The sequence below is a fragment of the Perissodus microlepis genome, chromosome 5 (assembly GCF_051167445.1).
Source record: "Perissodus microlepis isolate ML-2025 ecotype Zambia chromosome 5, ASM5116744v1, whole genome shotgun sequence".
NCBI lineage: Eukaryota > Metazoa > Chordata > Actinopteri > Cichliformes > Cichlidae > Perissodus > Perissodus microlepis.
The window spans coordinates 27,692,801-27,753,748 of record NC_140465.1 but is presented as its reverse complement, the minus strand read 5'-3'; the positions used below and the strand labels follow the sequence as shown (position 1 = coordinate 27,753,748).

General features: G+C 40.7%; 3 protein-coding genes across 4 annotated transcripts in view; all 3 read left to right on the top strand.

The window, feature by feature from the left end:
* Positions 1–6,289: 6,289 nt before the first annotated feature.
* Positions 6,290–20,568, top strand: LOC146387496 (protein SSUH2 homolog). Of its 2 annotated transcripts, none has more exons than XM_084929143.1 (14): positions 6,290–6,994; positions 7,282–7,378; positions 8,950–9,030; positions 12,492–12,572; positions 12,648–12,723; positions 12,807–12,936; positions 13,958–14,018; positions 14,461–14,582; positions 14,911–14,973; positions 15,061–15,137; positions 17,025–17,117; positions 18,707–18,812; positions 19,196–19,303; positions 19,991–20,568. In XM_084929143.1, the coding sequence occupies exons 2-14, from the start codon at positions 7,366–7,368 to the stop codon at positions 20,129–20,131; spliced, it is 1,152 nt and encodes a 383-aa protein (XP_084785269.1). In that variant the 5' UTR covers positions 6,290–6,994; positions 7,282–7,365; the 3' UTR covers positions 20,132–20,568. The 2 variants fall into 2 exon arrangements, with proteins under 2 accessions (XP_084785269.1, XP_084785268.1); XM_084929142.1 differs by having other exon boundaries at positions 6,290–7,105.
* A 19,203-nt stretch (positions 20,569–39,771) lies between these two features.
* On the top strand, positions 39,772–46,070 carry LOC146387495 (protein SSUH2 homolog). The gene is made up of 5 exons (XM_084929727.1): positions 39,772–39,818; positions 40,249–40,341; positions 44,714–44,819; positions 45,112–45,219; positions 45,930–46,070. Exons 1-5 carry the CDS (start codon positions 39,772–39,774, stop codon positions 46,068–46,070), a joined length of 495 nt encoding a protein of 164 aa, XP_084785853.1.
* A 3,542-nt stretch (positions 46,071–49,612) lies between these two features.
* The window catches only part of LOC146387494 (protein SSUH2 homolog), a 22,227-nt gene continuing 10,891 nt past the window's right edge, over positions 49,613–60,948 (top strand). The window contains exons 1-11 of the mRNA XM_084929141.1: positions 49,613–49,771; positions 54,827–54,907; positions 54,983–55,058; positions 55,142–55,271; positions 55,951–56,011; positions 56,848–56,969; positions 57,955–58,017; positions 58,107–58,186; positions 59,894–59,986; positions 60,147–60,252; positions 60,753–60,860. Of these exons, the coding sequence (XP_084785267.1) occupies positions 49,759–49,771; positions 54,827–54,907; positions 54,983–55,058; positions 55,142–55,271; positions 55,951–56,011; positions 56,848–56,969; positions 57,955–58,017; positions 58,107–58,186; positions 59,894–59,986; positions 60,147–60,252; positions 60,753–60,860 (933 nt within the window). The 5' untranslated portion in view covers positions 49,613–49,758. The remainder of the gene's footprint in view (positions 49,772–54,826; positions 54,908–54,982; positions 55,059–55,141; positions 55,272–55,950; positions 56,012–56,847; positions 56,970–57,954; positions 58,018–58,106; positions 58,187–59,893; positions 59,987–60,146; positions 60,253–60,752; positions 60,861–60,948) is intronic.

Here is a 60,948-nt window from a genome sequence, read left to right as displayed (position 1 = left end):
AACAGAGTATGTCTTATTAAGTGATGTATTGTGAATTTTCCAACATCGTCCTAACAAAAATTAGGAACCCCCCCCCCTCCCCCCCCCCTTTTTTTTCTACTTTGTGTAGAACATATGTGAGCTGCTTCTCAAAACATTATGTATAAATGAGAGAAAGATTGGTACTTTAAAGAAACCATTGATGCTCTTCTGGACTGGAATACATTTTTTCAATTAAAATTAATGTTTTTTGTGATGGTGGAATTTTTACCTTTATGATTACAGAAGTCAAAACATCAGATGATGATAGCTTACCATCTAAACTCCCCATCTCTTGGCAAGTCTGAATTAGAGGTCTCAGCTGTATCGGCCTTTCTAGTGGATTTGCTTAAAGAGGAGATAGCTTAAGTCATTAGGTACATATTCCCTGACATTCTAGAGGTCAACCTTGCACAGTGTGTGACATTAAAGGGCACAAATTATAGAAAGGGAATGGTACTCGCCCAAAGGGCAGCAGGTGGATTGCCAGAATACTGAAAAACCATATCTGCATTGTACCACAGCATATTCTACATTGTCAGAGAGCTTGGTGGCTGGTACAGAGAGCACGACAGAGCTTTTGAGCTCAGCCCAGTATCCACACGAATATTCACTCTCATTTCACTCTGTGAACTCCTTGATACTTATCCATTGGTTGACTATGAGATTGGATCAGTCCACATTGTGACTTTAAAAAGGCATATAGAAATAAAAGGTGTTCATATAAGTGTAATAGGTTCAGTCGCATGTATTTCATTAGATAAATTCTTCTTTTTTATGTCTGATCTTTATAACTTTGAGTATTGGGTATGGATAGCTTTATGAAAACTAAACTGAAATGATTCTTTCTGAATGTCTGATATGTAATTCTTTTTTGCCTACAGAGTCCTATGGTCCTAAAGACTGTTTTGGCTGACGGAACCTGTCGAAGGCTCACTCTCTAATGGAGCGCCTGAATCAACTGAGGATCTCATCGTTGAAGTCAAGAGACAGTGTTGTCTTCAGGGCAGTTTCAGACTTCAGTTTATGGATTCCTTGTTTGGGAATGGGTTTCTTAACCTCACCTCAGTTTCAGAAGTAGCAGACAAAGGGACTCTTAAAGCTATTGACATGTCAAAGCCCACGACATGGACATAAAAAAGAGTAACAGAGTTGGTGAAACTCAAGATGGAAAAGACTTTTTCATACAGAAGACATGAAGTTGTTCGTGATGCACCAATGGTGGAGGCTTTCATGGCAAGATGGCCTGCTCTATTTGATTTCCATGAGGTAAGGTTTGCCTCATACACGGTGTTCTTGTGGTATTAGCCTAAAATGGTTAAGGCACAGTTGTTATTTGACAGCCCATTTCTTCAGCATGAGTGATTGCAGCCTTCTTCCAGGTATTAAACCTTTGAAGCTCATTTCTCTGTGCTCATGTTTTGAGATCAACGCTGAGTTTAAGAGAATTGCCACCATCCCCCCTCAAACAAAGTTCCTGGCTCAGCTGGCTCTCCACTTGGATAACCTGGTGAAGTTAGTCAACAGAAGAGGAGGGCTTGGACTAATACTGAAAAGAATTGTGGCATAAATGGATAATGTAAGTGATAAAGCCTCAACATTCACTTAACATGATCCTCTTTGGATGAAACTTTATAATTGTGGAAGATTTCAAATGTTTTCCCATGATAAATTCTCTCATTTTGTATTTTTACATCTGCTTACCTTCAGTTTGTCAACTTATTATTAATTGCCAGTAAACCTATTATTAATTTGTGTGCCTTTACTTTAAAAACATTAATGTAAAGTACACTATTAAAACTTAAATGAAGGACAAGGGCTGAATGAAGATGCTAATTACATACATTTCATTTCATATTGTGAATATGTTGATGCTGAGTGTGTCAAGGGAGTGTGTATCTACATGGGTGAAGACCCTGGCATGCTTATCTGGGAGTATGTGGTATGTACGTTTTTTTTTTTCAGACTTTCCACAGTGTGTCATATTACTTACTTGACATGAAATGACTAACATGGCTTCTTTTTTACAGGGCATGGAAGAACATGCCATCAGTGAGACTGTTGAAGACACCACTATTTGAATTTATCTTCTTAAAGAGCAAGCTTCAACAGATAAACAAGAGTTGTCCTTGCAGGCATCAGGGTGGCGAAGAATTTGGATAATGTAGCATTTGCTGTGATAATGCTATTTGGACTCATGTATGCATTAAACCTTGCCTACCCTGCTGATCTCCGCTACAACTTTGTCGTTTTCCAGAAGGTTTTCATGGAACTGGATGGAGCTAAACTCTCTAAAGTTCTTGCTCTCAAAAACCGTCTGTTTCATTGAGAAGTCAAAGACTGCACTTCTGCAATTCTTTGCAGTTTTTCATTTTGTGTTCAGTAACGTTATACTGCTTATGTTTTTATTGCTTTCCCCTCATGTGACTGCAATGCAGGATGATTTTTCCTTTTGGTATCATGTTGTAAGAAATTTTTACTGACGATTTTTAGCAATATGTTCTAAGTCAACCTTAATGTCCTGCTTACATGTTTAAAATGAAGATTAAAATTCATGTAGGTGTTTTGTATTAGTTATGTAACAGTGTCATTTAAGGCTCAACTTAGTTGAAATCTTGTACAGGTAAATACTTGTACAGAAGCTGAAACTGTTGTCAAATAATACACAAGTTATATTTGTGTAAATCTGTTTATTCATAAAAGCGTGTTTTTTTTTTCAGGTAGTCTTAATTTAGTTTACATTTTCAATTGTGTAATTAATACAAATGTTATATGTAAGAGATGACAGGATCATCTATAAGCACTTTCTTTTATTTGCTGCTAAGGCCAGTTTTTTGTGAAATATTTGCAAATACATTCTCAAACTAACTTTTTCTTTTAGTTATTCCTGCAGGCTATCTTTAAAAATGTGTTAACAAGTTTATATGGATGTGATTTTGGACTTGTTCATGGCAGAATTGCTGCTTTCACTGCTGTTACAGTTTAATAAAGGTGAATTGTTCAGTAGCACTCACAGTCTTTGCCTTTTTTGTCAATAATGATCAGTTAATATTTCAATTGAAAAAATTAAGTAGGATTTAAAGCCATAATTTGTGTTGCACAAACATAATTGCAATGTGTTTACATTACATAATATCATTGCGTACCACTGGCAAATAAAAATAAGTTGGTGTTAAACATTAAAATATATTGACATTATGCAATACATTGATATTATGATAACAGATTAATATTAGTACATCAAACATGATTTTTTAAAGTAATCTGATGTAAATAAAATACTTTGATTTGACAAGCATTAATTACTTGAGGGAAAGTGGAAAATTAAGTCAGTCATACTTATTCATATTATGTGGGACCGATGTACACAATAAAATCAAGTAAATTGAAAGAACTTTTTTTTTCAGTGTAGGTTGTGTGTATAGTTCTTTGTAAAATTTTAGAAAAGCTAACTGAATGTCTTCAAATTTATACACAATGTTATTTGTTTGAGGATCCTTTATTTTATGTATTATATTTTCTGATTGTTGTTTTTTTAATTTATAGGCCAGTAATTTTGCAGATTTGCCTCCTACCTCATAGTATCTTTGTTGTAAAAAAGCCATATTTTTTGTATTTCACTTGAAAAAATTTCATCAAATTCATTTTTCTTCTTTTGTATTTCTAATTTCAAATTTATATCTGCGCTTATTTTATGGGCATCTTCAAGATATTGTAGTTGCGCCTGGAGTTTTCTTAAATGCTCATTTCTCTTCTTTTTTAAGTTAGTACTGTAACCTATAAGTTTTCCTCGTATAACCGCTTTTAGGGCATCCCATAAAATACTCGGAGAGACTTCTTCATTGTCATTTTCCGCTACATAATCTATTATATCTTGGCTAATTTGCTCTTTCAACGAACATAGAGTACTTGTATTTAATCTCCAAGATGTAACTCTTCTTTCGTGTCCAAGCACTACTTCCAGATACAGTGGGGCATGATCCGATAAATCCATCACTCCTATCCTGCAATTGATCACACTGTTAAAGTCTTTTTGACACATAAAGAAATAATCCAAGCTAGAATAAAATGAATGTGGGTGAGAAAAAAAGGTATAGTCCTTCTTGATGGGGTTTAATTCTCTCCATACATCTATAAGCCCTAAATCCTTTAAAATTAATTTAATATTTTTGGTTATTTTATTCAATCCCGGGGCGTGTGGGTTTGATGAGTCCAAAGACGGATTGAGTCGAACATTCCAATCTCCTCCCAACATTAGAGTACCTTGTGCCTCTACAACAATCATTTCAAAAACCTGTTTAAAAAATTTTAACTCTGATCCTGGGGGAGCATATACATTTATAAGAGTAGTCAGTGTACTCTCCAGATACCCCTTAACTAACACAAACCTCCCCTCCTTATCACCGATTTCTTGAATGCATTCAAAATTTAACCTACTCGAAATTAAAATTACCACACCCCTTTTTGAGCTCTGAGGACAGGAAGAATACTGGTTAAATTTCCATTTCTTTAGTTTTTCATGCTCAAACTTCGGTAGGTGAGATTCCTGTAGAAAGGCCACTTCTATTCCTTCTCTTTTTATTTTTGACATAATTTTACTTCTTTTAATATGACTCCCCAAACCATTTACATTAAATGACACTACTTTAGTTACCTTACAAGGCATTATTGTACGACCTTATATGATTTTAATCTCTGCACATAGCCAAAAATCGAAAAGTACACCCCGATGAGGGGAAAAAAAAAAGGAAAGAAAAAAGAAAGAAAGAGAAAATCATTATAAAAAAAAAATATCAAAAACATAAACGCTATATTAGCTGTAATTGGTGAGGGAGAAACTCTTCTGTCCACTTGTGGAAGAGTGCCCTCTTCGGCACACAGGCCGGAAGCCCAGTGGTCTGTAGGGTCCAGCTTGCTATGCATATAAATGACCCGGCTTTAATGTACTTTTATATGCCCTCTTTATAGAATTATCTAATTATATAACAAAAACATCTTTATCAAAATAAAGTTCATATTCTCAGTTCATCTTAAGTCTCTATACTCTTGAGTTTACCTCTAAGATGATGCTCCGTCACATACATGCTGGTTATCCACTGTCATCTTGGTGCCTAAATACCTGGAGGCGCTCCTTGAAACCCTGCTTTAGGATCGTGTTTCCGCATTTCTTCTTCGTACTTGTTTGCCAAGTCTGCTGTTTTATTTGATCCAAAAGTGTGTCCCTGTCTTTCACAACGTCTACCGATAATCCCCTCTTCACCATGTCGATAGTCGCTTCATGCGCCGTGTTGTACGTCGCAATTCCCTCTCTGTAGTACACCCTTAGCTTGGCCGGGAAAGGCGTCTGGAAGCGAATGTTATTCTCTTTAAGCACCTTCTTCGCTGCCGCATATTCTTTTCTTCTTCTTTGTATCTCCGGGGCATAACCATTGTCCACATATATCCTAGAATCCTTAAAGTCAAAACCCCTAGCCTGCCAGGCCTTCTTGATAATGTCTTCTTTGATACGATAGCTTGCGAGTTTAACAACAATTGAGCGTGGAGGGGCTCCTTCCGGGGGTTTCTTAGCACCGGCTCGGTGTGCTCTTTCGATTCCCAACGCGGTGGGAGGAGAGAGACACATTTTCTTTTCAAACAGAACCTCTACAAAGTTGACAACGGATGGGAATTTGTCCTCTTCCCCTTCCTTCACGCCATATATTCTAAGATTCTTGCGACGTGACCGTCCCTCTAAATCCAGTGGCTTAGTTTCGCATCGCAACTGAAGATTTGCTATTTCAATTAGCAGCTCCTCCGAAGCCTGAATTCGAGTCTCCACTACGTCTATGCGTCCCTCTGCTTCATCGAGTCTTATACCAATGCCGTCGACATTCTCCCTTATGGCATTAAACTGTTCGTTTGTGTCTTTTCTGAAAGCACGCAATTCTTTTAGTATCATGTCCATCGTAGCTGGGTGATCCTTCGCAGTAGCGTTAGCATCGGATTGCTGGTCTTCTTCCATATTACTGCTAGCTTGCGACGAAGCATCTTCTTCCACTTCACTACGTTCTCTTACATCCTTTTTCTTAAATTTTCTTAAATTTTCTGGGCATTTTTGTTCCAAACATAAAACCCCACAGAAATAAATTCAAGCTTTTTATGTTTCGAGTTAGATAAATTGGGGTAGAAGGTAATAAGGTCGGGAGCAACTATCCTACACAGCCATCACACCCGCCAGACCGGACCGGTTTTGCGCAATTTGGTCCTGATGTTCCCAAGCCAGGAAAGAAAAAGACGGAGATTTTGAGTTCATCAGATTCTCAGAGAAGACATTTTATGTTTTGATCCAGGAGCTGAAACTGTACGATGGCCGCTTTTGAACGTATTTCAAGATGTCAGTGCAGTTTAACGTATTTCAAGATGTCAGTGCAGTTTAAGCTCTTGTTAGCAGAGTGGACCACACACCTGAGAAGGCCTATTTAGCTGTGTGCCTGAGGCAAAATAGTTGTTGTTGTTTTTAAACTATTTTTACTATTAAAATTATTTTACTATTTCCGTTTCATTGTATATTCAGTACATGCACGCGATTTGAGCTATGCTGGTTGCCAAATGCAGTGTTCTGATTGGTCAGATCTGTTAATTCAGATTCGAAACATCGGGAAAAGAGCTTGGTCGGTGTGAACAGCTGCATGAAGAATAGATGAGTCCGAAAAATACTTACAAATATTACGAAATATATATTTCGTGCGAAATATAAAATGCGCATGAAATATTCGCACAGATTTTATGTGTGAAAGTGCCTTAAACATGTAAGGCAGAAAAGTCCAACATGGATCGAGGGGGGAGGGGGCAGAGAGGATACGAGAGCGGATTATGAGAAATGACTTTTCAGGAATGTCGGCGCCTCCTACTAACCTGAGAACAATTTTACTTGAATAGAAAAGCTGCGCAAACACGTCTGGAGAAGAAAAAACAGCTTCTGACACGTTACTTGTTGGTATGTTTGCAATCCGATAGAGGCAGGGCTTCATTTCCTTTCTGTCACAGAGGAGACACAGAAGAAAACAGAGCCGCTATTGTTCTCTCTGACCCAATATCAAATTTTCAGGTAGACTAAGAATAGTTTTAATTCTGTCTTTATATTTATTCTTTACCCTCAGACCTTTACCCACCACCAATCTGCTGGTGAGGGAATAGAAATGACAACAGTCCTTTAAACATTAGTTTATTGATATTTGACGTAGGGGCTGATACAAAGAGGTCCTAATTACATGTATTTCGAAGGTTGCGCGGCGGAGTGAAATTAACGGATCCTGTGTGGTTACCATAAAACCGAGCTGGTCTACTGAGTGGTTGATCTGCAGCAGAATGAACAGCGCAGGTAAGAAGTGAAATAGCAGGACAGCGGTCACCCTGCACAGACACCGAGTCCATGCAGGACACACGAAGGATGCAGGGATGAGCTTCTGGTAGTCGGCGCGACTACCAGCAGCAAATATGTTCCAGCAAATATATACATATTAATGCAAGGTGCATTTTTAAGGTTTCTTTGAAGTTTTTTTTTTTTTTAATTCTGAGACTAGATAAATACACAAAATTAAATATTCACTGAAATTAAATAACCTGCTGCCTAAACTTATGTTAAATGGCGATCTCTGGGATTTATTTGTGCTTGAACAGCTTTACTTATAAACAGAGGTTGTTGTATTTTGTTGAGGAAACAATTCCAATGTGAATATTTTTTAGTTTTAGGATTTTCCTTTGACCTAAGTTCTGAAAGAAATGATGACTCTGTTTTTCATAGATGGATATACCTGTTTCTTCTAAAATAAACATTTTAATGTTAATTGACAGCATTACCACCTCATTCAATTTTAATATAGCTATCTGATATGGATTAGTTTATGCATTTTATTGGGTTGTAATTCTCTTACACTGTAACATTTATCTTTTGGATGGCGGCACAAAGATTGAAAGTATGTGAGAGACAGGGAGAAAGCTGTATGAAGATGGGAGAGAAAAAGAAACAAACATCTACAAATCTCTGCCAAAATCAACATCAAAGTTATAATGCTAAAGTAGATTCTATTATGCCTGCATACATATCTGCATTCAAGCACCTGAGCAAGGACTAAGCGACTCCACCTACTTGTTGTAGATAAAAGCAATCCATGACCTAGTGCTCTGAAGTGTTCTTGTTACAACATGTAGAAGGGGAAATAGGAGCCCTTTCAGTTGTATTCAGCTCTATTGAAATTAGGCTGAAAGACTTTTAAACAAACAAACAAACCAGAATGACTCAGAAGAATAATATCTTAAAGAAAACTAAGAACTGTAGAAGGAAAGTTAGACTGATTGCTGACAAGGGACAAGGTGGAGGAAAGTGAAGCTCAGAGTAGGACTTGGGACTCCAGGAATGTCCCACCGTGAGGAACCCCCAGGGCAGACCCAGGACTTGCTAGAGAAATTATATCTCTTGCCTAACTTGTGAGTGTCTCTGTGTCCTCCTGGATGAGCTGGTTTGAGGGAAGCCTGGGTTTCTCTGCTCAGGCTGCTGCTTCAGTGACCAAAACCCCCCAAAACGGCAGAAAATAGATGCATGAAAGGATGCATAAGCTAAGACAGATTCTTGAAGATAAGGGAAAAAGGAATAATTCCCTCTGGAAGGGGAGACCTCTCTTAAACAGAGTGCACAGAGACCAGCCCTGGGTACATGAGCATACATTTCCCTTCCCACAACTGCTGAGGCCCAGCTTACACAATACTTATTATCCATAATAAACTTCAATGTTGATGTCATCCTCTGAGTGTTCGCCTTATCCTAAGCAAAAACATCCCCCCGCCCCACCAAAAAAAAGGATAATTAATTAATGCATTAAAAAAAACTTAGATGAATTTGAGTTCTCTCTGTGTTAGCTTGAATGGTTTGTTTCTTATTTCTTTTTATTCCAGCTGCATATACCCCTCTCATGCCCACCCCAGCCAACACTTTCAGCAATGCCCCATTCTATGAAGGCAATGTGTCGGCAGGAGGTAAGAAAAGCCCAATTCCTCACATTAATGTTGTTGCATTGACCTAACCTGCTTTTTTTATAGCTTGTTTTATAACTTGAAGATCTTTATCATTGCTGGATGACAGTTCCTGCCCCCCTCCGCCTATATGAAGCCTGTAGTTTTATGCAGATGTTTGCCTTTTTAACGAGTAGTTTAGACTATGTATGTAATAGTGGTATGTGAAAGAGAAAAGAGAGTTGAGAAGTAATCAGTGCTTAAGCTAATCTTAAAACTAGAGAGTGTGTCTGTCGCTCAAAACTCTGCCTCCCATTCTACTTATAGAAACTTTAAAAACTGTGAATCTCTGGGGGGTTTTGTGTTTTTGTCATTTTGTATGATGATTTATGTAGAAGTCCACTTTGTTAGTCTTATTATTATTCTTCAGTGCCTAGTTGTCCTGTTTTGAGTTTCTTATATATCCTGTTTAGTTCCTTGATTATTTAGTATTTTCCCCTTGTGGCCTCTGTGTCTCTCGTTGTGTGTCTGTGTTTATATAGGTTGTGTGAGTTCTTGTGTCTTATTTCCTCCTCATGTTTTATTCTGTTTTCCCCTGGCTGCCATGTTTCCCCATTCAGTCACGTTTCTGTGTCTGTCTGCGTCTCTGTGAATGTTCCCATTACTTCCGGTTTTACTTTCTCTTGTCTGTGTGTGCCATGTTTTGTTTTACTTCTCTTACTCTGAAGGTACCTTATCTCATGTTTTATGTTTAGCTTTGCATTCTCTGTCTCGTTGTGTGTAATTAGCCCCAGCTGTGTGTGTGTGCGTTTCCTGTTCTCTCGTCATTACCTGTTAATTTAAGCCCTTTGTTTTCTTCTGTCCAGCGTTGCAATCTCCCTCATCCATGGCTGTGTATTTCCCTGTGTGTCTCTTTGTGCGATTAGGTTCCAGTATTCCAGTTTAGGTTATTTTCTTTGTGTCACCTACACGCCAGCAAATAAGGCTGTGTTTTTTGAGTTTACTTGAGACGTGAGTGTGCGTTTGGGTCCTTTCCTGCCTGCACACAGCTGACTTATGACAGAATCAGAAATAAACCTGCAGAGTTGCAGTGGAGAACATGTTACAGTTCTGTTCTGATATGTAAATTTATTAACTGTATTTTGCCTTAATTGTGATGTAATGGTGACTTATTTATTTATTACATTTATTTGACTTAAACATGACAGTTAATACAACAACAAAAAAAAAGGGGGGGGGGGGTCAAATTTTAATATCAAAAGTAAAATGAGATGCATTACAATATTCTGTCACCATTTTTGGGTGTGAGGTTAACATGCTTGTTTTAATCTTACTGGAATAGCTAACGCTAGCGTGGGCAGAACCCTCTTTCATTTGCACCACAAATTTCTCTGTGCAGGATCAGGGTTGTTCAGCTGCACACATAATGTAACTTTGTATGAACTGAAGTTTATCTAAAAAAATCGTCATGTTCCACCTTGTCACTGTTTAACCAGTTTGATGAATGAGTCTTCTGAAGGAAGATAATGTGAAATATGATACCTTTCCTTTTAATTCATGCAAGGGCGTAGATTTGGCATGGACGGAAGGGACATGTCCCCACCAATATCCAGCGATTATTGAATTGTCCCCACCAATAATTTGATCTCTTTGAGTAAAGAAAAACAAAACCGATAGAAATAATTTAAAAAAAAGCGATCTGTCAACGTCTCATTCACCCAGCGGTGCAGAAAGAGTTAAATTACGTTCTCTACTTAAGTCCTATATCATGTGACAAATATAGCCAATGTGATTGGCTGTGCCTTTCAGGGAGCTCTGTTTAGTTTTAGCAGCGGCAATCCTGCGCTGTGAGGACCTGCAAGGAGGAGAGGAGGATGGCAGCAAAAAGAACCTGGATATAAGAAAGTATTTTTCAAAGAAACCTGTAAGTGACTTAAAGTCAAGTTCACTCATAAAACCTGTCCATCATAATAACGTTACAGGCTATGCAAGGTAATACATGCCAACCCTCCCGTTTTTTCTCGGACAATCCCGAATTTCACTGCCCCTCTTATTACTCTTTCTGGGTTGCAAAATAAACTTTTAACAAATTTTCAGGCGAGAATGTAGCTGTGCAAACTTCAAATATTTGAACCGGGGAGCACAGCAAACTCCCGGCACATCGTTTTAGGCTTTGGCCCACATCAGTCTAAAATTTTTTATAACCATGAATAACGTGTTGCCATGTCCACCAGGAGAGACTGGACAGTATAGATGTAAAACAAATATGCCAGCAGTTTATCTCAGTTAATGAGAGGAGATGGCATGTGTTTGGCTCCTTCACATAGTGGACATTGAGTTGTTGTGTGGGACACCAGTAGTCCATGTCTGTTGCTGTAACAGTAGTTCGTGTTTAGAGTAAAACATCCTAGCTCACTGACTTGATCGGGGCAATAGTGCCTAAAATGTTGCATAATTTTGCTAAGAGATCTGTTACTTTGTGGTAATCTTAGATGAGTAGTTTTATGGACAAAAACCACCAGGTCATTCAGTGTTCCCTTAGTGCTAATGTATAAGAGATGTTGGTGTACTATAAGTGAAGTAATGTTGAATGACGTCACCACGTTGCGGAGCGTCATTTACCTGGCAGGAAACACGGCGCCTAAGCGGCTCAAACACTAAAAAGTTTGATTATACTTTACGAGAATGGAAGACAACAGGGCAACTTGCAATACTTGCAAAGTAGATATTTCATTTAAGGGAGGAAACACTACGAATATGCAAAAGCATTTGAACAAAGTCTGTAAGTTGTAAAAAGCTTTCAAAAAACACATATAGATTTTGTTTATTAAGCAGTTTCTCTTGTATACAAACATGAAGGAAAAAAAAATCCCCTTTGAGGTTAAAATTATGCTAGCGTACTCAAAATTACTCAAAAGCATTGGAACTAAATTTTAGGAACATTGGCAAGTTTTGAGTCTTTTAGAAGGGGAAAGTGTCAGGTAAATGTAATCTTAATTTTAGTTTTCTGAGCCATTATTCTGCTGTCATGTCAGTAGAAACTGATATTCCCATAGATGGATATAATCATTTTTCTAAAATTAATAATTCCAAATAAAAATAAATAGAAAGGGAAAAATCTGTGTGAAGATGGCAAAAAAATTAAGATGCGGCCAAAGTCAACACTGAATTTATAATGTCGAGGTATTTTCTGTTTTGCCTGCATTCACTGATGCGTGAAATTGTGTTACACCGTTATCAAATGTCACCTTTTTCTTTCTTTCTTTTTTTTTTTTTTTTTTCAAATTGGACATTTTGCTTGTTTTAGGCCAAGCTTAATTAAAGCTGGCTTTTCTGTTTTCGACTTTTAGTTCTGCATGCTTGCTGAACGAGGTTCGTGGTATAGGGCCCAAAACCTCCTAAGCTGTTCGGTTAGAATGAATGAAAAATTTTAAGTTCATCCAAAATATTGGTTTCAATGGTTTGTTTCTTCTTCTTTATTCCAGCTATGTACCCACCTGTCATGGCACCCCAAGCCAACATGTTTGGCAATGTCCCAGGCTATGAAGGCACTGTGCCAGGAGGAGGTAAGAAAAGCCCGGTTCACATAATTCCTCACATTAATACTGTTGCTGGTACTTGAAAATTTGTCATTGATACAGGAGGTTTCCTGCCTCCTCCCATGCCCATGGAGCCAGTAGCCCCACCCCAACCCGCCCCTGAAAATCCCGAATGGAGGTACGACATATTATCTGTGTCTTTCAGCTGCTCAACAATCAGTAGAATATTCTGGTTTAACACAGAGTTTATGTGTTTTGTAGCATCCCCTCTCTGTCTGAAAATGCAGCTCGTGAGGCTTTAAAGGAATTTGTGTCGTCTCATTGCTGCTACGGTGACGCACCAGTCACTCAGGGAGTCATCACCTCCATGGAGCCATTCAACACATTTAGGGTGATTAAATGTTCCCTTTTTATAATGCTGTCAGCATCAGTGATGCTGAGGATTGAGTTACCTGCTTTTACTATCTCTGCAACAGACTGGTTTAACTGTTTGTACTCATAGTTTTCTAAACATTTGACCAAAGGACATAATTGAATGATTATGAACTGTTAAGAATAAACCAGTGTAAGGATTTTTTTTGCTCAAAAACTTGAGGGCTTTTAGTAAGTGTCCAGAGCTGCTGTAGTAGTAGTTTGCCAGGACTTTTCATCACACCCTCAAGACTCTTGCAAGTAGCTCAAAGAATATGGAATACCGGTTCCAAATACTGGTTTTACCACAAAATTTGTTATGCAGTAATATGATGCCCAGTTATATGAAACCAAATTGGAAATACATTGTATGTTACAAGTTTAAACAAATTGTGGATTTAATATCACAACTATCTCAGGTTCTACACTTTTAACAGTGAGAGTGAAAATAGTTCTTGTTATTCAATATTTTCACCCCCATTTGTCTCCATCTTATACTTATTTTGACAATAAGATGTTTTTTCTCATTCTACATGTGCATTAATACAACTCTTTCCTGATCCAGAAACAGACTGAAGGCTCATACAGTACCAGGCTGACAGGCAATAGCTGCATGAGCAGTGTTATTACAAAGTCCTTCTAAGTGATGACATCTTGAGCATGCAGAGACAAAATTAAGGCAAAGATGTGTTGTCAAAGAGGACAGTCTCAGTTCAAAAAACTGTTTCACATCAGTTTAAAACAAACCTTAACTTGCACATGGCTGACATGTGACCTGAAAAACCTTAAAGTGACATTAAATTGTGAATAAAATCATAACGCCTGTAACGTGTATCTGACACAACAAATATGCTTTTATTTTAACATGTCCAGCTTTTTGCACATGATGCATAGAAACTTATGTTTCACTTTCACTCTGATGTGAAATATAGAGAAATTAGCACAGTAATGTTATCAGCAAATCCAGTTTCTCTCAGTAAAGTCTGTTTTTTGTTCCTTAGTACCGTCTGGAGACATTCACTGAGTCCAGGTCAACTGACTGGGCCCACAAACCACATGAAGGTAAACGCACATTTTCATTTTGTTAAATCCAAACCTGATGTGGAGCCATTAAAATGGTCATTTTCATTTGTTTCCTTGAGCCACCATGTTCTGTTATTATAGAGCAAGGCTGGATGCTTTTTAATCTGATGGTAGAGTTTTGTTGTTTCCTGTTACCAAACCACATTTTTCACTTTGTTCTTGACCACACTCAAAGTTTATGGCCTTGTGAGGGATTAAAAACAATAGTGTGATACTCAGAGCCTATTATGAATCAAACTCCAGAACAACTGATTAATCAATAGTGTTTTACCTGAAAGAGTTCAAGCTGGAAACACTTGCTTTGGTTTTCATAACAAATGCCTCTTTTATTGATCCTTGCATAAACCTACTGACAATGCAGTAACTTACTATACTAGTAGTTTATTGACTGTCATTTTCTGTGATCTCGTGTATTTAAAAGGTGAGACTGCTGACTTTTACTCCCAGCCCGCTCCACGACCATGGGAGGTCCAGGCCACACCCCCCAAACTTTTCAGTGACCACACAGAGAAGATCCGGGTGCCCTACACGTCCTCCGTCAAGGTGGCTGAATAACAAAAGCTATCTATCAAAGTGCTGGGTTACCTGCAGTTTAGTTCTGAGCTTTAAGCTTGAAGATATATATACTTAAAGAATGGGATACTTGAAATCTGTGAAGATTTGAGTTCCTGAATGAGCTGGTTGCTAACATAGCACGAGGTGTCAGTGCTATAGTCACATGTAGTTTTCACTTTAGCTGGAGCTCTAATTAGAAGTTAAACCATGAACACAAACTGTGTGTGAGGAATCTAAGGAGAACTCCCCATCAGTGTGATTCTGAAAAGTTTTTACCTTTTACTCATTTTTATCTTTTTTGTGTGTTTGTGTTTAGCAATGCCACACGTGCCATGCAGCAGGTACTGAGCAATGCAAGGAGTGCAGTGGAAGTGGAAAAGTAAGGAAACTCTCAATAGTAAATAATAAGACATGAAAAGTCTGATCAAGGTACAATTAAAACATTTGCTTATTTGTGTTGTTGTAGAAAGCTTGCCCGATGTGTAATGGTGGGACAAAGTCCGATCCAGCCTGCACTCACTGTAATGGCACAGGCAAAGACAGGTACTGAATGGTCACACAAACTGAAAATAAAACAGAAAAAACACCAGTTTCAAAGCTTACATTTTGTATTATCTTCATCTACCTTTTTTTTTTTTAAACATGCAAACTAATAATGATACGCCGAATTAAACAATTACAATTGAAATGATTCAGTGTTAATAAATTGGGATCAGACCTCCTATTTTTTTTTTAATGTTGGCAAGCAAGTACAAGAATTGTCACCTGAAATTCATAAATTTTAGATTCTGATTATTTTGAATTTGTGTTTTCAAATAATTTATTCACTATTAACATTTTAAAGTCAGAAACACAGCTTAATATATTGCATTTTGATTAGATCATATTTGCATGAAAATGTTGGGGTTGTGAGCGTGTAGAAAATAATGTCAGTAGGGATTGTTGGCCCCTAGGTGAATTTCTATTAATAAAACTGTTTGGACACCCCTGTACTATACTATGGAGCCTCTACCTCATGTTTTCCCCTTCAGATACAGGTGATCCAATCAAACGCAACAATACACAGTTTAAACCCCACTTCCGCTTAGAACTATTTGGTGAGCTGTGCGAAGTAGATATCTACTTATCAGACTCAGAAAACAGCCAGCTGGGATGATGATGGACTTTTTCTCTATACAGGGAATGAGGTGACTCTTTTACATGTACTGAGCAGAGCATGAGACTTTCAGAGTTTGAGGGTTTATAAACTTGTGAAAAAAAGGCTTCATAACGTGTTTGTCAGCATTATGGACTGCAAGTTCTAACATGAATAATGAATTGAATTACAGTCAGTTAACGGCTAAGCTTTTCACTCAGGCATTCGTCTGGTCCTCTCTGTTGATCAATCACAATAGCTATTTATTTAGTAACTTTAGTTTTTATTCTGAAGCTGTGGTGCTGAATGGCTTAATGAAAATTGGAATGGATTCAGACAACCCCCTTCTCAGACACACACGCACACACAGAGTCATGTCATCAGTACTGTCGTGGGACAGTGTCAGTTTGTTTCAGGTGGTTTGAGACACCTCTGGGAGGCTTGAAATGCCCTGCAGCATGTTTTTCCTGGTCTACTTGTGTGTCTGTCATTTTCTCAGAACCTACCAAAGTCATAACCTTTAGCCTATTTTTTTTCCTTAGCAGTTTTTCTCTTTCTTTTCAAGAGTCCACCGAATAAATCACTTTTTCTTCTTTTTCTGCATGTCCATTCATTTTCTGCTTAAATCTCTGCTCATGTCCTCAATGATGCTTTCTGTGTAGACTTAATAAGTAGAAGTGTTACAAAAGCAAGAAAAGCCTCATTAAACAATTGTTTTATATATGAATGTTTTATAAAATAAAGGGTTTAACAATTTAAAGAGTGAAATAAAATGCTGTTGTTGCTATTTGTTGCTTCAGGGACAGTCTTCTATCTGACGCTACAGACTCAACTGATGATCTGTCTGCTCCCATCTGCCATCTACTTATCCCACAATAACTGGGATAACTTTTTGTAAAGAAATTATCATCTGGCCCAATAAATATGAGCAAAGGAAGAAATCAGTCAAAAAATGTTCAGCAGGATGTGAAATCATAAGTTACTTTTATTTATTTAACAAACTTTTAAAAATACATTTGATAATTAAAGTCTTTTATGAGTGTAGCCTGGTTGAAAATGGGCAGCAATATTGACAAAATAAGCATACACATATCGACAAAATAAACAAATATCAGATTTTTTTAAAGTTAAAACAAAATCTAGAGAATCGACAATGGTCAAGACTGAGTCAAACATATTTAAATGATTTTATTCACTTCAATGTGGACTTTAGTAACAAAGACAAAATTGGAAAAAAATTTGTATGTCTATAAGTAACCAAAAATAATGAGTCATGTGTCTGTGTGTGTGTTTAGGTGTACAAAGTGTAATGGTAGTGGGAAAAAGCAATGTGAAACCTGTAAAGGAAAACGTCAACTGCTGACCTACATTGAGCTAAAAGTGGAGTGGTGAGTACAAGTACAACAGCAGTTTCAGTGTTCCTATAGTTCCTATGATTCCTGTATGAAGATTGGGTTCTTCAAGTGTGTTTTAGGTGTCATTTGAAAAATTCAAATGGTCCTGGAGGAGGTTGCAGAAGTATATAAAGACACTTACATTTGAACTCAAGTTAACTCCTTTAAATGGTTTAAATTTGTTTCTAAAGCCCTTGAAGCCAATTTTATGCTACATGTCTTGGATACTTGCAGAGTTAATTAAGGATACTTAAGGTTCTGTTTGAGGTCTGTTTGTTTTGACAGATATTCATGAATTATGTAGAGGAAAATGGTACATGGAGATGTTTTAAAAGGCTTTGAAAAGTCAATGCAAATTAGTTGGTTCTTTTTTTTCCACCTTAAATATTTTTTGAGGTACTTCCACTGAAATTTTAGAAAACATTAAATATCTTCCACAGACTACTGATGGGGTCCAGTCCTTAAGGATAATACACGAGCCCTGCCCACGGTTTTAGTTGTACTTGAGGAATAACCAGTTTATGAAAACAAAGATTTTATCTTTCAGTGACAGAGTTGCTTAAAGGCTGAAGAGGCCCATATATTTCTGCAGATATCTGACATACAGTATAAACAAATTTTAAAAATCAAATAAGGAAACAAGAGAAGAAATTACATGGTCATTGTTTCGTTTTACTATCAGTAAAAGTATGTAGCATGTAAAAATATATGAGGATTAGCATTAAATTTGAAAGCCATATTTGAATGATAATAAAAAAAATTCTTGATCAGTGGGCACCCCAATATTATTAACAACAGAGATTTATCTGATGTAATTTATGCTGAAATTGAGAAAATTCAGGTTTCATGAACATTCAAAGCACTGTTGCAAATCCATTATTTTCAGTCACTAATAATAATAATGTATACTTTATTGATCCCTGTGGGGAAATTACTTGTTTTTCTCTGCATTTGACCCATTCACTCAGTGAAGCAGTGGGCAGCCACTAAGCAGGCGCCCAGGGAGCAGTGTGTAGGGACGGTACCTTGCTCAGGGGTACCTCAGGGTAGCCGTTCAGCGGATTCGAACCCCCGACGTGGTGGCTTGCACTGCGTCACAGCAGGAAGATCCTGAGTTCATCTCCATAATCTGGTCAGGGCCTTTCTGTGTGGAGTGTTCTCTGTGGGTACTCAGGCCTCCTTTCACAGTCCAAAGACATGCAGTTACTGGTGGTGATTCTAAATTACCCTTAGGTGTGAACGGTTGTCTGTCTCTCTGTGTTAGAACTGCAACAGACTAGCCGCCTGTCCAAGGTTTACCCCACCTCTTCCCCTTGCACTCATGCAACCCTGCTAAGGATAAGCGGAAGAGAATAAATGTTTTTTTGAGTGATGCTTTGGTGCCCTCTAGTCAATAAAGATGAAAATTACATGCTGCGAGTTTAAACTGAAAACAGTAGAAACTTGATTGGTTAAAACTTGAAATGATTGATTCATGTAATATTGTATTCATCAGGATGTAGAGTGTGTGTTATATCTGTATTATATTTTATATTTGATGGATACAGCATGAATATAGTTCATATCTGTGTGTTTGTGTTTAGGAAAAACCATGTGGAAGATCATCTGGTGGAGCAGAGCTGTGGTCTGAAGAGTGATAACCTGCGCTCGGTAAAAGGGAAGGAGCTGTTCAAGAGCAGCCAGAACCTGGTAAACACAAACACAACACACACACACACACACACACACACACACACACACACACACACACACACACACACACACACACACACACACACACACACACACAATGTAGCTTCACTTTGAATCCTAATAAGATTTTTTTTTTAAATACCAAAATTTCATACAAAAAACTACATCTCAGTCATTTCACACAGTCGTTTGGAATGTTGTATTCTATGTTTGAAATGTTGAAATAATCTTCATAAATTAAACATAAAGCCACTGCAGGAACTCACCTCAGACAGGTGTAGTTGAGATAAATGTAAAGGAAAGGTTGGGGAGAAGGAAAACACATTGCTGGGGTTAGCTGTGTGAATATTGTGAATTAAACTCTGTCTTGCTTCTCTCAGGTCTACCCACTGCTTGGCTTTCCAAACCCAGCAGTCTCTCAGGCCTCTGAGCGTCTGATCAAAGAACATCAAACTAACTATGGCAAAACCTCCAGGATTCTGCAGCAGGTAGGCCGACACACAGCTCAAAAGAAAAATTATCCAGATCTTGTCCAGAGTGTGGAAGGAAAGAAAACAGCTATCCTTGTTCCATCAGCAGTTAGTTCTAGTTTAAATATAATTGATTCGAGCTGAAATTCCATTATTTGTAGTTGAAGCAGCAAGGAAAATGTGCAAAGTTTACTTTAGACTTCTGTTTTGAGTCTATAGGCTATAGTGTAGTCTCCCCCAGTGGCCAGCCTGTGTCGGTGTGCCTGTGTTACTCTGCAATTTATTGCTTTTCTCTGCAAAATATTTAACTTAACTGATTCCTCAGTTAGTCAATAGAAAAATCAATAGACTGTTCAATTACTAAAGTTATCAACTGCTACAGAAGCTCAAGAGATAAGGTGACCTATGAAGATAACTAAAGCCATCTTGAATGATTTGATGGTGGTTGAAGAGTTAGCTGTTATATAAACACTCAAAAAGGGGAATTAATTGTTGGAATTTTTGTTAAAGAAAAGGACATAAAGGTTTGAAGCTGGTCGATTGAAGATTAACACAAATCTGAAACGTGGCTAAGAAAAGTGCTCATTTCCTTTACTCCTGCTTTCAGTCAATGCTAAGCTAAAGTATTCTGACTCAAGCTGACGTGCTCTGATGCTGTTGAAAGTTTTCCTTTAATATGAATCCCTCCATCTCTCTCTCTTTCAGAGGCAGACGGTCGAGCTGATCCCCATCACTCAGGTGAACTACAAGTGGAAAGACAAGAGCTACGTCTACTACGTGTACGGCAACGAGCGCAAAGTCAGTGCTGACAACTACCCAGAGACCTGCTGCTGCGTCATCCTGTAGACTCACAAATACACACAGCTCAAAGCAATTAAACATGTACTCATTGTTCTCTTTTTTTTAACATCAGTCTTCCTTTTTCCATATATAATGATGATTCATTTATTAGGGTAAGAAAAGCAAACCATACCTGTGTTAAAAAGTAATAGAATGTAATGTTCTGTTCAGCATTTTATTAAAATTAAAAAATAAAATAAAATAAAAACACTATACTGACAGTTAAAGTTGGTGCTGGTAATGTCACATTGTGAGCAATTTACTGTAATTGATGGAAACATGAATTCTGCTCTCTACCATAAAATTCAGAAGCAGAATGTCCAGCCATCACTGGGTTGTGAAGCTCAAGCATACTTGGCTTATGCAGCAGGACAATGTCTGAAATACAATAGAGTCTACCTCTGAATGGTTTAAAAAAAAAAAAAAAAAAAAAAATAGATAAAGAACAAAAAGTGAAGGTTTCAAAGTGACCTAAGAAAAGTTTGGACTTATATCAGATTGCGATTTTTGCCGTTCATGCTCAAAAACGCTTGAGCGTGGCTGAATTTAAACAATCCTACAAATAAGAGCGGGCTATTATTCCTCTACAGCGATATGAAAGAGTCATGGCCAGTTATCACAAATGTCTGACTGCAGTTTTTTCTGCCAAGGGTCGTACAAGCTCTTATTAAGTTTAGGTTTAGCGGCAACTGCTTTTTACCCCTTAAGCGTAGAAGGCTGATGGGGTATCGTTGTCACCCCACCGGCCAGGCACGTGGTCGGGTGGTGTGGACACCCAAGTTTGTGAATGCAATAACTCAAGAACAAGGCACTGTAATATCTTAAAAATTGCAATTCTTCATTAATCCCCGAGGACGTTATATAAACACCTGCACCACCAGGAATTGAACCCAGGACACAAGAGTTGTATTGTATTATGCCACTACACAAGCAAAATAAGCTCGGCCTGACACCATACCGTGCATCTACTAGGAAACTGAGGGTTAGCACTGGTGGCTGCCAGTATTTTTCATGTAGTATCAGGTAGGTTTGGTTAACGTTTTTCCCTTGATGAATGAAATCATCAATTAAAAAGTGTATTTTGTATTTTCTCTGGTTATCTTTGTGTAGAATTAAAAGGTTTTTGATTTGAAACATTAAAGTATGACACATATGTTAAGAAGTAAGATATCAGGAAGGGGGTGAATACTTTTTCACAATAATGTAAGTGGTCAAGCTAAAGGAATAATTGTGATATTTCACATCTTATAATGCTTCATTTAGAGCTACTGTATCCATACAACCCAGTCTCATAGGAAAACATAACAGACTGTGGGGATTATATCATTTTATATCATGTTTATTCTCTTATATCCTTTTTATTAAGCTTTGAGTAGTGGCATTTGATTACAACATTTATTCAATATATATTACACATATAGTTTCAAGCATGTTATTACATATATTGTAAGAATGTGCTTATGAAAGAGTTGGCCTTCTGTCTGGTAAGAGGTTACAAGCTTTATCTGGTGAGGTGAGAGGTGAGACAGAGTGCAGTGAGGTCGAGACAGTTCGCCTGCATACACAGACAGTATATAGATTCATTTCTAGGTTAGAGTTAAGACATATTTTGCTTGTAACTGCATTTTGTGCCTGCATAAGCAACAGTTTTTGTAGAATGTGTTTCTGATGTTCCAGAGATAAGCGAGAATAAGAAGATCAAGATCACCTGGCGTGGAGACGGAGAAAATGTCTTTTTGAGTGTGTGTCAAAGGTTGTCAGCAGAAGAGCTGTGGTTACTGTAACTTATGCATGTTATGTATCTGCTTTGACGCATGAGGGGGCGTTATACCCTGACATATAAAAACATTTTAAGTATGCTGTTTTGGGGGATTTATGCTGAGGATTGTGATGGTGTATTTCCTTCACACATGTGTTTAATAAAATCATTGTTTTGACGCACTTGGACCAGCAGTCGTTTGTCTCACACCTCAATCACGAATCGGGACAAGACACACTGGTCCACTGCATCTATTTCACACTTTGCTTCTCCAAAAAGTGAAACGGACAGGCATGCAGAAGTTGCATCACCAGCGGGGGTAGATAATAATAATATTAAAGCCACCAAGTCAGTAGTGAACAAAAAACATATGATGTACATTCCAATGTCCTTAATCACCAGAAATGATTAAGCAGGGCAGATAATAATATATATTTATATATGTAAATAGGTTCATAATGTCTGTTTAAACACTTTCCTGTGATTATTTTCATGTAGGCTTGAAATAAAATATCTCCCTCCGCTGTTACTGCAACTTACTGCAAGTTCTGCATGCGTGTCCTTATCATACTTTGGAGATATCAGATGAAGATGATTCAAATTTTTGCGGGGACTTAAGGACATTTAAAAAATTTTATATAATAGAGAATTATGAATATAATATGTACCTTCACACGATGTTTATAGCAAGTCGCTGTAAAAAAAAACTGCAGTACTTTGTGAAGGATGGCTACATTTGGGCTGGGTTTATTTGTTTTCACATTTACAATAACAGGAAATGTTTACTGTTGGTGATTTTTGTAATATAATGATGTTGCCAATCAAACTACTATCCTATAGTTACCAATTGCTGTACACTTACTTACTCTTCCTTACTGCCCACTTAATTTCACTTCCTGTGGAAGGTTTTTGCTATGCTCTGAAGGCAAAAACCAGCCTCATGTGCCTCTAACTGAAGGTGTTTCTGTGTTACCAAAAAGTTTACTCCAAACATGTGCCAGTATGTGCCACTATAGCGTCTTCAGCATGACAAGAAAACATCCTTTTATCCATCTAAAACTTTCAAAAACAATGACATGCTGCTTTCTGTATGTGTGACTTCAACTTTAAACAATGTGTGATTAAATGTTTCCTCTAGAGAAAAATCTGACTAATCACAGTTGAAAGGTGAAATAAAAACATGAGATGATGGCATTAGCCTGTGGGTTAACCTCTTAATATGTTGCCTTATGTGTTCCATTTAATATACTATCTACAGTCCTGTTCTCTTTTGCTGCTTATGTGATTCTGACATGAAAAAATGTGGAACATATATAAAGTGCTTGGTTTAGGATCATAGAACATTAAAATGTTTTGCCAGCAGAAAAACAGAATCAAATAATAAAGCTTTCTCTTTGAAACTATTACTGAGGCTCATCAGGGAAAGACAAAAACACTATGTTGCCAAAAGTATACACTCGTCTGCTTCGCACGCCTATGAACTTGAGTGAAATCCCATTATTAGTCTCAGTCTCCACTCTAAATCATTACAAATCATCTATAGGATTGAGTTCACTGGACACGTGGACTATTGTTGTCTTTCATGTTCCCTCACCACTGATCTGACTAACTTGCCCTTTCTTTGAAAGGAACCCCGGCTATTAAAACAAGTTTTAGCTAAAATATGTACTGTGCTTTCAACAATATATATGTGGTATTAAAATACGCCAAATGTTTTCCTTTTAAGCACATTTGATATAAAACCGATTTACCAGTAGGCCGCCATTGTTATTTACTTTTGAACGCACTCTGGGTAGTGACGTCATACGGTTGCATCGCAACGAGTTCACAGTTAGCAGCGCACTGGAAATGGCTTCTGTTCAACCTTTCCAGTTTGAACCAGAGCAAACCGAGAGAGAGGATGAAAATAGTGATGATAAAACCATTAATATAATTCTAATTTTTATTAGACAGTAAATTTACGATATCGCAAGTTAATTAATACCGTTGCTACACTATCAAAAGAAAAAGAAAACAGGTTAGCATCAGCTAGCACCAATGACTGTAGAAAACATCGGTTATTGCAATGACATATTTTTATTTTGGGGGGCGGGGTCCACAAATGTCATATGACAACCTAATTGGCTCGAAGGACGATGACGTCACATATATTTGGAATCTTACAACAAATCGTATCCTTTGATCCTTTGATCCGTAAAAATCTATAAATAGGGGTGACAAGCAACGACTTTTACTTCGGTCATCGCAGCATTTATGTTGGCAGAATTGAAACGTTCACCAAAGAAGTATTTTTAACCACCTGGATCCTTTTCGGAGTAACTGTTTACAGATTCCATCATGTCTCAGAGGAAACAACCCTACAGATTTCTGAGGTAAGTTTTCTTCTTTTTTTGTTTCTCTTTTTCTTTTTTTTTTTCTCTTTTTCACTAACGGAAAAACGACTCACTCAGGCTCACCTCTGCAGTGCTGCCGTCTCCTGTAACGCTGCATCGTTCTAAGCTACTTTTTCTTTCTTTTTCTGTTGTTCTTGTAGTTTTTGTCCTCAGGTGCGGTTCGAAGTGTCTGTGTTGTGCAGCTGGTCTGGTCTGTCTCTAGACAGTCCAGGCTGCACCCATCAGTAAATGGTGGAGGCTCACAAGGACAACACACAAGTTTCTGAACTCTGCGTGAGGGTTTCTCCGACGAAGTGAGGGCCGCGAGGCACAGCTCCCCGTCCCCCGGTGACCCTGCTAGGTCCACCTTCTTAGGGAAACCCTCTGCAGAGCAGCCGAGAGAGCCAGGAACTTTGAGTTGTGTTTGTCCACTCAGGCATCATTCATACTTGCTGTGTAGGCAAGTTCCTGTCAGAAGGAAGAGGCACAGCAGGTGCGCCGGGGGGCGGAAGACGGTGCCTCAGTGCCTCTCTCCTTCTGACATTGTTAAAAAAAACACAGCAAATGTATAATTATTTATATTTTTATATGCAGGTAATGTCTTCAAGTTCTTAATAACCACTTTTTCCTCTCTCTCTGTTTGTGTCTTGTCTCTTTCAAACAGGTGCCGGTCCTCACCTCTGCAGTGCTGCCGTCTCCTGTAACGCTGCATCGTTCTAAGCTACTTTGTCTTTCTTTTTCTTTTCTTCTTGTAGTTTTTCTCCTCAGGTGCGGTTTGAAGTGTCTGTGTTGTGCAGCTGGTCTGGTCTGTCTCTAGACAGTCCAGGCTGCACCCATCAGTAAATGGTGGAGGCTCACAAGGACAACACACAAGTTTCTGAAATCTGCATGAGGGTTTCTCTGACGAAGTGAGGGCCGTGAGGCACAGCTTCCCGTCCCTCGGTGACCCTGCTAGGTCCACCTTCTTAGGGAAACCCTCTGCAGAGCAGCCGAGAGAGCCAGGAACTTTGAGTTGTGTTTGTCCACTCAGGCATCATTCATACTTGCTGTGTTGGCAAGTTCCTGTCAGAAGGAAGAGGCACTGCAGGTGCGCCGGGGGCGGAAGACGGTGCCTCAGTGCCTCTCTCCTTCTGACATTGTTAAAAAAAACACAGCAAATTCATAATTATTTATATTTTTATATGCAGGTAATGTCTTCAAGTTCTTAATAACCACTTTTTCCTCTCTCTCTGTTTGTGTGTCTTGTCTCTTTCAAACAGGTGCCGGTCCTCACCTCTGCAGTGCTGCCATCTCCTGTAACGCTGCATCGTTCTAAGCTACTTTGTCTTTCTTTTTCTTTTCTTCTTGTAGTTTTTCTCCTCAGGTGCGGTTTGAAGTGTCTGTGTTGTGCAGCTGGTCTGGTCTGTCTCTAGACAGTCCAGACTGCACCCATCAGTAAATGGTGGAGGCTCACAAGGACAACACACAAGTTTCTGAAATCTGCATGAGGGTTTCTCTGACGAAGTGAGGGCCGTGAGGCACAGCTCCCCGTCCCCCGGTGACCCTGCTAGGTCCACCTTCTTAGAGAAACCCTCTGCAGAGCAGCCGAGAGAGCCAGGAACTTTGAGTTGTGTTTGTCCACTCAGGCATCATTCATACTTGCTGTGTTGGCAAGTTCCTGTCAGAAGGAAGAGGCACTGCAGGTGCGCCGGGGGGCGGAAGACGGTGCCTCAGTGCCTCTCTCCTTCTGACATTGTTAAAAAAAACACAGCAAATTCATAATTATTTATATTTTTATATGCAGGTAATGTCTTCAAGTTCTTAATAACCACTTTTTCCTCTCTCTCTGTTTGTGTGTCTTGTCTCTTTCAAACAGGTGCCGGTCCTCACCTCTGCAGTGCTGCCGTCTCCTGTAACGCTGCATCGTTCTAAGCTACTTTGTCTTTCTTTTTCTTTTCTTCTTGTAGTTTTTCTCCTCAGGTGCGGTTTGAAGTGTCTGTGTTGTGCAGCTGGTCTGGTCTGTCTCTAGACAGTCCAGGCTGCACCCATCAGTAAATGGTGGAGGCTCACAAGGACAACACACAAGTTTCTGAAATCTGCATGAGGGTTTCTCTGACGAAGTGAGGGCCGTGAGGCACAGCTCCCCGTCCCCCGGTGACCCTGCTAGGTCCACCTTCTTAGAGAAACCCTCTGCAGAGCAGCCGAGAGAGCCAGGAACTTTGAGTTGTGTTTGTCCACTCAGGCATCATTCATACTTGCTGTGTTGGCAAGTTCCTGTCAGAAGGAAGAGGCACTGCAGGTGCGCCGGGGGGCGGAAGACGGTGCCTCAGTGCCTCTCTCCTTCTGACATTGTTAAAAAAAACACAGCAAATTCATAATTATTTATATTTTTATATGCAGGTAATGTCCTCAAGTTCTTAATAACCACTTTGTCCTCTCTCTCTGTTTGTGTGTCTTGTGTCTTTCAAACAGGTGCCGGTCCTCACCTCTGCAGTGCTGCCGTCTCCTGTAACGCTGCATCGTTCTAAGCTACTTTTTCTTTCCTCTTTCTGTTGTTCTTGTAGTTTTTGTCCTCAGGTGCGGTTCGAAGTGTCTGTGTTGTGCAGCTGGTCTGGTCTGTCTCTAGACAGTCCAGGCTGCACCCATCAGTAAATGGTGGAGGCTCACAAGGACAACACACAAGTTTCTGAACTCTGCGTGAGGGTTTCTCTGACGAAGTGAGGGCCGTGAGGCACAGCTCCCCGTCCCCCGGTGACCCTGCTAGGTCCACCTTCTTAGGGAAACCCTCTGCAGAGCAGCCGAGAGAGCCAGGAACTTTGAGTTGTGTTTGTCCACTCAGGCATCATTCATACTTGCTGTGTAGGCAAGTTCCTGTCAGAAGGAAGAGGCACTGCAGGTGCGCCGGGGGGCGGAAGACGGTGCCTCAGTGCCTCTCGCCTTCTGACATTGTTAAAAAAAACACAGCAAATGTATAATTATTTATATTTTTATATGCAGGTAATGTCCTCAAGTTCTTAATAACCACTTTTTCCTCTCTCTCTGTTTGTGTGTCTTGTCTCTTTCAAACAGGTGCCGGTCCTCACCTCTGCAGTGCTGCCGTCTCCTGTAACGCTGCATCGTTCTAAGCTACTTTTTCTTTCTTTTTCTGTTCTTCTTGTAGTTTTTGTCCTCAGGTGCGGTTTGAAGTGTCTGTGTTGTGCAGCTGGTCTGGTCTGTCTCTAGACAGTCCAGGCTGCACCCATCAGTAAATGGTGGAGGCTCACAAGGACAACACACAAGTTTCTGAACTCTGCGTGAGGGTTTCTCCGACGAAGTGAGGGCCGCGAGGCACAGCTCCCCGTCCCCCGGTGACCCTGCTAGGTCCACCTTCTTAGGGAAACCCTCTGCAGAGCAGCCGAGAGAGCCAGGAACTTTGAGTTGTGTTTGTCCACTCAGGCATCATTCATACTTGCTGTGTAGGCAAGTTCCTGTCAGAAGGAAGAGGCACAGCAGGTGCGCCGGGGGGCGGAAGACGGTGCCTCAGTGCCTCTCTCCTTCTGACATTGTTAAAAAAAACACAGCAAATTTATAATTATTTATATTTTTATATGCAGGTAATGTCTTCAAGTTCTTAATAACCACTTTTTCCTCTCTCTCTGTTTGTGTCTTGTCTCTTTCAAACAGGTGCCGGTCCTCACCTCTGCAGTGCTGCCGTCTCCTGTAACGCTGCATCGTTCTAAGCTACTTTGTCTTTCTTTTTCTTTTCTTCTTGTAGTTTTTCTCCTCAGGTGCGGTTTGAAGTGTCTGTGTTGTGCAGCTGGTCTGGTCTGTCTCTAGACAGTCCAGGCTGCACCCATCAGTAAATGGTGGAGGCTCACAAGGACAACACACAAGTTTCTGAAATCTGCATGAGGGTTTCTCTGACGAAGTGAGGGCCGTGAGGCACAGCTCCCCGTCCCTCGGTGACCCTGCTAGGTCCACCTTCTTAGGGAAACCCTCTGCAGAGCAGCCGAGAGAGCCAGGAACTTTGAGTTGTGTTTGTCCACTCAGGCATCATTCATACTTGCTGTGTTGGCAAGTTCCCGTCAGAAGGAAGAGGCACAGCAGGTGCGCCGGGGGCGGAAGACGGTGCCTCAGTGCCTCTCTCCTTCTGACATTGTTAAAAAAAACACAGCAAATTCATAATTATTAATATTTTTATATGCAGGTAATGTCTTCAAGTTCTTAATAACCACTTTTTCCTCTCTCTCTGTTTGTGTGTCTTGTCTCTTTCAAACAGGTGCCGGTCCTCACCTCTGCAATGCTGCCGTCTCCTGTAACGCTGCATCGTTCTAAGCTACTTTTTCTTTCTTTTTCTGTTCTTCTTGTAGTTTTTGTCCTCAGGTGCGGTTTGAAGTGTCTGTGTTGTGCAGCTGGTCTGGTCTGTCTCTAGACAGTCCAGGCTGCACCCATCAGTAAATGGTGGAGGCTCACAAGGACAACACACAAGTTTCTGAACTCTGCGTGAGGGTTTCTCCGACGAAGTGAGGGCCGCGAGGCACAGCTCCCCGTCCCCCGGTGACCCTGCTAGGTCCACCTTCTTAGGGAAACCCTCTGCAGAGCAGCCGAGAGAGCCAGGAACTTTGAGTTGTGTTTGTCCACTCAGGCATCATTCATACTTGCTGTGTAGGCAAGTTCCTGTCAGAAGGAAGAGGCACAGCAGGTGCGCCGGGGGGCGGAAGACGGTGCCTCAGTGCCTCTCTCCTTCTGACATTGTTAAAAAAAACACAGCAAATGTATAATTATTTATATTTTTATATGCAGGTAATGTCCTCAAGTTCTTAATAACCACTTTTTCCTCTCTCTCTGTTTGTGTGTCTTGTCTCTTTCAAACAGGTGCCGGTCCTCACCTCTGCAGTGCTGCCGTCTCCTGTAACGCTGCATCGTTCTAAGCTACTTTGTCTTTCTTTTTCTTTTCTTCTTGTAGTTTTTGTCCTCAGGTGCGGTTTGAAGTGTCTGTGTTGTGCAGCTGGTCTGGTCTGTCTCTAGACAGTCCAGGCTGCACCCATCAGTAAATGGTGGAGGCTCACAAGGACAACACACAAGTTTCTGAAATCTGCATGAGGGTTTCTCTGACGAAGTGAGGGCCGTGAGGCACAGCTCCCCGTCCCTCGGTGACCCTGCTAGGTCCACCTTCTTAGGGAAACCCTCTGCAGAGCAGCCGAGAGAGCCAGGAACTTTGAGTTGTGTTTGTCCACTCAGGCATCATTCATACTTGCTGTGTTGGCAAGTTCCTGTCAGAAGGAAGAGGCACTGCAGGTGCGCCGGGGGCGGAAGACGGTGCCTCAGTGCCTCTCTCCTTCTGACATTGTTAAAAAAAACACAGCAAATTCATAATTATTTATATTTTTATATGCAGGTAATGTCTTCAAGTTCTTAATAACCACTTTTTCCTCTCTCTCTGTTTGTGTGTCTTGTCTCTTTCAAACAGGTGCCGGTCCTCACCTCTGCAGTGCTGCCGTCTCCTGTAACGCTGCATCGTTCTAAGCTACTTTGTCTTTCTTTTTCTTTTCTTCTTGTAGTTTTTCTCCTCAGGTGCGGTTTGAAGTGTCTGTGTTGTGCAGCTGGTCTGGTCTGTCTCTAGACAGTCCAGACTGCACCCATCAGTAAATGGTGGAGGCTCACAAGGACAACACACAAGTTTCTGAAATCTGCATGAGGGTTTCTCTGACGAAGTGAGGGCCGTGAGGCACAGCTCCCCGTCCCCCGGTGACCCTGCTAGGTCCACCTTCTTAGGGAAACCCTCTGCAGAGGAGCCAAGAGAGCCAGGAACTTTGAGTTGTGTTTGTCCACTCAGGCATCATTCATACTTGCTGTGTTGGCAAGTTCCTGTCAGAAGGAAGAGGCACTGCAGGTGCGCCGGGGGGCGAAGACGGTGCCTCAGTGCCTCTCTCCTTCTGACATTGTTAAAAAAAACACAGCAAATTCATAATTATTTATATTTTTATATGCAGGTAATGTCCTCAAGTTCTTAATAACCACTTTTTCCTCTCTCTCTGTTTGTGTGTCTTGTCTCTTTCAAACAGGTGCCGGTCCTCACCTCTGCAGTGCTGCCGTCTCCTGTAACGCTGCATCGTTCTAAGCTACTTTTTCTTTCCTCTTTCTGTTCTTCTTGTAGTTTTTGTCCTCAGGTGCGGTTTGAAGTGTCTGTGTTGTGCAGCTGGTCTGGTCTGTCTCTAGACAGTCCAGGCTGCACCCATCAGTAAATGGTGGAGGCTCACAAGGACAACACACAAGTTTCTGAACTCTGCATGAGGGTTTCTCCGACGAAGTGAGGGCCGTGAGGCACAGCTCCCCGTCCCCCGGTGACCCTGCTAGGTCCACCTTCTTAGGGAAACCCTCTGCAGAGCAGCCGAGAGAGCCAGGAACTTTGAGTTGTGTTTGTCCACTCAGGCATCATTCATACTTGCTGTGTTGGCAAGTTCCTGTCAGAAGGAAGAGGCACTGCAGGTGCGCCGGGGGCGGAAGACGGTGCCTCAGTGCCTCTCTCCTTCTGACATTGTTAAAAAAAACACAGCAAATTCATAATTATTTATATTTTTATATGCAGGTAATGTCTTCAAGTTCTTAATAACCACTTTTTCCTCTCTCTCTGTTTGTGTGTCTTGTCTCTTTCAAACAGGTGCCGGTCCTCACCTCTGCAGTGCTGCCGTCTCCTGTAACGCTGCATCGTTCTAAGCTACTTTGTCTTTCTTTTTCTTTTCTTCTTGTAGTTTTTCTCCTCAGGTGCGGTTTGAAGTGTCTGTGTTGTGCAGCTGGTCTGGTCTGTCTCTAGACAGTCCAGACTGCACCCATCAGTAAATGGTGGAGGCTCACAAGGACAACACACAAGTTTCTGAAATCTGCATGAGGGTTTCTCTGACGAAGTGAGGGCCGTGAGGCACAGCTCCCCGTCCCCCGGTGACCCTGCTAGGTCCACCTTCTTAGAGAAACCCTCTGCAGAGCAGCCGAGAGAGCCAGGAACTTTGAGTTGTGTTTGTCCACTCAGGCATCATTCATACTTTCTGTGTAGGCAAGTTCCTGTCAGAAGGAAGAGGCACAGCAGGTGCGCCGGGGGGCGGAAGACGGTGCCTCAGTGCCTCTCTCCTTCTGACATTGTTAAAAAAAACACAGCAAATTCATAATTATTTATATTTTTATATGCAGGTAATGTCCTCAAGTTCTTAATAACCACTTTTTCCTCTCTCTCTGTTTGTGTGTCTTGTCTCTTTCAAACAGGTGCCGGTCCTCACCTCTGCAGTGCTGCCGTCTCCTGTAACGCTGCATCGTTCTAAGCTACTTTGTCTTTCTTTTTCTTTTCTTCTTGTAGTTTTTCTCCTCAGGTGCGGTTTGAAGTGTCTGTGTTGTGCAGCTGGTCTGGTCTGTCTCTAGACAGTCCAGGCTGCACCCATCAGTAAATGGTGGAGGCTCACAAGGACAACACACAAGTTTCTGAAATCTGCGTGAGGGTTTCTCTGACGAAGTGAGGGCCGTGAGGCACAGCTCCCCGTCCCCCGGTGACCCTGCTAGGTCCACCTTCTTAGGGAAACCCTCTGCAGAGCAGCCGAGAGAGCCAGGAACTTTGAGTTGTGTTTGTCCACTCAGGCATCATTCATACTTTCTGTGTAGGCAAGTTCCTGTCAGAAGGAAGAGGCACAGCAGGTGCGCCGGGGGGCGGAAGACGGTGCCTCAGTGCCTCTCTCCTTCTGACATTGTTAAAAAAAACACAGCAAATGTATAATTATTTATATTTTTATATGCAGGTAATGTCCTCAAGTTCTTAATAACCACTTTTTCCTCTCTCTGTTTGTGTGTCTTGTCTCTTTCAAACAGGTGCCGGTCCTCACCTCTGCAGTGCTGCCATCTCCTGTAACGCTGCATCGTTCTAAGCTACTTTGTCTTTCTTTTTCTTTTCTTCTTGTAGTTTTTCTCCTCAGGTGCGGTTTGAAGTGTCTGTGTTGTGCAGCTGGTCTGGTCTGTCTCTAGACAGTCCAGACTGCACCCATCAGTAAATGGTGGAGGCTCACAAGGACAACACACAAGTTTCTGAAATCTGCATGAGGGTTTCTCTGACGAAGTGAGGGCCGTGAGGCACAGCTCCCCGTCCCCCGGTGACCCTGCTAGGTCCACCTTCTTAGGGAAACCCTCTGCAGAGCAGCCGAGAGAGCCAGGAACTTTGAGTTGTGTTTGTCCACTCAGGCATCATTCATACTTGCTGTGTAGGCAAGTTCCCTTCAGAAGGAAGAGGCACAGCAGGTGCGCCGGGGGGCGGAAGACGGTGCCTCAGTGCCTCTCTCCTTCTGACATTGTTAAAAAAACACAGCAAATGTATAATTATTTATATTTTTATATGCAGGTAATGTCCTCAAGTTCTTAATAACCACTTTTTCCTCTCTCTGTTTGTGTGTCTTGTCTCTTTCAAACAGGTGCCGGTCCTCACCTCTGCAGTGCTGCCGTCTCCTGTAACGCTGCATCGTTCTAAGCTACTTTTTCTTCCTTTTTCTGTTGTTCTTGTAGTTTTTGTCCTCAGGTGCGGTTCGAAGTGTCTGTGTTGTGCAGCTGGTCTGGTCTGTCTCTGGACAGTCCAGACTGCACCCATCAGTAAATGGTGGAGGCTCACAAGGACAACACACAAGTTTCTGAACTCCTCTGCGTGAGGGTTTCTCCGACGAAGTGAGGGCCGTGAGGCACAGCTCCCCGTCCCTCGGTGACCCTGCTAGGTCCACCTTCTTAGGGAAACCCTCTGCAGAGCAGCCGAGAGAGCCAGGAACTTTGAGTTGTGTTTGTCCACTCAGGCATCATTCATACTTGCTGTGTCTGCAAGTTCCTGTCAGAAGGAAGAGGCACTGCAGGTGCGCCGGGGGCGGAAGACGGTGCCTCAGTGCCTCTCTCCTTCTGACATTGTTAAAAAAAACACAGCAAATTCATAATTATTTATATTTTTATATGCAGGTAATGTCTTCAAGTTCTTAATAACCACTTTTTCCTCTCTCTCTGTTTGTGTGTCTTGTCTCTTTCAAACAGGTGCCGGTCCTCACCTCTGCAGTGCTGCCGTCTCCTGTAACGCTGCATCGTTCTAAGCTACTTTGTCTTTCTTTTTCTTTTCTTCTTGTAGTTTTTCTCCTCAGGTGCGGTTTGAATTGTCTGTGTTGTGCAGCTGGTCTGGTCTGTCTCTAGACAGTCCAGACTGCACCCATCAGTAAATGGTGGAGGCTCACAAGGACAACACACAAGTTTCTGAAATCTGCATGAGGGTTTCTCTGACGAAGTGAGGGCCATGAGGCACAGCTCCCCGTCCCCCGGTGACCCTGCTAGGTCCACCTTCTTAGGGAAACCCTCTGCAGAGCAGCCGAGAGAGCCAGGAACTTTGAGTTGTGTTTGTCCACTCAGGCATCATTCATACTTGCTGTGTAGGCAAGTTCCTGTCAGAAGGAAGAGGCACTGCAGGTGCGCCGGGGGCGGAAGACGGTGCCTCAGTGCCTCTCTCCTTCTGACATTGTTAAAAAAAACACAGCAAATTTATAATTATTTATATTTTTATATGCAGGTAATGTCTTCAAGTTCTTAATAACCACTTTTTCCTCTCTCTCTGTTTGTGTTTATTGTCTCTTTCAAACAGGTGCCGGTCCTCACCTCTGCAGTGCTGCCGTCTCCTGTAACGCTGCATCGTTCTAAGCTACTTTTTCTTTCTTTTTCTGTTGTTCTTGTAGTTTTTGTCCTCAGGTGCGGTTTGAAGTGTCTGTGTTGTGCAGCTGGTCTGGTCTGTCTCTAGACAGTCCAGGCTGCACCCATCAGTAAATGGTGGAGGCTCACAAGGACAACACACAAGTTTCTGAACTCTGCGTGAGGGTTTCTCTGACGAAGTGAGGGCCGTGAGGCACAGCTCCCCGTCCCCTGGTGACCCTGCTAGGTCCACCTTCTTAGGGAAACCCTCTGCAGAGCAGCCGAGAGAGCCAGGAACTTTGAGTTGTGTTTGTCCACTCAGGCATCATTCATACTTGCTGTGTAGGCAAGGTCCTGTCAGAAGGAAGAGGCACAGCAGGTGCGCCGGGGGGCGGAAGACGGTGCCTCAGTGCCTCTCTCCTTCTGACATTGTTAAAAAAAACACAGCAAATGTATAATTATTTATATTTTTATATGCAGGTAATGTCCTCAAGTTCTTAATAACCACTTTGTCCTCTCTCTCTGTTTGTGTGTCTTGTCTCTTTCAAACAGGTGCCGGTCCTCACCTCTGCAGTGCTGCCGTCTCCTGTAACGCTGCATCGTTCTAAGCTACTTTGTCTTTCTTTTTCTTTTCTTCTTGTAGTTTTTGTCCTCAGGTGCGGTTTGAAGTGTCTGTGTTGTGCAGCTGGTCTGGTCTGTCTCTAGACAGTCCAGGCTGCACCCATCAGTAAATGGTGGAGGCTCACAAGGACAACACACAAGTTTCTGAAATCTGCATGAGGGTTTCTCTGACGAAGTGAGGGCCATGAGGCACAGCTCCCCGTCCCCCGGTGACCCTGCTAGGTCCACCTTCTTAGGGAAACCCTCTGCAGAGCAGCCGAGAGAGCCAGGAACTTTGAGTTGTGTTTGTCCACTCAGGCATCATTCATACTTGCTGTGTAGGCAAGTTCCTGTCAGAAGGAAGAGGCACTGCAGGTGCGCCGGGGGCGGAAGACGGTGCCTCAGTGCCTCTCTCCTTCTGACATTGTTAAAAAAAACACAGCAAATGTATAATTATTTATATTTTTATATGCAGGTAATGTCCTCAAGTTCTTAATAACCACTTTTTCCTCTCTCTCTGTTTGTGTGTCTTGTCTCTTTCAAACAGGTGCCGGTCCTCACCTCTGCAGTGCTGCCGTCTCCTGTAACGCTGCATCGTTCTAAGCTACTTTGTCTTTCTTTTTCTTTTCTTCTTGTAGTTTTTGTCCTCAGGTGCGGTTTGAAGTGTCTGTGTTGTGCAGCTGGTCTGGTCTGTCTCTAGACAGTCCAGACTGCACCCATCAGTAAATGGTGGAGGCTCACAAGGACAACACACAAGTTTCTGAAATCTGCATGAGGGTTTCTCTGACGAAGTGAGGGCCGTGAGGCACAGCTCCCCGTCCCCCGGTGACCCTGCTAGGTCCACCTTCTTAGGGAAACCCTCTGCAGAGCAGCCGAGAGAGCCAGGAACTTTGAGTTGTGTTTGTCCACTCAGGCATCATTCATACTTGCTGTGTTGGCAAGTTCCTGTCAGAAGGAAGAGGCACTGCAGGTGCGCCGGGGGCGGAAGACGGTGCCTCAGTGCCTCTCTCCTTCTGACATTGTTAAAAAAAACACAGCAAATTCATAATTATTTATATTTTTATATGCAGGTAATGTCTTCAAGTTCTTAATAACCACTTTTTCCTCTCTCTCTGTTTGTGTTTATTGTCTCTTTCAAACAGGTGCCGGTCCTCACCTCTGCAGTGCTGCCGTCTCCTGTAACGCTGCATCGTTCTAAGCTACTTTTTCTTTCTTTTTCTGTTGTTCTTGTAGTTTTTGTCCTCAGGTGCGGTTTGAAGTGTCTGTGTTGTGCAGCTGGTCTGGTCTGTCTCTAGACAGTCCAGGCTGCACCCATCAGTAAATGGTGGAGGCTCACAAGGACAACACACAAGTTTCTGAACTCTGCGTGAGGGTTTCTCTGACGAAGTGAGGGCCATGAGGCACAGCTCCCCGTCCCCCGGTGACCCTGCTAGGTCCACCTTCTTAGGGAAACCCTCTGCAGAGGAGCCAAGAGAGCCAGGAACTTTGAGTTGTGTTTGTCCACTCAGGCATCATTCATACTTGCTGTGTAGGCAAGTTCCTGTCAGAAGGAAGAGGCACTGCAGGTGCGCCGGGGGGCGGAAGACGGTGCCTCAGTGCCTCTCTCCTTCTGACATTGTTAAAAAAAACAGCAAATTTATAATTATTTATATTTTTATATGCAGGTAATGTCCTCAAGTTCTTGTTAACCACTCTTTCTCTCTCTCTTAGGGAAATCCTTTGCAGATGAGTTTTGAGAGCTATGAACCTTTTAGTAATTTGGTCTCGACATCATATTTATATAACACTAAATTTTCAGTGAACATTTGAACCCCACTCGGTCGCGACAGATGGCCACCCCTTTCTGAGCCTGGTTCTGTCGGAGGTTTCTTCCTTTTAAAAGGGAGTTTTTCCTCCCCACTGTCGCCAAGTGCTTGCTCATAGGGGATTTGGGGGCTTTGTTAAAACAAGTGCTGATAAGTTCAGTGGCTTCAATTTTAGGACTCAGCAAATATTTAAATGGATCTTTCGTCATCAAGTGACGAAACATCCATTTAAAACATTCACCAGTTGTGTTTAGTTGTGTATAAATATGATTTCTGGGACACTAAGGCTAAACACAGACTAATTTGTACAATTAGGGGAAAAAATAAATATAAAATTTAAACGAAATAGATGTGTCATTGTTTCATTTAGATTTCAAATAGCGCATCATTTGATGTCAACATATGTTTGTTACATTTGCAGTGCTGGTGTTATATTCTTATATTTCACATATTCACATATTTACTGCTTCTTGGCTAGCTTTGTTCTCAGTTGTTATCCAATTTTAAAACTATAAAATAGAATAAAGACTATTTTTAGTTTACTTTGTTAATAAAGAAATTTTTTAGAATTTTCAGAAAAACTACCGTTATACATAGAAAAATAAGTAAGTACAAAGTAATTAAAAATTTATTTGTATAGCACTTTTCAAGATAAAATCACAGAGTACTTCAGAGAGAAATTAAAACATAAAAAATTAACCGCAAGTGGGAGAGTTCTAGACTCTGGGGGCAACAGTTTGAAAAGCTCTGTCACTTTTTGTTTTCAGCCTCGTATGATGGACAACCAGCAAGCCCTGATCACATGATCTTAGGGACCTGCTGGGAATTTATGGATATTAAAGATCTCTGATATGTGTCGATGCCTGTTCATGCAGAGCCCCTAATGTAAAAGTCATTCTTAAGGCACACTCTGAATTTATTGGGGAGCCACTGCAGCTGGATCAGCAGGGCTGTGACATGAGAGTACTTGGAAGACAAGGTCAGAAGCCTTGCAGCAGCATTCTGAACACCCTGAGCATGACACAATGGACTCAACACTTTTTCTTAAATGATAATAACAGGAGCAAACCAGAGATTTAGCATGAGCATCCAAAGTCAGAGCTGACTCAAAGTTTACTCCAAGATCCGTAGTAGAGGATTTGCCAAATGTAGCAAGAGGACCTAAATTTTCCATAATCTTGGGCACAAATTTATCAGGAGCACAAACAAGGACTTTGGTTTTCTCCTCATTAAGTTGAAGAAAGTTATCATCCATCCAACCTCTAATGGAGTCTATGCGCCTATGCAAAATCTGTAGTTTGGAAACATCTTGGGGCTGAAAGGAGATGTACAACTGAATATCATCTGTATGACACAGTTTTGCAATTTGGCACAATTTAAAAAGTTTTAATTTCTTCTGTAGAAATTAAACAGCAGAAATTAAGCTTTCTTGGTCATTTTTTGAAAAAAAAAACAAAACAGCCAATACCACTGTACACAACAGTAGACTGGTGCATAATAACCAAGCGAATCATGCACAAAACAGATTTTAATGGAAAACTGTCCATGAAGTACACAGAGAGAGAGTTGTGCAGGAAGTGCGATTTTTATTGTGGTGGAAGCAAAACAGCAAAAGTAAGAGGGAATTAATAATGATATTTATTACATTTGAAGCATAGTTTTGATCTTCTTTTGCTGCTTGTTCATTCAGTTTTGGTTGAAGAGTGACAAAACCTGCAGCTTCAGAATCTGTCAGATGTTGGCTTTCAGCCCCGGCGTGTCGGGTGGGGAGCCGACAACTCACAGATTTTGAAGTGTCGGCCGCACTTTGTGTTTACATCTTTGTGTGGAATCTGTTTACCTGTTTTCATTTGCTGTTTTAGCTGTTTGGTGGTTGTTGAAATAGCTTTAACCGAGTCCATGCTCACAGGTGTACACACAAACTACACCCTTTTTGGCTCCTACCTCAAAGCACACTGTGCGCTGTCGATATTACGTGCTGCACAATAATGTTTAATATTTAGTATTTACTGTTATATTCCCATATATCATCGTGATGTTGTTTATTGTGTTGCTCTCGTTTTCTTCTGCTTGTTTTCCTTTTTCTTTCTCAACAGGTGATCCAGGTGATTGATATATGTATTTTTTTGTCTGCTTATTTAGTTGGTTTTTGTTTTTTTGCCCTTTATCCCCGTCCCTCTTCTCCGCAGTTTCCCCCCCCCCCCCCCTCTTCCTTTCTCCCTTTTCTTTTCCTCATTCATGTCTGTCCCGTATCTAGCAAGTGAAAATAAAAAATAAATAAAATAAACAATAAAAGGTGAATCAAATAGACCATCACGGCAAGGCACGTCAATTTGGTAAAGTAAATCCGTTGGGCATCTTTCTTCGCCTTTAGACAATAATTCTGATGGCAAAAGAGGCAAATGGGACAGGCAAAAAAAAAAAAGAAATAGCTTTAACCTGAGATTCTGGCGATTCTTACAAAATACACATTTATTCAAAAATCGATTCAGCATTTAATGAATCAATATCGCATTTTTCAAGCTATAATCAATTTGAATCAGAAAATCTTTTTTTTTTTAAACCCACTCCTATGAAATATTCACACCAGGCTATGTGACAACAACAGCAATGCCACATTCCTTCATCATTCTTCCTTATTCTGAGGCTTGGTTTCAGCAGGCTGTCTTGAGGATGTTTACATGTCTAAGTGCTTTGAGTTGCTGCTAATGTAAAAGGATGATTAGATTTGTAGATTACTGCAATGAATAGTGGAACAGATGTACCTAATAAAGTGGTCGCTAATTACATGTAGCATGACTTTGCTGGACTATACATCGTGCTTTGTTCTCAGATTGCCTGATTGTATAAAGTTTTCAAAAAAATCTACTCTACATTAGGCCTATGTAACCAAGGTAACATCTGACCCCACTTCCGGAAATCCCTTCATTGTGGCGGGAATGAACTCTGTATAACTTCCGGGTCAATCTGCTGCACCCCCCCTGCTACATGTCATCCCAGAATGCATTGTGTGCATTGTGTCACTTAACCACTGCCTAGGCGTGCTGTAAAATGATTCAAATTAATAAATTATTCTTAGCTTTATGTAAGGGGATGTTGTAACACTTCTAAAATATGTTACAACCCACCCCACCTCTGTCATCAATTTTTTTTTAGCTAACTGTATTAGCATAGTTACCCCGAGGGGGTGCATCACGTCCTCCGTCAAGGTGGCTGAATAACAAAAGCTATCTGTCAAAGTGCTGGGTTACCTGCAGTTTAGTTCTGAGCTTTAAGCTTGAAGATATATATACTTAAAGAATTTTCCAGATGAATTTTGATGGATCTTTAGTTGTCCATGAGATGGTTCTACAGCTCATCTTTTCCTGAGTTTATTGAGGCTTTAAAACCATGAACACGTGAAATTTTTTTACCTTTTGCTCATTTGTAACTTTTTTTTGTGTGTTTGTGTTTAGCAATGCCACACGTGCCATGCAGCAGGTACTGAGCAATGCAAGGAGTGCAGTGGAAGTGGAAAAGTAAGGAAACTCTCAATAGTAAATAATAAAACATGAAAAGTCTGATCAAGGTACAATTAAAACATTTGCTTATTTGTGTCGTTGTAGAAAGCTTGCCCAGTGTGTAATGGTGGGGTAAAGTCCGATCCAGCCTGCACTCACTGAATGGTCACACAAACTGAAAATAAAACAGAAAAAATACCAGTTTTATGACTGTGCATATGTTGGGGATATACGATTAATTATAGTAACTAATTAGAAAAGGACGGATGCAAAATGCCCTAAAAATGTCTAAGCAAAGAAATGCTGCAATAAGTAAAAGTTCAGTAATTTTTTAAAAATAATAATAGAAGTAAAAATAAACAAATACCATATTTTTAAAAAATAAAGCAAAATCTGCAATGTCTGTAAGTAACCAAAAATAATGAGTTATGTGTCTCTGTGTGTTTAGGTGTACAAAGTGTGATGGTAGGGGGAAAAAGCAATGTGAAACCTGTAAAGGAAAACGTCAACTGCTGACTTACATTGAGCTAAAAGTGGAGTGGTGAGTACAACAGCAGTTTCCTTTATTTCAGTGGCTTTATCAGAGTCCTTGAAGATTGGGTTCTTCAGTGTCTTTTAGGAATCATTTGGAAAACTCAAATGGTCCTGGAGGAGGTTTCAGAAGTATATAAAAAGTTTTTATACATTTCAATTCATTTAAGCTGTTTTTGGCAGATATCCATGAATTATTTCGGGCATTAAAATAGTCCATGGAGAAGTTTTAGAAGGCTTTGAAAAGTCAGCGGAAATTAGCAAGGTCCTGAGTTCAACTCCACCATCTGGTCAGGGAGTGTGAATGTTCTCTGTGGGTACTCGGTAGGGCCGGACCATATCATACCGTTCACGGTAATACCGGTATAATGTTGGGCAACGATAAGAAAATGAAATATCGCGATAGAATATGGGTAAAACGCGCATGCGCAGTGCCTTTGTTTTCATACGCACATGGCGGAAAAAGCATGGCGGTGACGGAGAATGAGAAGGGTGAAAGCGGATCGTTGAATAAAACAAATGAACCAGAATTGGTTTGTAAAAATGCTGCAGCATCAGTGATGTGGAACTGGGTTAGCTTTAGTCCGTCAGATACACAACAAAGCACTATTTTTGGTAGAGCGTGCTAGCGGGCCGTCGTTATTACCGGGTTTTTTGGAAAATACGGCACACTTAAAATCAATCCTTTGATTTTTCTGAAAGTCGACAGTGCCCCTTATAATCCCGTGTGTCTTATGTATGAATTCTGTTTTTGTTTACTGACCTCTAAACGATTTTATGTCGTACACGGTGCTCGAAAATCTGTCAAATGTTTCGGTATGACTAAGCTACAGGCAGGCGCCTCGCGGAGTGATACGTACTGTGCTTCAACATAATATTACCGTATTGTGTGTGTATAACCTCTTTTTAAGTTTTGTGGATATTATGCATGGTTAGCTGAGGATATGTCGGCCCATTTCCACTGGAAATGCCTTTTGTCAGTCTGCCCCAGGGCAGCTGTGGCTACAACTGTAGCTTGCCTCCACCAGTGTGTGAATGTGTGTGTGTGAATGGGTGGATGACTGGGTGTGTAAAGCGCTTTGGGGTCCCTAGGCGGGACTAGTAAAAGCGCTATACAAATACAGGCCATTTACCATTTGGTTAAACTGTCAGCAAGGAATTTGCATTTGCACTGTTAATTTTTTATATTAAATAACTTTAATGCATATAAAAAACAGCTGCTTGTTTAAGTGAAAATACATTGATGTTTTGTTTTGTTTTTGCACTAATAAAGTTGTGGAGTTGTAAAGTGTTTTGTCTAGTGTCAATTATATCATCAGTTATATCGTTATCGCAAATTTTCAAATGTATATCGTGATAAATATTTTTGGTCATATCGCCCTGCTCTAGTACTCGGGCCTCCTCCCACATCCAAGGATTGGGGTTAGGTTAACTGGTGATTATAAATTGCCCTTGGGTGTGAACGGTTGTCTCTCTGTGTTAACCCTGTGACAGACTAGCAGTCTGTCCAAGGTGTACCCCGCCTCTTCACCTATGGTAGCTTGAATAGGCTCAAGCTCCGATGCAACCCTGATAAGAACAAGCAGAAGAGATATGATTGTGAAGGTTCTTGGTCATCCATGTCATCATAGTCTAAAGAAAAGACGTTTCACCTCTCATCTGAGATAAGAGTTCTTTAGAAATAAGCGGAAGAGAATTAATGGTGGTTTGACAGATGCTTTGGTGCCCTCTAGTCAATATAGATCAAAATTAGATGCTGCAAGTTTAAATTGAAAGCAGTAGAAACTGTTAATTGTTTAAAGCTTAAAATGTATTAAATCATGTAACGTTGTATTCATCGGAATCTACATTGTGGGCCATTTATATGGATACACTGTAATAACATGGGAATGGTTGGTGATATTAAAGTCCTGTTTGTGGCACATTAGTATATGTGAGGGGGCAAACTCCTCAAGATGGGTGGTGACCATGGTGGCCATTTAGAAGTCGGCCATCTTGGATACAACTTGTTTTTTTTCAATAGGAAGAGGGCCATGTGACACATCAAACTTATTGGTAATGTCACAAGAAAAACAATGGTGTGCTTGGTTTCAACGTAACTTTATTCGTTCATCAGTTATTTACAAGTTTCTCTTTGTTCACAGCCATTGACTGTCACGGTTCTGGGTCGTTTCGACCCAGCATTTTGAATTTCTTATGTTTTGGTTTATTTTTACATTATGGATTATTTTCTTATTCTCTGGTGCTTTGATCATGATTATAAATATGTCTTATTCTTGGTGGGGGATTAGTTCTTCGGTGGTGTCTCATGTTTAATATTGTTTGAGTTCCATGTGTTATATTCTTTCTGTCTGCCTCTTAGTGTCAAGTCTGCGTCTTTGTGATTTGTTTCATGTTTCCTGTTTTATTTTGATTGTCCCAGTCTGTTGTCAGTGTGTTCAGTTTTACTGCTCCCCTGTCTCATTAGTCTTATTTCTCCCAGCTGTGTCTCCCTCCTGTTGCCCATTCCCTGATTACCACCTTGTGTATATAAGCACTGTGTTTTCCTGTGTTCTCTGTTGCGTCGTACCCTCACGTTATCTGTCTGTCTGTCTGCCTGCCAGCCAGCCTAGTTAATTTTTGTATTCTCAGTTTAGTTTCTGTTCCATTGCTCCAGCAATAAAGCTGTGTATTTTGATTTCACGTCTGCCTCCGAGTCCTGCATTTTGGGTCCTATCTCCCTGCCTGCCCGCACACAGCCATGACATTGACATTGACATGTCGAAGAGGTTAACACGTGAGGAGCGGATCGAAATTGTGTTGCTGTCTGGTGAATGCAGTTAACCGGGTCATTGCAGCAGATTTCAATGCAAGACACCCTATGAGACCACCCATCTCCCATGCTACAGTCAGCAAACTGCTTGCTAAGTTTCGTGAAACTGGTTCAGTGTTGGATTTGCCAAAATGTGGACGCAAGAAAACTGTCACTAATGAAGAAACATCAGTGGCTGTCCTAGCTTCATTCAGCAAGAGCCCACAGCGTAGCACTCGCCGCATGTCACTGGAGAGTGGCATCAGTCAAACATCCCTTCGGCGGATATTAGCTACTCACAAATGGCACCCTTACAAACTCCAGCTACTGCAGCATCTCAACAAGGATGACCCAGATTGGCACACAGAATTTGCAGGATGCGCAAAACAAAAATTGGAACAGGACCCTCAGTTCACGCAGAAGATTTTGTTCAGTGATGAGGCAAACTTTTATGTGAATGGTGAAGTTAACAAACAAAACCACTGCTATTGGTCTGACACTAACCCACATTGGATGGATCCCTCCAAGACTGTTGGAGCAACAAAAGTGATGGTTTGGTGTGGTATATGGGGTACAACGATAGTGGGTCCATTCTTCATCAATGCAAATGGTAAATGGCCTGTATTTGTATAGCGCTTTACTCAGTCCCTAAGGACCCCAAAGCGCTTTACACTACATTCAGTCATTCACCCATTCACACACTGGCAATGGCAAGCTACATTGTAGCCACAGCTGCCCTGGGGCGCACTGACAGAGGCGAGGATGCAAACCTCATGCCATGAGTGAGTAGCAAACCTCAAGGCCACTGGATATTTGAAATTGCTACATGATGATGTGTTTCCCTCTTTAGGCACTGAAGCTGGCACGTTCCCTGAGTTTTTCCAGCAAGATGGTGCACCACCACATTATGGGTGCCAGGTCCAAGCATTCCTAGATGAACAGTTTCCTGGAAAGTGGATTGGTCGTCGTGGGCCAGTTGAATGGCCCCCAAGGTCTCCCGATCTGACCCCCTTAGACTTTTATCTTTGGGGTCATCTGAAGGCAATTGTCTCTGGTGTGAAGATACGAGATGTGCAGCACCTGAAACTACGGATACTGGATGCCTGTGCTGGCATTTCTCCTGCGGTGTTACTATCAGTGTGTTGAAGAGGGTTGCATTGACAATCCAACACAATGGGCAGCACATTGAACACATTTTATAAGTGGTCAGAAACTTGTAAATAACTCATGAACAAATAAAGTTATGTTGAAACCAAGCACACCATTGTTTGTTTGTTTTTTTGTTTTTTTTGTGACATTACCAATAAGTTTGTGTCACATGGCCCTCTTCCTATTGGGAAAAAAACAAGTTGTATCCAAGATGGCCGACTTCTAAATGGCCACCATGGTCACCACCCATCTTGAGGAGTTTGCCCCCTCACATATACTAATGTGCCACAAACAGGACTTTAATATTACCAACCATTCCCATTTTATTACGGTTTATCTATATAAATGGCCCACCCTGTAGAGTGTGTGTTATATCTGTATTATATTTTATATTTGATGGATACAGCATGAATATAGTTCATATCTGTGTGTTTGTGTTTAGGAAAAACCATGTGGAAGATCATCTGGTGGAGCAGAGCTGTGGTCTGAAGAGTGATAACCTGGGCTCAGTAAAAGGGAAGGAGCTGTTCAAGAGCAGCCAGAACCTGGTAAACACACACACACAATGTAGCTTCACTTTGAATCCTAATACCAAAATTTCATACAAAAAAAAGTACATCTCAGTAGTTTCACACAGTCGTTTGGAATGTTGTATTCTATGTTTGAAATGTTAAAATGTTGAAATAATCTTCATAAATTAAACATAAAGCCACTGCAGGAACTCACCTCAGACAGGTGTAGTTGAGATAAATGTAAAGGAAAGGTTGGGGAGAAAGAAAACACATTGCTGGGGTTAGCTGTGTGAATATTGTGAATTAAACTCTGTCTTGCTTCTCTCAGGTCTACCCACTGCTTGGGTTTAAACCGCAAGCAGTCTCTCAGGCCTCTGAGCGTCTGATCAAAGAACATCAAACTAACTATGGCAAAACCTCCAGGATTCTGCAGCAGGTAGGCCGACACACAGCTCAAGAGAAAAATTAGGAACCATCTTCTCCAGTAGTGGAGGGAAAGAAAACTGTTATCCTTGTTCCATCAGCAGTTAGTTCTAGTTTAAATATAATTGATTCGAGCTGAAATTCCATTATTTGTAGTTGAAGCAGCAAGGAAAATGTGCAAAGTTTACTTTAGACTTCTGTTTTGAGTCTATAGGCTATAGTGTAGTCTCCCCCAGTGGCCAGCCTGTGTCGGTGTGCCTGTGTTACTCTGCAATTTATTGCTTTGCTCTGCAAAATATTTAACTTAACTGATTCCTCAGTTAGTCAATAGAAAAATCAATAGACTGTTCAATTACTAAAGTTATCGACTGCTACAGAAGCTCGAGGGATAAGGTGACCTATGAAGATAACTAAAGCCATCTTGATTGATTTGATGGTGGTTGAAGAGTTAGCTGTTATATAAACACTCAAAAAAGGGGAATTAATTGTTGGAATTTTTGTTAAAGAAAAGGACATAAAGGTTTGAAGCTGGTCGATTGAAGATTAACACAAATCTGAAACGTGGCTAAGAAAAGTGCTCATTTCCTTCACTCCTGCTTTCAGTCAATGCTAAGCTAAAGTATTCTGACTCAAGCTGACGCGCTCTGATGCTGTTGAAAGTTTTCCTTTAATATGAATCCCTCCATCTCTCTCTCTCTCTCTCTCTGTCTCTCTCTCTTTCAGAGGCAGATGGTCGAGCTGATCCCCATCACTCAGGTGAACTACAAGTGGAAAGACAAGAGCTACGTCTACTACGTGTACGGCAACGAGCGCAAAGTCAGTGCTGACAACTACCCAGAGACCTGCTGCTGCGTCATCCTGTAGACCACAGGTATCTGGTGTCCTGCAAGTTTTAGTGAGTCCTTGATCCAACACAGCTGATTTAAAGGCTAAATTACCTCCTCAACATGTGTTGAAGTTCTCCAGAGGTCTGGTAATGAACTAATCATTTGATTCAGGTGTGTTGACCCAGGGTGAGATCTAAAACCTGCAGGACACTGACCCTCGAGGCCTGGAGTTCGACACCCCTGCTGTAGACTGACAAATGCACACAGCTGAAAGCAATTAAACATGTACTCATTCTTCTCTTTTTTTTAACATCAGTCTTCCTTTTTCCATATATCATGATGATTTCATTTATTAGGGTAAGAAAAGCAAACCATACCTGTGTTAAAAAAAATAACAGTATCTAGTATTCTGTTCAACATTTTCTTAAAATAAAAATAAATAAATAAAATAAAAAATAAAAACACTATACTGTGGAGGTATCAAAGGATGACACGAGAGATCCCAATATTTTACTCCAATTTTAATCTCGGCTTCTCACAACTGAACACTCAAAATGCCAAAAACCTAACCCTCTCACTTCCGAGCCATCACACATTTCTTGACACGGTAGAGCCGTTTGTGTATCGCAACCAATTTAACGCAGCGCTTGTTTTTCTGTGCCTAAAAACTGCGTCATATTGAAAAATTTATTAAAAATCATGCTTGACAATTGACATGACTTTCTCAGTGGATTCCTCTTTTTTGGAAACTTGGGCTAAATTTGTGTGCATGTGTTTATCTCATTCCACTGCATAAATCTAGAGAAGAATATTTCTGGTCAAATTCAACATGCTCAATGGAATATAACATTACATAAAAATTAAAAATCATATGTGATCGTTGACATGAAATTGTCAGTTGAATACTCCTCTGGGTTACCTTCTCTACACGTGTGCCAACTTTCATCACAAAATGCTGCAAGATTCCAGCGAACATTTCTACTCAAATTCAACAAGGTTATTTTAATCAACAACAAAAATTACAAAATAAAATCATTTTTGATAGTTGACAGGAAATTCTCCACAAATTCTTCTTTCCTGCAACTCACACTACATGTCTGCAATGTTTCACCTCCAGCCACTGCAACTTTTTTTTTTTTTTTTTTTTGCCTTTATTGGGCAAAAAGGCAAAAACCACTCTCCTTGGTGGTGTTGAGCCCCCCCAATACTGGAAGTCTGGATTGGCTGTCTGTTTAAAAAGTCCTAAACCCTGATCCTATCAGTCAGTGCAGAGCTTAGATGAAGCCGATGTGTGAGGGGACTTGCCCAGTTGTAACTGCCTCAAAAGCCCAATAGGGCTACTTCCTCTGATACACACCAAAGTGTGAGTAGACTTGCAGGCCCAGCAGCTCCCCTGTAGCTCAGTGCACTTGGTAACTAATGGAGCTAAATTTAGCGCCTTGGACAACTGAGCCCTAAGAATCTTTTAGTTTTAAAGGGTTGTAGTAGCCAGTAAGAACACGTCACACATTTTTATGGTTTTATAACATTAGAATCCTTCTATTTTACAATTTCTTCGTGAATTTGGGGTATTGTGATTCATTGTTTTTTTGAGCATGATAGTTTCCTTTAGGGTTTATTATAGCCTCTGTCTCTGCTTATATTGGAGTGTTTATTTATGTCAGGGGTGGGAGAACTCCAGGCCTCAAGGGCCAGTGTCCTGCAGGTTTTAAATGTCTCCTTGATCCAACACAACTGATTTAAATGGCTAAGTTACTTCCTAAACATGTCTTGAAGTTCTCCAGAGGACTTGTAATGAAATAATCATTTGATTCAGGTGTGTTGACCCAGTGTCATATCTAAAACCTGCAGGACATCAGCCCTTGAGGCCTGGAGTTCCCCACCCCTGGTTTATGTAATACATAATGCAACAACAGGAACACTGAAGCTCATCGCATTGATCAAGCAGGACTCATGATCTTCACCAGCAGCTCCCTCACAGGGAAATCTTCAGCACTCCTCCGTAGGCCCGCCCCAGGAGATGGATAAACCCAGCATTTCATGAACACTGTGATGAGACCTTTGGTTTGTGTAATGTTATAAATACTCGGATACTCCCCAGAGGCTCCAGGCTTTTACATAAAGATATTATATTCCGTCCTGTAGAAAGTTATATATTTAAAAATATATGATCCTCTCTGGTTACTCTGGTATGAATAACTCTGAATCACTTTATGGTAAATAACACACCATCTGCAAAAACTGAAAGAATTCCAGATCACAAGTTTGTAGTTCGACATACAAGTGGTGACCTTTGACCTTCATCAGGTTTTATTTAATCATGTCAGAGAAAATCAAATATGCTCTTCATGCAGCTGAGTACATCAAGTGTTTAAAACTGAAGCTGTGCAGGTCTGAGATCAGCAGCTCTCTGAAACACCAAACAGGTCCTGTTAATGCTGATATATATAGTGACACAGTTACAGGGGTGAGTAATCCTTTTTTGGCTTTAACTTTATAAAACAGCTGCAGCTTTCACTGACAGCTCATGTGGAACTTTAACCTTTGTACTGTTTTCATCAGTTAATTTTGCAGTTAACATGTGAACATGCTGGATGATCTGTCTGCTGTCACTGGTTGGTGCTGAGGTCTGAATCTGAGGGCAGCTCCTGTAATCACAACGAGAACAGAATCATCACAAACTGATATATAAAGTTTATTTCTCAAAGTTCTTCACAGGAGCTGAAGCAGAATGCATGTTGCATTTACAGTATAATGCTTGTAATAAAAGTACAGTAACGGTAATTAGTGACTGAGCAACCTGGGGCGTTTCTCTTGATTTCTTTAGTCAGGGTATATTCATTCACCTGCACGGATTAGCTAAACGAACTTTTCAAAACAAGTTTCCCCGACAACCGAGTGCTCATCTTAGCTAGCTAGGTCTCAGGACCTAGCTAAGGACGGTAGTTATGGATTAGCTTATAAACACGTTTAACTTACCGAAAAAGTGCAGCGGGGCCTCGGGTCCTTTTGTCGGGTAGTCCAGTTTACTGAAGAACACCTCAGGCTGTCCATGGCGTTATTTTTGTGCCACTGTTCTGAGCGCACGTAAAAAACAATTGCAGGCGCTTAATTTTTTTTTTTTTTACGTGCGCTCAGAATGGTGGCAGAAAAATAACGCCATAGCTGTCTGGTTAAAACAGTCGGTCGTGGTTTTGTAACGTAAACGCTGGCCCTCTCTCCTACGCTCTATCTGCTATTCCCGAACAGAGATATGCAAGTCTCTCCGTGACTGCAGCTGCCAGTCAAAGCTGTTATAATGACGTTACGCCCCAATTTAACATCACCGCGGTAGGAATTTGAATCAAGCTTATGGGAAAGGAGACCCCTTGGACATAAATCAGCGTGATGAGAACTATTGATAACAAAAGAAAGAATCTTTGGAAAAAATGTATCTGAGGAGAATTGATTTATTTTAATCTGACCTCAGTCCCATCGGCTAACATGGAGGAGGCGGGGTTTATGACCCATACTGCAGCCAGACACCAGGGGGCGTTAGAGACGTTTTGGCTTCATGTTTTGGGCGTCGTCCATGTTTTCTACGACTAGATCCGCTATCCGTGCTCATTGCGCGCTCCCGACGGAGGGGAAACGGGGGATAACTACTAAAACTTAAATGCGCCTCAGAGAGATTATAATGGATCAATAAAAATCAGCTGATATCAGTGTGATTGATCTGCAGCAGAATGAACAGCGCAGGTAAGAATTGAAACACAGGACGGCAGACTTTAGGAACTATCACGAAACCGACCACCAAACGCCTCCGGGCCATTAAAGGCGCAAGCGCGGGGCTCCGCTTCTGATAGTCCACCTTCGTAAATGTGTTTCGATTACTCTTGAAATTTCTTAGTCCAACGTGTGCATTTTTTCTCTATTTGCTTACAGTTGTGCAGGATAAAAAAGTACTTTTGTGAAAGAAAAATACTTTGACAGAACTGAAACGCTGTTTCTTCTATAAACACATTCAGTGCGAGAAGATTAAGAAGTCAGAATCACGTTAAACCTCAGCATTCACTAAACTGAATATATTTGCTGCTTTAATCTATTTCTGTTTTTTTGTTTTTTTTTAAAGGAGTTTCAGTTGTTTTCTTTTTCGGACAGTAAACTCCAGATGAAACTCATTAACCCATCTGAACCTTATTTCCTGAAGAATTTAATGCAGATGTTCGCCTTTGTAGTAGCGACAGAAATTAAGTGAAATTGAAAAAAATAAAATAAAAAATCCGAATTAACAGGAACTTTGTTTTGTACATAGTGCAATTTGGGCAATAAGCAACCAGATTTTTTTGTTTACATTTTTACAATCAAGTTGTTTCACTAATTTCAGTTTTTTGTGTCTGATTTTTTTTTTTCTTCAACTACTGAGCCCAGTCCTTCCTCGGTAATTGCTCGGGTGTCAGGTTAACATACTCATTCTTTTTTGAGATGCTAGAACAGCTGCAAGAGTAGTACAGAGAAAACTCCACAATCAGATGACCTCCCAGGAGCATGCACTGGGCTCAGGGAGGGGACACTGGAGGACACTGGGGTGGGAAAACAGACACTCCGACAAATGACATAGGAAGCCAGAGATAATATATACACTGATGGGTGATAAGGGAAGTGGAAACACATAGTTACATAGCAGGAACAAATTAGAACAAAACGGGATGCAAAGCTGGACACGGTGCACATGAAACAACGATTAACTAAATAAAACACGCAAGCTTGACATTGGCATAGAGATAAGCACACCCAGGAACACACGACAGGCTGAAGAGACAAGGATGAAACAAAGAGAAGAACATGGGAAGAAGTAAGGGAGACAAAAAAAAAGACACAACTAAGACGCAGAGCGAGAGAAAGGGAGACACAGAGACAGATATCAGTGATTTTGAATTTAAAAATGTGGTAGCTTATTGTAAACAAAATGGAAGTGGAGGGAAAATCTTGTGTGGCTCTCTGGTTTGCTGGTTTAAAGTCATTAGTTTAATTGTCATGAAAGGTCATGAGTAAAAACAAGAACCTGTGGTGGGGTTTCGGTTGCCTTTTTTCACCTTTCTTTTCAAGCCCCCCCCCCAAAAAAAGGTGGTTACAGCACACCAAGTAAAAATCAAATTTTCATTAAAATGCCATTTTTGTACAGCAGAGAGACAAAGGGAGACTTCATAGTACAGTACCGCAGTGTGTATTTTCACTGTACTCATACAAAAGATATAACCAGTGTTGGGTAAGTTACTTTAAATTAGTAACTTAGGTACATTACTAGTTACTTCTATCAAAAGTAACTCAGTTACTTCAAGTATGTCTGTGAAGGTTCTCAGTCATCCAGGTCATCGTAGTCAAAGGAGCTTGCAAAGAAAAGCGTCTGGACTTCTTTAAGTTACTTGAAGACGTTTCACCTCTCATCTGAGAAGCTTCTTCAGTTCTAAGGTCAAATGGTGGAGAGTCCCAGATATAAACCTAGTGGGAGTATCCCCCCACAGAGGGACAAAAGGACCCCCTGATGATCCTCTAATCGCCTGAGCCAAGGTGTGAAACTGGGTGTGGGTCCCAATCAGCCAGAGTTTCGGGTGTGTTCATTGTGAAACCTGGCCCCACCTTATCATGCGAATTCCTGAGGTCAGATGGCCCAGGATGTGAGTGGGCGTTAAGGCGTCTGGGAAGGGATCTCAAAACTGGATTATAGATGGCAGAGAGTTGGTGTCGTAAACCACCGCCTCTGTTCAAAGATGGTCGCTCACAGTGGACATAGATGGCTTCTTTCACTCCTCTTTCAAACCATCTGTCCTCTCTGTCCAAAATGTGAACATTGGCATCCTCGAAAGAGGGTCCTTTATCCTTAAGATGCAGATGGACTGCTGAGTCTTGTCCTGTGGAGGTGGCTCTTCTGTGTTGTGCCATGCGCTTGTGAAGTGGCTGTTTGGTCTCTCCAATGTAGAGGTCTGGGCATTCCTCGCTGCACTGTACAGCATACACCACATTGTTAAGTCTGTGTTTTGGCGTTTTGTCTTTCGGGTGAACCAGTTTTTGTCTGAGCGTGTTGCTGGGTCTGAAATGCACCGGGATGTCATGCTTGGAGAAAACTCTCCTAAGTTTTTCTGATACACCGGCTACATAGGGGATGACAATGTTGTTGCGTCTGTCCTTCTTATCCTCCCTCGCTGGTGTCTGGTCTTCTTTTCTGTGCCTCTTACTTACTGTGCCAGTTACTTCAAGTTACTCGTTACTTTCAGAGTAACTAGTTACTAGGGAAAGTAACTTTGGTTTTACTCAGAATTCTCTTGTTAATGTGTTGCTTCCGTAGCTGGATACCCAGCCAGACTGCCAGTCTTCTAGCTTGCTTACTTGCCACAAGTGCACTGTGCCACCTACCAATAGAAAGGAAAAAAATAATGTGCACACTTCCACGAGAGAAATCCCATGCCTGGACCGTCGTTGACCGCCGCCATGATTCTAGCCTGCTTTTTGCATCCAACACAAAAACTGCAGTCGTGGTGCTTTCAATTGTACTCAGAACTCAGAAATTCTGCCTTCTGAATAGGAAGATGTAGGTAACACCAGACTGCAGCTGAGCTGCATACAGGGCTGGACTGGGACAAAAAAAAAATCGTCCCGGGGAATTTGACTAGAGACCGGCCCACCATTATAGGAAAAATCATAAAGCCTTTGAATGAAAACAAACACTGTTGTGACAGTGATGTACACTGTTCTGATGGTATATATGTGTCAATCTATCAATCGTTTGTTGTAAGACTCAGATAATTATTTTTTTAAAAGTGAGACATTTTAAATGAGAATAAAGTATTTCCTTGTGCCCCCCTTTCCCTTTTAATGCCCTACCTGGCCCCCTGGCAACACTTTGCTAGACCCGCCCCTGCACAGTTACCAGCTGTCAGCTACTTAGAAAAGGATCCTGGTGTTATTTGTCTCTCAGAAACAGTTCATAGCTTCCCTTCAACTCATTCATGTCACCTAAAAGGTAAACCTGTTTCTCCATCACAGCTCTGATGATTCAGTAAGGACATCTCCTGGTTTCATCTGCATGTTTCCCTCTCACCACATATCCAAACCGATATCATGACCAGCAGGTTTACAGCTGTGGCTCCAGCAAACATCAGCTGATAGTAGAAAGTAATATTAAATAAATTCTAACAACAGCTGATCAAGCTTAAACGTGCTGCTGTTGTTTAGCGCGACATCCACTGGTTTCCTCTTTCTGGCGCAAAGTGGGCGATAAATAAACAAGAGAGAAAAGCCGATCAGCTGATCATTGATCAGTTTCATGATTGAAGTAGAAACAGGCGAGGGAGGGGGAGAATGAGAGGAGAAGAGGCAGCTGTGCAGCGTAAACACAGAATAACTCCAGCTTTGTGTCTTTTTCATTGTAGCTGAAGTCCGGGACAAAATGTTCCTTTTCAGCTCAATACGAAACCCGTAATATTTTCTCTGAATACGAGGCGATTCTGTTTTTTACGGGACAGTTGGCAACTCTAATAATTAACCTTATGAACAAAATAAAGTTCAACATCAGTAACATAGCACCCACCCAGCTGTATAGAAACTCCGTCATGCTAGCTAGCACGCAGTACGAAAAAGTCAGCATAACGAAAATAAACTCCACCTAAACTTGATTTATATCTGACTCAGATACACTGCAGGTCATAACTTCTTACCTGAAGTTCAGTTCACCTGATACTCGGACCGGCGGCCGCTTCGGGTCTCTCCTCTTGCCTCCCTTTTCCTTCATCCACCTGCTGGCCTCCACCACTTGCTAATGTTATTGAATCTGTGGAAGCTCCGCGATAGCCACCACACGAAGTAACGAATAACGAGCCTATTTAAATCCCAGTAACGGGTAACGCGTTCCTGGTTTTGGCATAATAACTAGTTACCGTGCTCGTTACCACAATAATAACGTAGTTACTGTAACGCGTTACTTAATAACGCGTTAGTCCCAACACTGGATATAACTGACCAATAAACGCTCTGCATGCCTCTAAATTGCGAAGCACATGTGGGTGCAGTTGTGTCCTGGGCACTGTATTCATGGTAAATGGTAAATAGGCTGGTTCCTTGCGCTTTTCTACTCTACCTGAGCACTTTGTAAAGCTTTCCTCATTCACCCATTCACATCCCGAGGTGCTTTCTATCTAACATTTACACATGTTCATGCTCCAGTGGATACATCGGACAGCAACTTGGGTTTAGTAGCCCAAGGATATTTGGCATGAGCACCGGAGCTTGAATCACTGATCGAATCACCAACCTTCCGATTAGTCTATGACATGCTCTACCTCATGAGCCACCACTATATTCATCAGGTATTCATGAGACTTCGAGGTCCTAACATCCTATCATAACTGGATAAAAAGGTGCTGGTTGATAAGCCAGGCCACAACATCTATACCAGTTAACTTTCTCTCCCTAAACCTATTCTGTCTTACCTTTCTTTAGCTGTTGAGAAGAAACCACACCACACTACCACAAAGATATTACGTGCTAATTAATAAGCTCCTTGGAAATATATATTTTTTTAACTTTGAATAGATTTGGAATAGCTGTTTCCCTTTCAGTATTTATCCCAAGCTAACCAGCCACCAACTAGAGAGTGGAATCAGTTTCTTGGCAAGACAAAATGTCAGACCTCCTAAGCTGCCTGGTCAGAGCTTTGGTTTGCACCAAAAAGTAAACATGGAAAGCTGGAGACATGACTAGTTTTAATTTCACCCAGAAGATTGGTTTGAATTTTTTGTTTCTTGTTTTTTGTTCCAGCTATGTACCCACCTGTCATGGCACCCCAAGCCAACATGTTTGGCAATGTCCCCGGCTATGAAGGCACTGTGCCAGGAGGAGGTAAGAAAAGCCCGGTTCACATAATTCCTCACATTAATGCTGTTGCTGGTACTTGAAAATTTGTCATTGATGCAGGAGGTTTCCTGCCTCCTCCCATGCCCATGGAGCCAGTAGCCCCACCCCAACCTGCCCCTGAAAATCCTGAATGGAGGTACGACATATTACCTGTGTTTCTGAGCTGCTCACCAACCAGTAGAATATTCTGGTTTAACACAGAGTTTATGTGTTTTGTAGCATCCCCTCTCTTTCTGAGGATGAGGCTCGTAAGGCATTCAAGGAATTTGTGTCGTCTCATTGCTGCTACAGTGACGCTCCGGTCACTCAGGGAGTCATCACCTCCATGGAGCCATTCAACACATTTAGGGTGATTAAATGTTCCCTTTTTATAATGCTGTCAGCATCAGTGATGCTGCGGACTGAGTTACCTCCATATCTGCCTTTACTATCTTGATCAGTCTACTAAAGAGGTCTGGTTTGAACTGCTTTTATTCAGTTTAAATGTTTTTTCCAAATATTTGACCAAAGGACATAATTGAATGATAATGAACTGTTGAAAAATTAACATGTGTAATGATTTTTTTTCTCAGAAACCTGAGGGCTTTAAGTAAGTGTCCAAACCTACTGAAGCAGTAGTTTGCCAACCCCATGGCAGCAAGTAATTGTGCAGTTTTGTGGGTTTGACAGTTTATTTCATTACAAATCTTCAGGGCTGTTGCAAGTGGTCAAAAACTACACTGTAGATTAGTCTTACAGCAGGATTTGTTATGCAGTAATGCACACCACGCTGTTACTAGTAAGCTAACATCATTTATTTCTACCTACAGTTTTATGCTAACGACAACCATTCATAATATTTTTTGTTATAAAATATTTTCACCCTAACTTGTTTCCCTCTTGTTTTTTTTTAATCTACATGTGCATTAATACAACTTCATCCTGATCCAGAAACACACTGAAGGCTCACAAAGTTCGTTGTACGTTGACAGGGGAATCTTATCATCACATCCAGTTTCTCTTGGTAAAGTCAGTTTTCTGTTCCTTAGTACCGTTTAGAGACGTTCACTGAGTCCAGGTCAACTGAGTGGGCCCAGAAACCATATGAAGGTAAAAACACATTTTCATTTTACTCAGTCCAGAACAATTTACAGGCAGTCGAGAAACGGGTAAAAAAAATCCCTGAACTAAAAAGGAAACATGGGGAAAATCACAGCTAGTGGACGACTCAATAATAAATACACAAGATAATGAGGGAAGAGGAAACGAGAGGGGGATACAAAAACAAACTAATTACAGAAAACTGAACAAGGGAAAGAAACTAAATACCACAACTGTTCCACTATGGGGAACAGATACATGAATATAATTCCAAACAATACCAAGATTTACTAAAAAAACTCAGTCACTTTCTAACAGACCCAGGACCATAACAGAAACTACATGGAAAAATGCCACTGCAAGATTTCCAGTGTTGAATTGACACTAGAAAGTGTCTATATAGGTCCACTCTTTTGAGTGTTCAGTGAACATTTTTGACAGTGTGATAGTTTTAACAGTAACCTAGTCAGTTTTAAAGGTTAGCAATGACTAACACTGAGCAGTGCTGATTTTCCAACACTGGAAAATAACTCAAAATGCTAGTAATAGTCCAGTGTTAGGAAATCAGCACTGCTCAACGTCATTGTTAATCTTTAAAACTGACTAGGTTACTGTTAAAAATATAACACTGTCAAAAATGTTTAACACTCAAAAGAGTGGACCTATATAGACACTTTCTAGTGTCAATTCAACACTGGAGAAACACACTTGCTTCTGCTTTCATTACAACGAATTCCTCTTTTGGTCATCGTTGCCTAATCCTACTCGCAATGGAGTAACTTACCTAAACATCAGTTTGTTTGTTTTTTACTGTCACTTGCTGTGAGCTCTTGTGTAATTAATAGGTGAGCCTGCTGACTTTTACACCCAACCTGCTCCACAACCATGGGAGGTCCAGGCCACGCCCCCCAATCTCTTCAGTGACCATAAAGTGAAGATCCGGGTGCCATTCACATCCTCTGTCAAGGTGACTGAATAACAGAAGCTCTCTATCAAAGTGCTGGTTTTAGCTTTAAGAGGGCTGACACAACTTTCATTATGTAAATCAAATCCCCCCCCATCACTGAACATGTATTAAGTACCACAGTAGCTTTGAAAACGTTTTTAAGGTCTAAGGAATAGATTTCAGTGGTCCTTACATGAACTTAAGGAATTATCATGCTCCAAAGGTTTCATTGGGTTGCTAGTTGTCCATGGGATTTTTCTAGAGCTTTTTTTTTTTTTTAATGCATTGAGCTGGCTCAAGTAATGGTTGGATATATAGGCACAGTAAAGCTGGCAGGGAACCTTGAAAAGATGTCAGCAGCCCTTTGTGAATTAAAGCTGTCAAATCTGAAGATGTTCCATGGGTTTGACAGGGTCTTGAAAGGACCGGAGGTTGTTTCTTGGGTTACCGATGGTGTTCAAGGGTTCTCAATACAGCAGTTCTTCAAGACATTTCAGTAGTGTCATGATTGTATGTGAAAATGACCCAAATGCAGAGTCAAAGGTGAGGATTAATAAACAATCCTTTTTTTTTCGGCAGTGTAGAACCCCAAGGCTAAATCAACAGAACAACAATGTGTGTTAGGGATCATTGTCCTGTTGGAGCACTCAGCATTTCAATCATGTAGCTGTTGTTTTGAGATGAATTTGAAGAATTTGCTACCTCCACCATCTTTAACAGCTGGTACATTTAGGTTTGAATGCCTCACCTTTACGAATCCAAACATACGTCTTGTCATTGTGGCCACATAGCTCTTTTTCTTTTCTCATTTGACTATAAAAAACTTTTTCTGAGCATATGCAAACTCCTACCACAACTTTATTTGCAGTTTTGATTTAGCTTGATCTCTGATTAGAAGTTAAACTGTTAACATGGAATGTGTGTGAAGGTTCTAAGGAGAAGTGTCTGTCAGTGTGACAATAATCTTATTATTAACTTTTTTGTGTGTATGTGTGTGTGTTTTTAGGAATGCAACACCTGCCATGCAACAGGTATAGAGCAATGCACTGAGTGCAATGGATGTGGAAAAGTAAGAAAATTCTCAACAATGCATAATAATTGCTGACAGGAGAAATCTGGTGGTAATGTTAAAAAAAATGCTTATTTGTGTCTTTGTAGAAAGCTTGCTGGGTGTGTGATGGCACTGGAGTGAAGTTGGATGCGGCCTGCAGTCACTGCAATGGCACAGGCAAAGAAAGGTACTACTTTTTTCAGAACAAAACTATGCATACAACATTACCATAAATAAAAAGGCAATTATTACTTCAGAATATGAGTACATGTTTTTAGAGCAAATCAATCCAATGCAGTAAACTGGAGACTTTTTTTAAAAAGGGACCAAAACAGCCAGGTTTTCTGTTTATGCATGCAAACCATTAATAATATATCTAGTTAGCCTTTCATTCATTCATTAGCCATTCAAGTGCAATCATTTCAAGACTTCCATTCTTTTTTCTTCTCTTTTTAAAATTTAGGTGATATAAATAACTGTGACTATAGATAACTCAGGGATGATGAGTTTCTGTTAAGGTTGAGCCATATCTTCCTATCTGCAATAATAAGTGTATAAATTTATACGTGATTAAGAAAGCAAGAATATCAATATCAATGATACTACGTGGCCTAGCGTACTCCACAACAAGATAATTCCAGACATGTCTGAGAGTGAGAGCAGTGTGTCAGCCTCAAATGATGACTTCATACCTAAAAAGGGAGCTACAAGAGGGCAGACCAACAGCAAAGCACCACACTTTTCAAAATATTCAAGAAAACTGTTCCTGCTAAAAGTGGAAACAAGATGTTTGTTGAGTACAACAAGCAATAAAACCAAAAGAACCAACAACTGACTTTTTGATATCTAGCACTACAGACTTGCCTGATGAATACATGAGCAGAGATAGTCGCACCACAATCATCTCCTCTATCTGCTTCCCGCAATAACTCAATTTTGATTTAAAAAAAATAAATAAATCTTTTTATTTTATTTTAAAAGATGTGAAGGATAGAATCTGTTAAATTATGTTCTGGAGGATGTGAAGATAAGCAGCAATATTAACAGAATAAGCATACACATACTCACAAAATAATAAATGAAATACAGAAATATTAGAATTTAAAAAAATAAATAAATAAATAAATCTGATCTAAGGAAACAAGAATGGTCCAAACCTTCCCAGCCAGGTAAATCCAGGTAAATCTAGAAAAGCACCTCCCAAAGATGATTTTAGATTATTACAAAGCTGATTTCAATTCACATTTAAAAACTCTTATTCGATTCAGGCTTGGCTTTAGGAACAGTTGAGTCTTGAAGAAATGAGTTTTGGAATAAGAATTATTTGGATGATGTATGTTCATGGATGTATGATTCAAGACTGATGTTTGCTGATGACAGCTTATCGATACAAATGACGATGCAGAGGTGATTGACATCCTCTGTGACAATGCCTGCATTGCCAGGCCTCTAAATCAACACCACAAAGCATCGGCGGCTGCTTTTCATCTCAATGGTGCCCCAATTAAGCAGTGAATTTAAACGCATCGATTTGATAGTTCAAAAATCAGATCACAGATTACATCCACAGCAGAATGGGCCAAGCGAAGAAGAAGCAGCCTAACATTAGTATGAAGACCGCCTCCAAAACCTGGACCTTGCTGAAATAAAACCTTGATAGGCCCGTTTGTTGAAATGCAATATGGAATTTCCATATGTGGTCACACCTGAAACAAAAACATTGAGACTGCTGCCAGCGAAAACCAACTGTTGGTGATCGAATACAGCAAAGCAGCATACTGGTTATGTGGTCAACCACCTAGAACAACCACCAGCTAGGGCCTAAAGAAGATATTGATGTGACCACAAAAATAAAAACAAAAGGTTAATGTGTCACGTCTATGTTTGTGTTTAGTTGTAGTAAGTGTAATGGCAGAGGGAAAAAGGAGTGTCAAACCTGTAAAGGAAAACGCCAACTGCTGACCTACATCGAGCTCAAAGTGGAGTGGTGAGTACAAGTACTGAGCTGTTCCAACATTGCTTTAATTCAGCAATACTGGATTGCTGAATTATGTTTCTTAATTAACCTTGAAGAAACATCTTCAAGGTTTCTTGAAGATGTTGTGATTTGGTACATATATATGAATATAGTTATTGTGTGTATTTAGGAAAAACAATGTGGAAGACCACGTGGTGGAGCATAACTCTGGTTTAAAGACTGATAAGCTGTGCTCAGTGAATGGGAAGGAGCTGTTCAAGAACAGCCAGAACTTGGTATGCACACACACACACACACACTCATGTGTGTGTGTATTTATATCCTTGTGGAGACATCTCATTGACACAATGCTTTCCCTAGCCGCTTACCCTAACCCTAACCTAATTGTAACCCTGACACTAAAACCACATTTTGAGTCTCAAAAATGCCTTCAAACGAGGGCTGTATAGTATAGTAAACTACCAGTTTTTGGTCCCCATGAAAACCACAGACACACACAGCTAATGTAGCTTCACACTTTTCAGTTCAGTAATTTCATACCAAAATATACACAATAAACTACATCACAGTAATTTCTACACAATCGTTTAGAATGCTGTATTCCAAATTTCGCATTTTAAAGATGAACTAATCTTCATAAGTAAAACATAATGCCACAGCAGGAGCTCACTTCAGCCAGATGTAGTTTAGGTAAACATAAACGTAAGAAGTAATAGACATTGCTGGGGTTAGCTGTGTGTATATTGCATGTTAATTTCTCTCTTTTATCCCTCAGGTTTACCCGCTGTTTGGGTTTCCAAACCCAGGAGTCTCTCAGGCCTCTGACCGTCTGATCAAAGAACATCAAACGAAGTATGGCCAAACCTCCAGGATTCTGCAGCAGGTAGGCCGACACACAACTCAAGAGACAAATAAAAGGTCTATTCTAGTGTGCCTGTGTTGCTCTGCAATTTTGCCACCAAAATGCTTGT

Coding starts and splice junctions, on each gene's coding strand:
- LOC146387496 (XM_084929143.1), top strand. Junction 9,031..12,491: donor AGGCAATGTGTCGGCAGGAG/GTAAGAAAAGCC, acceptor TCTTTATTCCAG/CTATGTACCCACCTGTCATG. Junction 12,724..12,806: donor CCTGAAAATCCCGAATGGAG/GTACGACATATT, acceptor TGTGTTTTGTAG/CATCCCCTCTCTGTCTGAAA.
- LOC146387495 (XM_084929727.1), top strand. CDS start 39,772: ATGCAGCAGGTACTGAGCAATGCAAGGAGTGCAGTGGAAGTGGAAAA. Junction 40,342..44,713: donor ATTGAGCTAAAAGTGGAGTG/GTGAGTACAACA, acceptor GTTTGTGTTTAG/GAAAAACCATGTGGAAGATC. Junction 44,820..45,111: donor TCAAGAGCAGCCAGAACCTG/GTAAACACACAC, acceptor TGCTTCTCTCAG/GTCTACCCACTGCTTGGGTT.